Here is a 70,059-nt window from a genome sequence, read left to right on the forward strand (position 1 = left end):
GGAGACCCAAAAGTAAATTTGGAGACCAAATATCTAAAAGGTACCATGGGTTCCTTCAATATTATCTCATAAAGTGAAAAGAGAGAGAATAAATTATAAAATCTCTCTTCAATATGTCACATCCATTCTCTATTTTTGTGTTTTAAAGGATGGGTTGGAGATTCTCTTAAGAGTAATAAGTGAAGAGAAATTGATAGAGAAAATTTATTGGAGATCGTGCCCAAGAGTTTTGAGGCCCGAAAATGTGTCCTCTTGGCCCATTTCAGTTTTACAACCTGTTAATAAGAGACTGATAAAAAAATATTTCAGAACTTCTTGTTTAGAGAGAGGGAGAGAGATAAAAAAAGATGTACAAACTGGGAAGGTTACAAGGAGGTAGGATCGTAAACCTCTTTGGTACTATCAGATCTTTTGGAATCAGTCCATACAAATGTATGTTCTGATTTTAATTGATACCCCAGCAAAGGGCTGTGGATTGGTCCCCTAAGATTAATGAAATTATGCGTAAGTTGTCCCAGACACCTGATTAAGGGGAGAATGAGTGGGAAGAATCATTTCGGGAGAGGCACAGAGCACTCAAAACTCAAAAAAGTTTAGCTCATCAGCGCCCAAAGACAATAAATTTGGACAAGACCAATACAGTGGGCTGTGGGCCATTTCAATTCAAATCTCAAGCCGACTTCTTTTGGCCCAATGTACAATGGGAGTTTGTCAAGCAGGCTTACGGAGCAACTTAGGGTGGCGAGTTCACTCTATTTTTTGATACTTTCTGTTTTAGTATTTTTATTTGTTTTTTTTTTTTTTGAATCTTTGGAAAATTCAGATTTTATTTTTTGAATTAATCACTTGAATCGGCGAGAGTAGTTAAAAAAAAGTAAAATGTTATGACGAAAAGCCAAAAAAGTAAGGTGTGAGACAGCTACACAGTAGAAAGGCCCAAATCACAGACTGACTTGTCATGTGTGGGGCCCACATGGCCACACAGTAGAAGGGCTAATCATAACCTACACCCACATTTGGGTTTGATCACAATAATATTTCTGAATATATTTTGATTTGGAAGTTGTTTCTATACCCTATAAATAGTTACAAGTAAGTAGTTTATGTTTTAATCCGAGGCTCCGAACTCTTTTGTAACTGTGTATCGAATAGTCTAATACAGTAATTTATTCTAAATGTAGAAACTCCCGAGCATCTCCACCGGCCTTGCCAAAACACAATATTTGACAAAATGACAATAAAAGGGGGAAAAACACAGACTCAGCAGCTTCTCTTGAGAGGCCGCCAGTTTAACCTCGGCTCCAGTCCCTCACTAGGTGAGGCGAGCTTTTTGAGCTTGCTTGCTTTGATTCCTGCTGCAACGTCATCGTCAGTCAGCAGTACCACTTTCTTCGTTGCAGCGTCATCGCCGGATAACGGCTTCGACCGTGAATAGCCCTACCTCGTCATCGTCGAAGGTTTGATTTTTGTGGGGTTTTCAGGGGGTTTGATTTGTAAGTTTTGATTTGTGGGTTTTTCAGTTCTATGGTTTTCGATCTATGGTTTCATCAGAGGTTTGATTTGTGGGTTTTTCAATTTGAGAGAGAGAGAGAGAGAGAGAGAGAGAGAGAGAGATGTGGTTCCTCTCAGTGGGTTTCAAGAGTTGCCGTTCAACTCTCTTTCTTCTTATTCTAAAAGGTGGTTTCCGGTCGGTGAATTTTTGTGTTTCTGATGGGTGAGTTTCAAGATTTCTGTGATAACGACAAGGGAGAGGTGGTTTACTTTGATGCCCTTACTTTATTCTAAATGCCTAGGGGTGTAGAGAGGCTGTTGGGTAGACTACATATTTAGTGGCTACCTAACACACTTTTAATTTCTAGCCAAAATGGCTTAAAAATGGTTAGGTTGTTGGAGATGCTCTTATTAGTGGTTAGAGTTCCCAGTGGAGCCTATAGTTGTGAGATAGCTCCAATAGGCATCGGAGGGGATCTGTTGCCTACATTTAAAATGTCGTGCTTCCATTCAAATTATGACATACCCATTACCCATTGATATGATAAATTTTATTTTGTAAGGCAACGATGTGATAAATGACTTAGAATTGATAGGACTATAGAATTTGCTAGATAGAACTATCTAACCTAGTCAACTGTCAGGTTCCACTTCCTAATGCAGTTGGTAACCTCCCCTCCCCTCCCCTCCTTACAGAATGCGGAGGTTCGAGCCCCCTTAGGGCGGTTAGGGATTTGGAGCTATGAAAAGTTGCTGAACTCTCCTTGTGCTAACCTAACTCATCCCCGCTAACTATACTGTGTGACAAAAAAAAAAAAAACTAGTATTGTAATTATGTAAACGCAGTTGCTTCTAAGCAAAAAATTAGGCTTCTGACCCTTTTGCTAAACGGTCTGAAAACATATTTTCAAGCCATTTCAATGACCATATTGCACTTACGATATTTGTAATCAGATATATACACTATTTTCCCTTTTTATGAAAACAAACGTCATGCCTACATGTGCGCCAATCGTGTCCAAAAGATAATACAACCCATCATGCTGCATAAAAATACACAAGATGTTAAAGGATATGTTATCGAACAGTATAAAACGAAGTGAGGCCATTCCAAAACCTTTTGTCGGTATTATCTTACTTAAAATCTGAGTATCAAAGCTCGAAGGTTAACCTAAAGGAAAATCGTGCAACATTGCATAAAGTTTAGGATGTGTTCCATTAACTAAAATACTTATTTTTTGAATTAAATGTGATGTATCGTGAGAGAATGACTTGTCTCGTAAAGTAAAAAATAAATACTTAAAAAATAAGAACCATTGTGAAACGAGACCTAACAAGAAAACACATTTGATGTTATTGCCCCATGATATTGAATGTCATTATCAGAGTGTTATTCTTGTTAACCATAGAACTCTTCCTTTTGAGACACTCAAAGGGTCACCGATTGCTTCTCCGGTGAGCGGTGCCAGTGCAACATGGCTGTGTCGGTGTCGAGGTAAAAAAGGAGCCCCACCATAGCTACCGAGGTAGCAAACATGGGAATTGGGCCAAAAAACCACAGTAGCAAATTGATTGGCCGATGGCAAAATATTAGCCATGGCTTACTACAAGATGACAATAGCAGTGAAAAATGTATGCAAGAAGCATGCTTATATCGAATGCCACTGTCACTGAGACAATTATTCTACACTATTCTTGTTTATTGTGCTCCATTGGAATTATTCTTCAAATTTGAAGATGATATGACAGAAGACTATGTCTCCATACAAAAGTTGAACAATGATGGTGCACGACAAGTTCTACTCTGAGCATGAAATGCAAAGTTGGAATCTATGGGCAAGAATCTACACAATTTCCAGTTATTGGATCTTCTTACTTCTGATTCAATAAGAAAACCAATGCCAAAAGAAGTACAAGATGAAATGAATTTTCCTATATCAGAAGATGATCTAAGAAGCCCAAGTTTATTAAATGCAGAACAAACCACTGCCTACAATGAAATTCTAAATGTTGTTCTAAATCAAAGACCCAAGAGCTTCTTCATTGACGGACCTGAAGGTAGTGGCAAAACATTCTTTTACCGAGCTTTACTTGCAAAAGTTCATTCGCAGTAGCTAATTACATTGGCAACAGTAAGCTCTGGAGTTGCAGCATAGATTTTACCCGATGGAAGAACATCTCATTCTCGCTTGAAAATCCCAATAGATGGTGACGGCAAACTCTGCTGTGGAATTTCAAAGCAATCAGGCCTAGCTACTCTTATGAAAAAAGCCGCTCTTATCATTTATGATAAAGCATCAATGGCAAAAAAGGAATCAATCGAAGCCTTGGATTCCCTCCTACACGATCTTACAGAAAATGATACATTATTTGGAGGAAAAGTCGTGGTTCTAGGAGGTGATTTCAGACAAGTATTACCTATCATACCTAAAAGAACAAAGATTCAATGCATCAATGCAAGTTTAGTCAGATCATACATATGGCAATCACTCATCAAATTCAAATTGAAGGAAAATATGCGTGCAAAGACTGATCTAGCATTCGGTGCATACATTCTTCGAGTTGGGAATGATCAGGAAAAGGAAAATGAGGTTGGAGAAATCAAATTACCATCATCCTTGATCCTACAACTAACCACAAGAACACCACCTTTAGATCAGCTAATCCAATTTGTTTTCCCCTTGTGGTTTTGGAGAACATCCTTTTATGCCATTCTCACACCCAAAAACCTAGTCATTGATGAAATCAATGAAGCAATGATTGCAAGATTCCCAGGCGAAGAGTAAACATACTTAAGTTTTGATGAAACAAGTGATCCTACTGAACAAGGACTCTACATCGACTTCTTGAATTCCATAACACCTCCAGGAATGCCATGCGATCATTTGGGTTTGAAAAAGAATTGCCCAATTATGCTACAAAGAAACATCAATGCAATGGCACAAGATTAATATGTAAAGAATTCAAGAGCCATTTGATCACTGCTTAGATAATAGTAGGCGAAAGAAAAGGTTCTACAATTTTTATACCAAGAATCCCTTTACAGCTAAATGACCCCCAACATTATCTGGTGCAGTTCACACGTCTCCAATTCCCTGTGAGAACATGTTTCGCCATGACCATAAATAAGGCTCAAGGTCAAACGTTAAATACCGTTGGTGTATATTTACCTGAGCTTGTTTTTGCTCATGGTCAGCTCTATGTCGATTTATCTCGAGCAACAACAACAGCTAAAATACGAGTACATCTCTAGCACTCAAAAAATGATCTATTACCATACTACCACACTAAGAATATTGTATACAAAGAGTTGCTAGAAGAAGCTAATTGTTTATAACTAAAAGAGTACAAATTGCAATAAAAAGCATAGGTACATAAATAATGCAAGAAACAAAAAGGTATATGCCATAGCATTCATTTATCTATGCATGCATTCATCTTTGTTAATTAGTTAGCCATGTATATTGTTCGCTCATGCTTAATTCTAATGCTATTCATTTATAATCTCCTTATTTCCTCTATCTACTTGTATGGATCTTAGTTTCACAGGTCTGGATGGCTCCGAACGTCATACCATTGAAAGATATCATCATCAAAAGCAAACACTACATAGTGCAGGCCATGGTTGTTGAAAAAAACATCCCAAGAATGTCAAGTACTAGCACTTCATTGTATCAAAGGATCATGTTGCAAGACAAAGAGGTACTATTTGTAATAGTTCAATAATCATTCCTCATATATATGCCAACATGAATACTCCATGGATTTACAACACAAAAAACTCCACCATTCAACAAGGAAACAAGATACAAGCAACAATCTTTGGACACAACATCATAATTTTGCAACAAATGCTAAAGCTCTATCATACATATTTCATAACAAATGCTGCAGTTAGCGAAACTCCACAAATGTTTTGCTTTCTGAAAAATAAGAACCAATTGGCCATCAACGCACGCACACCAGTTGAAGAAATCTAGATTGATGGACTGACACAAAGGACAAGAAATACAGCTTTACTCCAATCGCTGCTCTCCACCAAGTCAAAGGCCGTGATCCAAAACTAGGTAACAACTCTCTATACTGACTAATTTTCATACAGGTGAAAAAAATAATTAACATCTTTGTCATATTGTAGATGTCCTGTTTACAATTCTGGAAGTTGGACCACGAAAATATATAAATGACTCATATGTTGTCGATGTTCGAGTAATCGATCAAAGGTATACCATACATAAAAGCACTAATAATGACTGCTACTTATATGACAAATAACAATACTCACCACATTATTATCAAATGTCACCAGCTTCCAACCCTCAATTATATCACTGTGGGACCAATTTACTTAATATGAAGCACCAGTAATGGCAACTTTACCAGGAAATTTCCCAGTGGCAATTGGACTTCGATTGAAAACATCAACATACTACGGTAACGTAATACTTACTCATAACATTTATATCACAGTTCTTCCATGAAAACTCACATAACTATCTCAATACATGTCTAATGCTTGCCACGCGAAACACATCAAGTTTCATCTTCGACCCACACCCACTACCAGAAGTAACTGCACTGCAGTTATGGTAATTAATTACTAGATTACCTACAAAATAAAAATACTAACCCATGATTATTATCTCAGTTCAAACACTTGCAAATGTATATTCTCTAATTTACTTATAACTGTTGCAGGTGCGCAGCCAACGCAACAAAGATCAGAGAACTACCAATAGCACCAGTACCACAGCTTCCCATGCCAAAAGTAGATGAACATTCAGAAGATGATATCACCAAACTTGCCAACCTACCCATGTCAGTAGAGAAGGTACCACATGCACTAAAATTTCCCATCACGTTCTTCTTTAAAAGGAAAAGCATATACATAGATATAATCAAAAAGAAAATATGTCTGCATTTTTTCATAATACAAAATCCTACCTTTTATCACCTTTTGCTCTGCCACTTAGATTTGAAATATCCACTTTCTAGCTGTAGTTCTAGAGTATTACCCCCTTCTAACTCCATGACTTAAGCCTCTACTTTCTACCTACAGACCCTAAACTTTACCATTACTCAAGCTTCACATACAAGTGAAGAAAGGATTCTCTCTCAAATCTTAAGATCCTCATCTAATTCATGCAAATCTGCTTTGGTTTCTCCATAGGAAAAAACTCCACTTTCCCACTTCCTAACTCTGCTACATAACCATTTATTTACAAATTGTTTTCAAACTGTATGTCTTAAACCAAAAAACTACATAGTAGTAACATGCTTTGCACCAAGAATTGCTTTTCCTGTGCTGTGCATTCAGTGACATTGCTATAAAAGACTTCTCAATTTCCTCCCTTGCTAATCCATCACTTTGCTCTCTTATTTTGCCTTTACTGGTTCTAACAACCTTGATTCTCTAGTATAATCCGAAAATTTAACTTCTTTTACTTTCTAAAGGTATATAGTATTCATTTTTAGATGACATAACGTTAGCAACAGTTATAGGGTACTGGGACAGATGCATAAAAGATGAGTATTTTGCATGCCAAAAAACATTACGAGCAAGAGGCTGTGAGAAAGAATGGATCAGAGAAACTTAAGTATCATTCTTTTTGTTAAAATCTTCTAATGAGGTATCACAGCTTATAAGCAACAATCCTCCAAGTTTTTAACTTATTTACCTTTCTAATCTCATACTTCGCATTTTTAGATGTAATAAAGTTGGTTAAAACATGTGTGTTCTGGGATGGAAGCTTATTGATATCCCTAGCCATATGAAAGATAGATCCGGTATAGTCCCTAATTGCCCTGTCACATCAATCTTCTTCATAACTTATTGATTTTTAGTCAATCTCGCTCCTTCATTGCTGACATGCTGAATTCTAGTTTATTTTGTGATTTGCTATTTCCTTAAATATGTCAGACTTCTACAGTCACTTCTGATGGCGTACGAGGTATTAGTAATCCCCTTTTATTAGTCGGAGATAACCTTTAGAACAAAACCATGGGTCCAATGAGACTCCAATTACCCATTTAAGGAATAAAAAGAGAAACATAACAACAACAAAACAAGTATTTCCCATAGAACACATGACAACAAAAGCAGAAACATTACCCACCAGACACAAAGGCCATGTGGTGTAATCGTTTGCTATAGTTGTTGAAGTAGTTTTTTCCAGTTGGCAAGTATTCCCCGCAAGAAAACATAACTATAAGAACAGAAGTATTCCTTGCCGTACACAATAGCCATGTGGTATCATCTTTTGCTACAATTGTGATAGTAATTTTTTCCCCAGTTGATGATCTTGAATGAAATCTTCCTATCATATATGTTTGCAAGAAACTTTGTGAGCACGTATAATTCATGTCATGGTAATTTAGGCACTATTTTAGGTATTGGTCATATTTTCTGCTCTGGTTGGTGTCATTGGCCTCGGAAAGTAGCTCATATCTTCCACATGCCCTCCTCAATTCTGCAGATATTTTCAAATTTTCCCAATCAAGTTACATCATCCATTATAACAAACTCATCGTCACCATGGATTACATTTTAGTTACGGCTCTATACAAGAATCAACAGCAGGCACTCACTGATATAATAGTACCCTGACTGCCACTTAGAGCCAAGATGCATTCACCAGTTAAAGATCCATGGAACTCAATATCACTCCATGCATGTAGCATCTCTTTATACTATGCATGTTTAACTGGACTACACTTATCTGCTACATTTTCGGTGTTGATCTCTTTTACACCGAGAGCCACCTTAGGCACATGTTTTAGTGCATTAGCAAACTATCAAAATGCATAACTTAGCTATTCCATTGATCCATACTGAAAGGTTTTGCATATGCTACTTGTTTTGTTTAGACAGTTCATAATTTCTAGGCCTTCTATAGACCAAAATATTTTATCAAATTACTGAGATAATATGTATATAAGATGATGTCTATTTTAACAAACTTGATCCATTTCAATCTGAAATTCTGTTTAGAAAATGAGAAATAGAAATGCCTACTTACAATTTTAGACAATTTCCAAATGACCTCACCATTTATTTAGTTCCAAACTTTCATCTTGCATTACTAAACTTCATTTTGCATGAAATACTTACTAACTGTGCTATTATAGTATGCATATACTATTACTCTACTAATCAGCTACTGCTTCGTCGCAACCTAACCTCTTAGAAAGGTTCACACCCCAAGCGTAGGGCTAGGTCGTTGAAAGCATAATAAACGGTAAGGCCAGAATCGTTCCCACAGAGAAATCTTCTTGAGCGGATTCGGCTTAGATGTAGCGTGAAGAGTTGTGGCGTTCAAGCGGCCAACTTTGGTATTTGATTTGAATGACGAAATTTAAACTTGGAATTAAACTAGATTAGAGATGATTGAGTCAAAAGGATTGATTTACCCACAACTTAGCCATCAAACGGTTTCTTCATCTAACTCAAGAGTGGAAAGAAACCGTCCGGATTCCCCTAAAAGAATTAAAAGCTGAAGACTACTTATAACTAAACTTAAAGCTTTGATTCAAATTGAACTCATTCAACGCAGGTGAGAGACGAAAAAGGATCATTCACACGCATAGGATTATCAAGCACGTAGCATAAGGCAATAAACTTCATGGTCAAAGAAGCTACCAATCCCCATGATCAATACTAGAAATCATGGGTTTAATTCATTCAAAAACATTGAAATTAAGCTAAAGATTAAGAGAAATCATTTGAACTACTAAATCATAGACTAAACCTCACCCCATGATTTAACCTATATACTACTCACTCATAGCAAAAAGACTAGAAAAAGAGTTAAGCATAGAAAACATGATTCACCGATGAAAATGAAAATAAACTAGATTTTATAGAAGATCCAAAACCACACGAACAACTTTAGTACACAAGAAATTAACGTAACTTAATTGCTTGCTAGTGTTCTTGAAGGAAACAAGTGAAATAAAGCTTGAAACTTACCAAAGGAGCTCTAGGAATTTAAAAGACTTAAAGTTGGAAAGATTACATAATGGCCATAATTGGCAATAAAGGCTATTTATAAGCCTTACAAATCAGTCCTACAATAGACCAAAAGGCCCTCAAAATATTCCAAAAACATACTAGAAGTAGAAATTGTCCATATATGGAAGGTTGAAACATTCAACACAAAAAGCTGGTCGAAGGGCATTGGTACCGGTACCATATTTTTGAAGTATCGATACCTATCAACCTGTCTTCTGTATCAGCAACATGGTACCGGTACCATATTTTTGAGGTACCGATACCTCTGTGTGAAAACTGCAAAAACATGTATAGCTTGGCCCATCATGGCTTGTGGTGACCCGTCGGCCTTTTGATGCTTCATTACTTGATCAACGGAACTTGGCGGAGGTGTGCCATGTGGCCTTGGTCTCTTGGATACCCTCAATGGCCATCCTCCATGCACATGCCTCGCTTGAAACACTTTGGCATGCTCCTCGCCATCTTTACCACCGAACGTCCTACGAGGCTCCTTATGATGCCGTTAGGATCCGGTGATAATGAAATGTATACTACCGGGCACTTGAACACTTGGTTACATCTCGGAACGTCTCTTGGCGTTCAAATCCGTCTTATTAGCACGTTTTTCCTGAAACACACACAAAAATATCTTATGTGCATTATGGGATAAAAAAAACTACTTAAATGCATAAAAGTTACAAACTAGAGGATTTAAGCCCCAAGATTATACAATCTTGGATGCTAATCAGCTACCCTTAACCTTGCTTTCATACTCTTTCTATGCAGACACAGTACCTAAATGTCCAAGGCATAACAAAGGTCACCGATTTCGCACAAATCTTTTACTACCTGGCTTGCTCAATCTGCAAGAGAGCAACAAATGCATACGGAAATGGAGGCTTTTGGTGCAACTACTGTGCCAAAAAAGTACCAGCTCTGACAAAGTAAAAAACCTTCTCCCCTACCTTCATGCAATTTGTAATTCAAAACAGAAACCACACCATCCCTACACAATTAACACACACTACTAAATAAAATCTTCCTAATTCATAAACGCAACTGGAAGCATCGAGGTAGCAGTCTTTTCAGAAATTGCAACAGAAGCTACGACATTACACCAGCAAATGCAATAGATGTAAGAAAAAACCACTTCAACCAAATGAAGCATTTAGTCGAATTTGATTCTTACCAAATGAAGCATTTAGTCGAATTTGAGTAAGAATCGAAGATACTTTAATAAACATGTATGATAGTCATCAAAAAGATCAATATGACCTATAAAATATACTTAAATTAAAAATATAAATAAATAAATTCATTAGAGCTGTGAATATATAAATTAATTAGAATTTAGAGATGTGAATAGTAAAAATGTACTAGTACCATAACTTTGTACTCCTTCCATCCCAAAAAGCATGTTCTTCTTTCCTTTTTTGAATGTCTCAAAATCTTAGTCCGATCTTAGTCCCTTTAAAAAATTCAAACTAAAAAGTTTTTAGTTTTCCAAAATTATTCCTAAAAAGTACTAGTTATCATTGTTTTAAAAATCTAGAGTACAAAGCCAATGTAGAAAAGTTGTTCCCTTAATATTTATAGCTTCTTCCCCTAATACGGTATTTAACTTCTCATAAATGTGCAAGGGGCAAGCAATTTGGTACAGAGGAGAATAACAACTAACCTGTGGAAGTCCAGAACCGCAATGAGGGATGATAGAAAATCGAGTGGCCGGTGGGGCTTTGGCTACCATGCAAGTGAGCGGTGTGAGTTGGTCCCCAAAATAATTGAGGTGCGTGAAAATTGGCTCTAACACAAACTTATACCAAAAAAAAAAAGAAAAAAAGAAATTAAAATCGAGTTAGTTGTAATTGTGGGGCTCTGCTTGTTGCAGACCAGCCTAGACCTTCGGAAGACCAATTGAAATCATCTTCTCCTCCTCCTCCTCATCATAAATAAATGGCGACAGTATCGATGAGTTGGTCACTCCCTACCATCAACAACTCCTCCCCTTCACACCTTCGGCGACCCAATCGGTGAGTAGTTGCTTCTCTCACTCCTCTCACTCCTCTCTTTTTCTATCTGCTCTTTGATTCTTTTACTATTAGCACCTGTTGTATCGCGTTTTGTTTTTGTTTTTAAGCAGACTTCACTCGGTTATGACTTCTGCAAGCTTGAAGAAGGAGATTTCTGGTGTCGGAGTGCGAGTCACAGAAGGGCAAGGGAATTTGCCCAAGGTCGTGCTCTCGTCTCCTCACGGAAGGTAGACACATTAGGTGTTTCTGTGTCTGTATGTGAAACCATACATTGTTAGAACGAAGAAGGGATCCTGTTATTCTTTTTTGGGAATGCTACTTTAAATAGTTACTCCCTCCATCCCAAAATGTTTGTTCGGTCCGCAAACAAAAATGTAAAACTAATACAATTTTTGCAAGAAAATTTTAAATTTTTTTCAATAATTCACTAGATATCGATTAGTTCTTTTAATTTATGGAAAAAGTTTGAATTTTTTCTTGAAAGAAATGCATTATTTTTAAGTCCTCGTCTTGCGGAGCGGACAAATATTTTGGGATGGAGGGAGTATCTATTAGGTGTAGTCAGTTTAGGAAATCATTCTTCTTGTTCTAATTGCTAAGAAATCGGCCAAACCAACAAACACATGTGCGCAAAGAGTAATCAAGAATAGAAAACAAGAACGCAAGACGCAGAGATTTTTACTTTGTATCCCAACTGTGTAGTTGAGTACATCCCCGGCTCACACCAATTCCATAATGTAATTGGAATGAAGAGAGTTACAAGATATATCTGCTGCTGACCTGCTGTGTGTAACAATTATTTATAAGCTGGTATTTACATCACCAATTACTGTAATACTCCTGTCTTTGTATTACTTGGCATTGTCTCTTTCGTTTTTTCAAAGGCATTCCGTTGAAATAGGATGATGTTTGTTTGGTTAAGAATGCACACAAGTCTATATTCCTCTTGTATTTTTCATTTCTATGGACCATAGTCGTCCACCCAAACCTGGTTCTCAAGATGCTTTACGGATGGCAGTTTAAACAGCCTTTTTATTCAATTGAAACAGGGCCAGTTATTTGTCAACTTTACCTTTTCAGCTGTTGTTGAGCGACAAGTCCATAAAAATTGAACTAGAGAAGATATTTTGTTCAGAGCTAATAAGGATTGAGATTGTAATTCTCATTATTTTACTACTAAAATCTCTAGAATAGGATTGCTACCTAGGTGTACTAGCATACACGCTTGTTATTGGGAGGCTGACTAGTCTTGTACTATGTGGGTATTTTATTTGATCGACAAAATAACAAACAACAAAAAGAAAAACAACGGGCTAAAAGAGGAAAACAAATAAACAAGACTATACAGGCGTTAAAAGCATTCTGATATCTTCTGAAACCATTCTGGAAGTATGATTAGGAAGATGATCTGGATCAAAATTCCCGAGAACTCCTTCCTAAAAGCCCGCGGTGCTAACTCATGTGTTGCTGCATTTGATTTACGATGAGAGTAGCAAGCAAGCCACAAATATCAGAAATACGGGAATTGATAACCTACGTCTATGACCTCAAGGAATTAGCGCATGCCCTTACCACCAATGAGGGAAGTTTTATTTTTCTTACTTCCTTAGTACCAAAACAGGGGAATCGCTTTTCAAATCACCGTATCCTCACCTTTCTTGTGAGCCCAATGAAGAATATCAGCTCTAGCAGCCAACCAATCATATGAATGCTTGTTTGATAGAATGTGTACTAAACACAACAAGCTCATAAAAGTGTGCATGAGGTTTTATTTACCCATGGAAAAGTTATTTAAACAACTTGAGCATAAATAGATGGATTGGTGGTTTCAGTGGAAAACAATTGGAAGTAATTTGGTAATAACTAGGATGGCGCCATGGCGGTTATAGATCCACATGTTTTTTTGCTTTTAGATTTCCCCTTGCTTCAGCATGGCTTGGTTTCAGTTACTTATGCATCTCCAGCACTTTCAATTTTCTTTTCGTTAATTGTGCATACCGATGCTCTGGACTATCAATGAAGGAAGCATGGTAATGTGCACAGAAATTGAATTGGGTCTCTAGGCATGCCCTCTCTTATGCGATTTGGCTTTGATTTGGGGGCATGGTTCCGCAGCAAAACAGGTATGGGGGGTCACTGTTTTAGTGGTATTTTGAGAGCAGCAACTGTGTATATTGCCAAAGGTTAGATCTGTCTCCAATCTTCCCCGCCCATACCCCTAATGATTGGGGACTACATGGGTTCTGTTGTTGTTGTTGTTGTAATTCTTTGACCGTGGTCATATTAGATTTGCATTTGAATGATGTGTCTTTACAATTGCAAGTCCTTTAGCATACTTCCTCTAACATTCACGAACTTAGGAAATTAGTGGAGCCTTAACGAGAAATTAGTGCCCCTAGCTACATATTTCATGTTTCTAGATGTTAATTTTGGCAGGTGTGCCTACTGTCTCACTCTGATTGCACTCAACTGTGCCACGGCTATGCAGGATCATGCATGCCTCGTTGTTTTTCATGGTCCTGAGAAATAAAACTCGAGCTTGAAGTTGGCATATATCATGTTTATGGTATTCATCAGGCCTTTTTGTGCGTATGTGTTATGTTTGTTTTTTGTGTACTCAAGTTTGTGGGAATGGTTTTGTAATTTTGATTTCTCTGGTGTTGGTACGCTTTGCCCAAGATTGACTGGACATACGCATGTAATTGTAAATGAACCTAGGAATCACTTGATTGAGCGGTTATGCTTTGGTTAGACGAGATTGATGGTTTTCCATTTAAGAAGGGTGAGGAAAAGTCTTTTTTGTGTATGTAAGAGAACATTCCCTAGGAAATTTTTATAGAAATCACTTAACTTCATAATCTTCAGACAGCCCGATTACCTGATTAGGATGTGTTATTGTAGAAAGGGGCTGAGAAAGTTCAAATCCTCCTAACTGACGCGCAAATTCTAGACTGTAGCTGCGAAATGTCTTTTCTTCATTGAATAGGTTTCTCTATTTCTTCTTGTTCTTTTTGGGCAGGGTTGGGGTGGGAGCAAGCCTGCATCATTGTTAAGTCAACAAACCTTTTGGCCATATGCTGACAGTTGTACTGTAACCTCCCAAATTTTCCCTCTAGCCCTCTCTTTGTGTATGTGTGTACACGCACAACCACATAAGCGTCTGGCTAGTGATGACCTTGGTCCTATTATTACGAAGTCTTGATTCAAAGTCTTCAGTCGTGTAAGGAAAAAGAGACATCAATGGAGCCTCCTATGAGGCATCGACACTCCTCGGAGATTGCCGTACCTGTGTCAGACACATTGGGGATGCACCGAAAAACATGGCGTGTCCAGTAAATTTAATTGATCTTTTTGAAGCGGGACGGGATTGCATGTGTAATTCTTTTAATTTTTTTGGGGACAATATATTATTACTTCAAACATTTGATTTAAAGGTTTAATTAAATCTATAAAAACATACCCCAATTGATTGAATCACTCTGTCGATCCCCAAAAAGAAAAAAAAACACATCGAAGCCCTTGGTTGATTGTGCACTTCAGGTCTATCTGTCTCTCGATTCAGAAGATAAAAGTCAATTTGCTGAAGCTCTCTATATCTCGCGACTCTGTTCTCTCTTGGGATAAAGGCCCTCCAGCTCTCATTCCATCTCTCTCTCTCTCTCTCTCTCTCTCTCTCTCTCTCTCTCTCTCTCTCTCTCTCTCTCTCTCTCTCTGTGCACGTGTAGTCTGTATTTAAATTTGTAGCGAATTACGTACAAGCATGAAGCATCACTGCTGCATCGGTACGTGTGTATTAATAGTGCGACATCAGTGGTTTATGGTAAGTGTTGGACTTAAAGACTTTTGTTGGTTTATGGTTAGTGTTTACGTTTCACAGTGCAAGTATGAAACTTTTTTAATACAGATTTGTTTATATCTATAAATTTTGTGGTGTCCCTCGTGTCTGTGCCACTGTCCCCATTTTTTTAAAATTCACTTGTTCGTGTCCATGCTACATAAGGAGTGTCTATTGGTACTTCAACACCATGCATGTTAAGAGCAATCTATTTTCCAACTCAAATTGGTGCATTGGGGGACGGGAAAGCTTTTTTTTTCCCTAAGCTAAATCCAATTGCCATAATTGCAACGTACTTTTTTTTTTTTTTGATCCGCAATTGCAACGTACTTATTAAGCTGGAAAACCCTTGAGACCAACTTGCATCCTCAAGACTGCCGAGGCTAACTTTTTCTTGGAATCCCATCTGTAATCCATCTTTACATGATTACTATATATCAAGCAAGGGATAGGGCTTCCATCCAGTGAGGTTCAACTCTACTCTTATGTGTCAATGCACCAGGGATTGCTAACACACGTGCTAGTTCTTGCAGTCAATTATAATAGAAACAATTGACAACGGTATTGAAAGATTTGAAAACCCATGTAATGCTGTCTTTCTAAATGCAAGACATAATCCTATCCCCACTTTTTTTGGCAGTGAGGCCGAACTCTATTTATTTGGAGGTTGTGTCACCTCTTGGAAAGTTGCCGACAAGGATCTGCTTTTTGTTCGGCCAGATGCTGTATTCAATGGGCAGAAACCTATCAGGTTGTTTCTGCTGCTTTAGATGTTATTACCTCTCCTAATTTGGTCCACTTCTGAATTTGAATATGCATTACGTTGTGAGCCTGTATTGCTCTATTACCCTTTTTTAGGGCCTGGAGTTCTTGTTTTCTATAATATTGAGCATTTCTATAATATTGAGGATTTATTTAGATTAGAGTCTTGTTAGTAGATAAAGGGTTTTCATTTGCTTTCTATACTGACTCTTTTCTCTACTGGGACAGTGGAGGTGCTCCACATTGTTTCCCACAGTTTGGTCCTGGCCCAATACAGCAGGTATGGCTTACTATCATTGACAGGATAATGCACTAGAGTATTTCTATTTCTTTCCGTTTTCATTTTTGTGAGTCAGTGGTCTTTTATCTAGAGTATACGGAACCATTCGACCATTGAGTAAAAGGTCTAGAGACAAAAGCCTTTCTGGGTAACACTGACACAGACAGATATATATAATGTATTTTTATATAGTGCTTTCTTAAGCAATGTTCATGAAATGAAATGATTCCAGGTATCCTCACGATCATACACTCCAGTACAAGAACGCAATCAATTGAAAACGAAAAGAAACTAGAAGCCTGGGGGAAGCTAAACTCATTAGCAGGAATACACCAACTATTAAACTAGTAGAATAGAAGGGATTAGACTGATCAGAATGAATCAGAGAAGCTTTGATTAATTGATTCTGATATCATGTCTGATGGGCTCTATAATCTGGCTCAGTGGCTGATTTAGGACTGATGAGATCTCGAGACAAGCTACTGTGAATATTTCAAAACCTGATATCTGAATTTTGGTGGGTGATACTAGGTGCATGAATCATTTCACCAGAAACATACTGTTTAGACTTATGTTGGGTCTATTGCTACCCCTTAGGGCTTCAATTTAGACACCAAAATTCACAATCTTCTTAAGAGCAATGGACTCTTCCGTTTAGTCCTCAGATAGTGATGCATACAAGAATATATCGTCTTCTTTGCAAGTGATTTTGATCTGTCAAAATGTTTGTTTTTTCCAGCATGGATTTGCAAGGAACATGAATTGGTCAGTTGTTGATTCTGATGACGTGGAAGGAAATCCTGTGGTTACTCTAGAGCTAAAGGATGGCCCTTATAGTCGTTCTATGTGGGATTTCAGCTTCCAAGCTATTTACAAGGTCAGTCTGTGTTTAGCTACCTTTAACTTACATACAGAAACAATTCCACGAAGACCTGCTTATGATTTGTCATCCAATCTGTAACAACGGCAAGTGCATACAGTTTATGAGCGAAGATGTTAAGAACAATATGAAAAATGTATAGTTACATGTACCCAGGAGTGCCCTATGTTGTGCTGCAGACATCCTTGCATAGTATTCCTTTTAGTGTGGAATGTTCATTTAATTTCTCCAGTTGTTTGCAGGTCATTCTTGATGCGAAGAGCCTTTCAACAGAACTCGTGATTACAAACACCGATAAAATTCCATTTTCATTTAGTACGGCCCTGCATACGTACTTCCGTGTAAGAATATTTCTTTCCACGATAAGACATTTAGTTACCTTGTAACAAAATTTAGGTTTTCAATTCCTAATGAAACAGTTCATCAACGAGGAATGGGTAGGGATTCGGAGAATAGATGTCAAAATTAGAGCTGAACAATATATATAATAGTGGCTGATAGTTTGAAGCAACTATACAATGCAGCAACTAATCTGATTCTTCTCCATTGATTTTGTACGTGTGAATTTTGAAACGTAAGCACAGTTTAATTCAGTTTCATCTGCTTACAAACTACAGAGGATTAAATTGGCATGACTTTCTGCTATCATGCAGGCCGCTGTAACAGGGGCATCAGTGAGAGGTTTGAGAGGTTGCAAAACACTGAACAAAGATCCAGATCCTAAAAACCCATTGGTGGGTAAGGAGGAAAGGTCTGTGTCAAAATCATAGCACTTTAATGCGAATAATAGGCTTTATCTGTCAAGAATTTGGTTGATAGAGGTATTAAAAGACTAGGCATTTACAGCGGAAGTTAACTTCTGTTGTAGATTGGATTTGGATTAATGGAGTTTTAGTTGTTGAAACCATATTAGGCCTAAATTACATTTTTCATTTTTTATTATAAAGCTGTATTGGAGATCCTCAAATAAAATTTTAGTATGAGAAAGTAATTGCATCCCCTCTGTTAATTCCGTTTCTCTCACTGTAACTTGTTCAGAGGTGATGTAATTTTCATCAAACTAACGGGACCAGATGTATTTGTCCAAATTGTCAAGCAATTCATTGTAATTTACCCTAGTTTTTGCTTGGTGTCCGACTCTTCTAACTTGTAGGTAGTTTTTTTGTTTGTAATTTTCTACTCTTTAGTAGTGAGAGGAAATAAATTCTAGCTTATTTGCATTGTCCAATAAACTTGCCAAGTTAAACAAGTTATCTTCAGTATCGAGTTTTTGAACTTTTAACTTTGCAGCAAACAACCTTGTGGGAGATATTTCTCTTTCTAACTCTTGATTTTCTCAACTCAGGGATGTGGTTACTTTTCCTGGATTCGTAGACTGTGTTTACCTTGAAGCGCCTGATGAATTACTCCTTGATAACGGTTTGGGAGATAAGATATCCATCAAGAATAGCAAGTAAATTAGGAAAACTTACACAATGTTCTCTTTTGTTTAAGCAACATTTCTGCATTTACTATTTCTGCTTTGTGTCCTGCTTGTTCATGCAGCTGGACAGATGCTGTACTGTGGAACCCATATCTGCAGATGGAAGCATGCTACAAAGATTTCGTTTGTGTCGAAAATGCTAAGGTATTGGAGTAATCATTTTCAAAGAGATCAGAGTTTTATTTCATTATGAGTTGTTTCGATCAGCATGGTATTATTATTGTTTTGAAACATTTGCACAAATGCTTCGGGAAAATGTTAAAGGTGAGGAAAGAATTTGAACTTTTTAGATTTATTTGGAAGTATGAATTGAATTCTGACTACAACCAACAAAAAGAAGGCTAAGTACTTGGGACGGTAGTTAATCTAGTGATAGTAGTGCAGTATATTAGTAATGACCTTAGTCTGGGATCACTAATCCTTCAATCGGACCCTTCGCTCGTGCTCTCACTGCTCGCTTTGCGCTCAAGCTCTCAATCTTTGTTCTTGCGAATTTTAGTAGTTTGGGATGTTTTTAAATACACATTCACACTCGTGCACCCGCAAGTTCATTATGTGACTTAGGTAATGACGCTCATGATTTCATTTATTAGCTCAATGAAATTGGTGAACATTTGGAACAATTTATTGTTGCCCTACATCACGTTGTGCATTTTGTGTGTTGCCCTATGTTCTGTGTATCTGTGGAGATAATACTTTTGATGTATTTGACCACATTATTCCACTAGTGTTTCGGGAAAAGTTGATGCTTTTGATGTATTTGACCGCAGATCGAAAAAGTGCAGCTAGACCCCGAGCAATCTTGGACTGCTACCCAGCTGCTAAGCTTGGTGTGAAGCGTAGCTGAGCATGGCTTTCCTAGCTTGCACAAATTTCGTGTTTTTCTCTTCTGTTCAATATTCGCATTCCTTTTTTGAAGAGTTAGTTATCCAAGTGACTCGTCCATGCTAATATTTGCAGTTGGCTAATAATGCAAATAGGCAAATTATGGTATCTTGGCTCTCCAGTAGATTAGTATTCAGATCGTACTTTTTTTCTCAGCATTCATGTTTTTCTTAAAAGTACGCAAATTTGCATCTCTATTTGAATGAAGATGGTGTTTGAACTTTGAAGGAAGTTCGAAGCTTATGGATGGAGTAGTTGAGCTTAGAGATGTTAAGAGCTTGTCTCATGTTCATCAACTTTTATACCCAAAATTACATGAAAACTATTACTATACCTGTTTATATATACTAGTGTTAAAAACCACATGCTACACAGTGGTCTTGTACTCAATGCTCAATATCATGCTCACTTCTACTCTAGTACACTAATTTTCTGTAGCTGTAATATTGTGTTATACTGTTATAAGGTGACATCAAAGATACCATAGTGGAATTGAAAAGTACTTCCACGATAAGATAGCCATTTGCAATGGAAAAATACATGGAAATTTGAGGCACATGGCCCCTGTTATTCATGACTAAGTAGTAAAATTGAAATTTTAAATTCAGGTCCGTGTTGAAAACCTTGTGTGGTGGGCCAAATGTTACCAGCCTCAACCGAGCAATACAGCACTAGTGTATGTTTTCTGGAGAGAATAAGTTTTTTATCCCCACGGTGATGGTAAGCTAACATAAAATGCTTCATTCAAAACGTGAACTCCACCAAAGGGAGGGGAAAAATAATACTCCTACTTGTTTGTAGCACAAATAAATCTCTCCCTTCAAATAATAGACTTAGCAGAACTTGAGGGACTCATGGAATTTGCACATATATTCCATTTTATGAATCCAGATCATTCAGTTTATAGAGCAATAGATTCAAATGTCCCATTTGTTTGCATAAAACTACAATCAGTTTTTCTAACCCTCAATTGTTCATTCTATGTTTGGAAATAAATGGAAAAGGGGAATTTTCAAAAAAATTCCTTTCCCTTGTTTGGTTCTTACGATAAGAATAGGGGAAATTGAGAGACGCAAGTTCAATTTTTCTTTGACTCTCCTTCTCATTTTTCTCTGCTATGCTTGGAAGTTTAAAAAATTAAAAGAAAAAAGGAAGAAAAAGGAAAATGAGAGAAAATGAAAGTTAAAAATCATACTATGCACACTACAAGATTTTTTCTAACTTCTCTCATCTTTCTCTCCAAACCTAGGAGAGAGAATTTTTTAATTTTCCCTTCACTTCTCTCTTTTCCACAAGTTCCAAACAAAACAAAATCCAACAAAATAACAAAAATATGAACTAAGGAATTAATACAAGGGAAAAAAAAATCACACCCAATCTATGCGATCTTACCAACAAAATCATTCAATCACTCTGACCCATGTCAATTAACATCACAGCAAAAAATATACGCACCATTTCGAGAGAGAGAGAGTCAATAGTAAAAGAAACAGCACAATTTCATTCAGGATAATTTGATAACTAACTCAACGACAGAGGTCATCGAAGTCGAAGCACAGGTACAAACGAAACCCTAGAAACCAGAAGCCCTAACACGTCATCTATACACACCATTAACGAACCCATAATTTTCCAAGCCCTCAAAAATCAAGCACGCTCGCCCCTAATCCTCCTCGCCAGCTGAATATCCTTGGGCATAATAGTCACCCTCTTCGCATGAATAGCGCACAAATTGGTATCTTCGAACAATCCCACCAAGTACGCCTCGGCCGCCTCCTGCAAAGCAGCCACGGCAGAGCTCTGGAACCTCAGATCGGTCTTGAAGTCCTGGGCGATCTCTCTCACCAGCCTCTGGAACGGGAGCTTCCTAATCAGGAGCTCTGTGGACTTCTGGTACTTCCGGATCTCCCGGAGCGCGACGGTGCCAGGGCGGAAGCGGTGGGGCTTCTTCACCCCACCGGTGGCCGGGGCCGACTTCCGGGCTGCCTTGGTGGCGAGTTGCTTCCTCGGTGCCTTGCCGCCAGTTGATTTGCGTGCTGTTTGCTTTGTGCGGGCCATTGGTAGGTCTAGGGTTTGATATGAGAGAGGGTGGGTTTGGTGGGTGATGGGTGAGGTGGAGGGGGTTAATTTATAAGGTGGTTTGAAAATTTTTGTGGCGGGATGGGGAAGGGATCGGGGCCGTTGGTTTGGTTTGATATGGACGGTGGGGATTGATTGAAGGGGTTTTGACGCGGATTGGTGACGTGGTGGAGGAGACACGATCGTAGCTGTTGGTTGATTGCGTTGTTTAGAAGTTGATCGACGGTTGTCGTTTATTTACTGGGCCTTGTACGCGGATCGGTGACGTGGTTGGGTTTTGTACGGGGAGTTCGCGCCTCGGACCCGGGGACCCTGCCGAGCGGCACCCCTGCCGAGCGGGTGCCGAGCGGCCAATCCGGCCATTCATCTCGGAATCAACGGTCCGAATCGAAACATCTTTTTCCTTTTCTTTTTCTTTTTTTTTAAATCCGTTCGGTACCTTTACATCCGGGCCATCCAAAACACTTTTGGACGGCCGAGATGCGCTCGGCACCGCTGCCAAGCACCTCTGCTTGGCAGCATCTCCCAATCCTTCGCGCCTCCTAGCACGCATCATTCTTTTCTTGTTTTCTCCCCTATTTTTGCCACCCCGATTCGCTTGACTTCTAGCAAAGTTTTGTTCTTGTTCAAAAAAAATTACAGTATTTTTGTTAGTTTTGCGACAAATTTTTATGAATTTTATCGACTTTTTTGACTTAAAATTGAATATTTAAAAAAAATTTGGGTAAAAGTAATTTATTTTTTACTTTTCCAATTCTTCTTTTCAAGATGAATCAATAATTCAAAAAAATTTGTCGCAAAACTAACGAACAAGTTTTTTTAATAAGGACAAAACTTTCAAAAAGTCCTTTTAGCTTAGTAGAACAACACCTATATAAGTGTATAATTTTAAAGGAAAATAATTTTTGCATTTCACTTTTTCATAAATTCACTTCAAAATTTGTCATTTTGTGTCTCGTTTGGATGAAGTATTAGGTTTTGAGGTATTATGTAAGAAGGGGGGATTGGATAGTAGGGGGTATTAGTTAATAAAAAATGACCCACATTGATGTGATGTTTATGGAGGGGAGATTAAATAATGATTGGTTTGGATGAGGTATTAGAAAGGAGGGATAAAATAGTACGTAATTTGGATGGAGGATAAATAAGGGGTATTAGGAAGGGTGGATAATGTAAAAAGCTGTCAAATAACTATTTTGCCCTTGTGAAGACCCAAACTTAAACATGTATTACTTTATATATGTATAATTACTAATATAATTAATTTTTCAAACTTAAGCCATAATATATTTTTTTACTAACAAATGTACTAATTTAATAAATGAAAAAATCAGTTTGATTTGAAAAAGTTTGTGTTTTTTTTTAATAAAAATTCTATTTATTTTTAATTTGTTGGAAAAATACATTGCTTGGTAGTTAAAAATGTGTCCAACAATTTTGTTAGGTGAATTCACATGTGCCGAACATATTTTTTTGGTGAAAATATGCCTAACTAATATAATAATTATATAAAATATATAAAATATTGTCATTTCATTTTTTAAATGTTTAATAAAAATACTTAATAATGGTTAAAGTAGGAAATGTTATCATTTTTAAAAAATGTTTAATAAAACCGAAATTTTAAGAATTTTGTAAAAAATCAAAATTTAAAAAATGAATAGGTAGTAGATGGTGGATGGTGGTTGGAAACATATGGGTGTTAGTTGAACTCATGTGAGGAGTAGGTTCAACAAATAGCCTCCAAATTTTCTATAAATAGCACTCATTTTTCATATCTCATCCCACATCTCATCTTCATTTCCTAAAGTCGCAATTTTATTTTTTTCATCATTTCAATGGCACGCCGGGCTTGGAGCGAGGAGGAGGAGGATACATTGTTGACAAACCTTACGAGCCTTGTCGATCAGGGGGTTTGGCGAACCGACAACGGAGTGTTTCGCCCTTCCTACTTGGGAGTTCTTAAAAATGAGATGCAAGTTTCTTTCCCTCAAGCAGGTATAAACGAAATTCATATTGAAGAAAAGATTAAGAAATGGAAGCATGATTATCGCATACTAGACGCTATGCTTAGGCGTCTTGGGTTCGGGTGGAATCCAAATGAAAACAAACTAGTGGTGGGAAATGAAATTTGGAATGAATTTGTCCAAGTAAGTACTCATCAATTTTTTTTCAAATTTGTATAAAGTATTGGTTCGTAAATTTTGATAATGTTTTCCTAACATTTATATGTAGAATCACCGACATTAGAGACATTTTCGGGACAAGCAATTTTCCCATTTTAATCGATGGGCCTATTGCTTTGTTTCTGATGAGAACTAGAAGTTAGAAGTTGAAAGTGAGCATTAGAAGAATAAATTGAAAGTTGTGATAATAAATGGATTGACGAATAAATTTTTAGCCTTCCTAATGTATGTAAAGTATTTAATTTTATGTATGTCTTGTGAAATGAATGAATTTTCCTTTTCGTGGCTTCCTAATTTGTTTTATGTATGTGTGTGAGGGTGCATTTCCGTTGGTCCTCGTATTGTAGCATTGTTTTCAAGTGAAAAGGTGAACCACATAAACATGACTAGTCTTCCATAAATTAATTTTGGTACCATATCCAAACTAATATTTAATCAAGTGATTTATGAAATAAAACGTACAACTTACGGAATTCTTACATTTGATAAAGTCTTCCCAACCTAATTCGTCCAAATTCTTCAAATAAAAAACCTACAATTTCATTCCGAATCGAACAAATGTGCCAATAAAATACAACATACGAAACCTAACAAAAAAGTTACAACAAAGTATGTTGTTAGACTAGTTTGTTGTTCCACTTCCAAAGCAATTGTGGATGTGGAAGCACCGTCACTTGATTGATGCTTGATTTGAGCTAACTATATGTCTTGCATGAGCCGGTATCTTTCCTCATGAAATGCTAACAATGCTTCTTCCGCTTCATCAAGTGTGTTGTACTTTTTCTTCAAATTCCCTGCATATCCATTAACCTAGAGTTCCGCGGCCGCCCAGTTTGTATATATTCCCGGTTTACGGCCATCGAAAACCACCCAATACTTATCTTTATCTTCACTTCCCATTGAAAATCTATTCAGATACAACAATTATGATATTTCAATGTGAAACAATAGTAAGAGTATGTTTACAAATGAATATGGCTCAGATATATTTTACCAGCACAGTGCACTACTTGGCTACAAGTTATGTTGCCGAACGGTCATTGAACCGTTGGCCTTCATAACTTGTCCCGCCAAGGTAAGTGACTCGCCTAAAATTGTCTCATTTTATATCATCATGGCCTAAATATAATTGACAAATGGACAACTAAACAGCCTTAAAACAGCAGCAGGAGTTCAAAAACCATCAAAACTGTCCACATACTGCAGTTTTTCATGACTGTCCATAAACTGCAATTTGGACACAGCTCGTATGGGGTCATTTGGGAAGTCAATAATAGGTGGCTCAGAAAAATTTCGTCATTGCCATGCCAAAACATGGCAAACCACCTAAGCAAAAGCTAAGCAAATAGACTGAACCTCACACACACACACACGCGCGCGCGTGGACACAATAACTGAACCTGCTCCACACACACACCAAAACTGCACCTACACAACTGAACCTGCACTTGACACACAATTCAACTCTAAACAAAAACTGATCCTACTCCCTAAACAAGTTATGGTCCACAAAAACTAAGCCTGCTCCACAAACCATCATAGTACACCTCAGAGGCTCAGAAAAGTATCATCATAGCCCAAAAAATACCTCATAGATATGTATTTATAACCAGCACTACAGATACTAACATGAATTTAACAGATACCAACAGGAACTTAATAGCACTTAGCACTGCAGATACCAACAACAAGCAGTCAGGACACAACAATAACCCCAAAACAGTGTAGTTTGGACACACCATTGGACACAGCGGAAAACTGCAGAGAAGGCTCAGATCATGTAATTTTATTCACAAGGGTGCGCATGGCTGCAACCAATAGTTGCCCCGCCAAGGCACTACATTCTACTTTTTTCATCATTGCCCTATTAGGGGTACCAAAAACTACACAAAATAGCTTGAAAATCCAAAAACCAGTTTAGAATGGTAAGAGCAGGGTGAAAGTCTGGATTCGGATCAGACACAAAAACAACATGGGCAACACTGGACATATCAGAGCATACAACATTATTGCCACACTTGGATTGCACTAACAATGTCCAACTTAAACTGAATTTCCAGCAGTTAATAACACAGCCAAATTGGCAGTTGGCTCAATAACAAGACAGTCCGTCATAGCCATTTACATAACCAGAACTTCACAAAACTGCAGAACCAGAATAGAACAAAACTTGCAGGACCACAACAGAACATATAGTCAACTGTAGAAACCATTCAACTCCTCAAGTGGATAGATAAAAAATCGTAGTGGGCCAATACACCACCTGCTACACAACAGAACCTCACACACACTCGTACACCAAACTGAACCATTACCACAGACAAAGACCAAAAATTGCACCTGACACACACACACTCATCAACCCAAAAACTAAACCTGCTAAAGAATTGATCCTAACACACACACCAAAACTCCACCTCACGCATACACACTAACCACAACTGACAACTGATCCTGCTCCAAAAACTTAACTTGGTCCACAAAAAACTGTGCCTGCTCCACAAACCATAATAGTACACCTAAGAGGCTCAGAAAAGTATCATCATACATTACAAGAAATAATACTCTTCGCGACGAGAAAATACTGTTGCGAATAGTGGATTCCCGTTGCTAAAGCCCTTTTGCAACGGGATCGCGACGGGAATGACCGGTGGCAGATGGTGGGGTGGCAAATACTTTTTGCAACGGGTTTTTCCTGTGGCAAAGTATTTGCAACGGGAAAAGGTAGTATTCGCGACAGGTGTATACCGTCGCAAAAAAAATTAAAAAAACAATAGATTTTATTAGCCACGGTATAACCCCGTTGCAAATAATAGTATTTTTTTCAAAAAAAAAATATTCCTGCCTCGAAAACCTTTTGAACCTTAATATCCAGACAAAACAGAACTTTTGAATTCATAAACTAGCAAAATTGTCCTTACAAGAATGGAAATAATAATTCATACTTTTGCAATCCAAATTCATGTTCATAGATAACCATACTCAAAATAAAATATGAGTCAAGGGAAAAAAAAAGGATGAACAAGTCAAAAAAAATAAACACAAGTGAGTCCCCAAAATAATCTTTGCACGCGCGCCTTAATCAAACATATTCTTCCGACCATCTTTTTCTCAACATCTGCCAAATAAAGAAGCAATATTAGTTGAAACCTACAGAATAATATGAAGGCAACAAAGAACGAAACTATGAAACAGGGTATTACAATAGGTACTCACCCCTCCAACCACTAAAGCAATTCTTCACCTAGCATTGTATAAGAGTTCCATGTAGCCTTCTCTGGAAACAAGAAAATAAACAAATAAATGTTACATAATATACTCCTAACAAAAAGTTAAACTCCCCAAACAAACATGGAAACTTTAACTCATGTGCAGTGCAATGGACAAACAAACATGATTAATAAATTTCCTATGCCTACTGAAGTAATAAGCAAAGCAAAGCAAAGAATGCATTTCCTTGTGTTACCATCAAAGGTTTTACCTTCCTCTGACGAGATCATAACTGGACGTGTCATGCAAGGAAATACTTTTTTCTTTGAACTACCTTGTTTGATATGAAGTTTGTGAATCACTACAAATTTTCAAATGGGTCACATAATTAAACACAAGCATCAGCAGGGGAACACGAAAACATAAAAGGAAACAAATTAAGAAGAAAGCTGGAGGTGGTCCCTCGGTTAAGAGGGAGATCTGTGAGTAGGTGGCGGTCCCTTTGCAGAAAGTAACAAGTGTTACTTCATCTCACTGTAAACAAATAATAACTAAAGTTGCAAGTACTTGAAAAAATGAGACTATGAAAGGGTAAATAACTTAATACTTAAGTTAACAAAGTAACAGGGTAAATAGATTAAACCTTGGTACATAATCGCCATATGTAATTCTTATGACCTTAGGCACTCGCACAGGTAAGCTTCGGCTGAATCAAGAAAACAAAGCCAAAACTTTAGATGCAATGCAAAGGAACGTAGGACTCACTGTGATAAACCCAATTCTTGTAATTCCTTAAGAAACCATTGGATATTAGATGCTCTCGCACCACCACTCTTGCCAGATTATAACGATTCCCACAATTCCTACACAGATACCAAACTTTCATATCTTTTACTGTCTGCAAACGTAAGGAATTGATCAATCCCAGCTATATATTCTGCGGACATTCGATTTAGTAAGTCTATCCAACTCCTGTCTATCTCTATATACTCTTCCTTCAGGTGTTTCTGTACATATTCACATGATTTATTAAACATCACAAAGTTCAAAAATAATTCACAGCTAATTGTTGGTGGATCATGATGAAACCCAATGCGTGAAGAGTAGCCCCAACAACATTAATGAAATTTAACTGACTACAAGATATCTCAATTGATTAATGTTTTTAGGGATTCCCTGAAGTACTTCCAAAGAACTATAAGAAAAAGAACATGAAACTAGACTGCAAGTTTAACTTAACAAACCCATAAACGTTAGAAAGACCAGCCCACAATCTATTAAAAGTAAAGATTGGTATAGTCCTAGTTTTTCAAACATGCAAACTGTGCATCAAATAATCCTCTAATAGCACCAACTCTCATTTAGGAAAAACAAAAACTATGTTAAGTTAAACTAAGTAAACATGCAAATTATACCACAACTTCAATTTCTGGCGTTTTCAGTAAGTTCTACTTCCACTAAAAGTAAGACAATATAAAAGACATGAATCCTACTTTTACTCTATAGTCAACAAAATGGAGGGGCAAATTACCTCTTTAATTCCGAAACGAGCCCAGCTAGACTCCAACATGTGTAGCTTTTTTTTTTTCCCCTTTTAAAATCAGGAAGTTTCTATACGCATACCAATTGGTAATGCTAGGCGATTTCACTAATTTGATCATGCCTTCAAATCAATGGTTTAAGTCAGTTGTTAGATGCGGCATTCTGTGGGATATTAACGAGCAAGCTTCATAAGGGGCAAAATACAAAAATGTAAATGAACAATTGAAACCCTAACTCAAATATACAAAGAATACAACTAGGAAGTATACCTTTAAGGACATCAGGGGGAAAAAAAGGTGATAAACTTTCAATCCCAATTAGCTTGGCCATGATATTGGGGAAATAATTTATTTCCCTCTGAGTTGTACGACTATGAATGAGAATGATGGAAAACTTTAAATTGCTCCTACCCAGAAACTTCTCCAGTCGTGGGTTAGAAATTGAAGATGATTGCAGCACTAACTTCGACTAGATTGTAGGCTAACTTCAATCGTAGAGGAAGAGCGAAAATCAAACACAATCGGTGACAGCTATTGAGGAATTGCGTACAGAGGCAACAAGAGCTCGTCTGGGGATGATTGTCTATGGCCACTGAGAGAGTGAGAGAGAGAGAGAGAGAGCGAGCGAGGCGGTTCATGGCGAGAGAGGGAGAGGGGCATGCAGTTCACGGAGAGAGAGAGAGAGAGAGAGAGAGAAGAGGAGAGGCGTCGATCGTGGTATAGGGTTTTTTTTTATTCGCTAAGTGCTGGAGGGGAAAAAGTGTGGAAGGCGAAAACCCCGTGAAAATAACTCTCTATATTTGCCACAGGGCCCAACCTGTGGCTATTACTTTTTTATTTTGCCACCGCTACTTTTTACCATGGCAGATGGAAGTTTTTCCATTGCCAATTGCAACAGGGATTTAAGCCGTAGCAAGGTTAGTATCCGGTCCATAAAATTGAGCTTTTTGCAACTGCAAAACCACCGTAGCAAATATTCTGGTGGCGTATAGCCTAGTTTCTTGTAGTGATAGCCATTCAGCATTGCTCATTAACAGCAAACAAAAACCAACAGCTAAAATCTGAACAAAACCATCAGTTTTTGGTACAGCCCAGTTCAATGCTATTAGAATAAGCACTACAGAAACCAACAGCTCAAAGCTGAACATAACATAAACAACAGACAGCAAGGACACAACAATAACCCCAATAGTTGCCCCGCCAATGTTTCTACGTTAATCACAACTAATGTATTGATTCATCATTGCCCAATTAATGGATTGATTCATCATTGGCATGGATCATCAGTTTAGGTAGGATTTTTTTGACAGTTCAACTGCACCAAATCACACTCACACACACTTTGCACATGCTCCACAATGCTGCCAGTGAGGGGACAGAGGCTAAGAAAAATTTCATCATAGCCTTCAAAGGGCTCCGACAATATAAATTCATCATAAGGGTACTCATGGCTGCAACTACCGTTACCCCGCCACGGTATCTACCTTAAATTAGAATTTAATCGCTTCATCATTGCCCTAGTAAGACTCACTTAAGTTGTGAACAACCTGTCATGCAAACAAACTTCATATTACATTCCCGAAAAGATTAACAAAATGTATGCATCAAATGTACGAATTTGCAGAGTTTAAGATGTGCGTTAGTTCATATATACTTCATACACCCATCATAGGTAGTTCATAGACATCCTCCATTGTTCATTAGACATTTGACAAACGTCATCATACATTCCCAAATATTAACAACAACTATGCATCCACTATGCATCGAATGTACCATATTACATTACAAAAGGGTGGAAATGTTCATTAGGAATTAACAAAAGGGTTCCTAATTATGCCACTACAAAAAAAGTGGGTAAAGTACCATTCTTGCTTATAATGGTACTTTAGCCACTTCAAAAAGGCATCCATTCCTTTCAATGGCACTGATGGGACCATACACTTCACCGGCAAGGATGGCCTCCACAAAAGCTTGCCTCTCCTCCGGCTTAGTCCCATAGAAGTCATTCACCCTCTCTTCCGCTTGCACGATTATTGCACTCAGCTTGAACTTCTCCGTCAAAGTGATATCAAGCTTCGACAATTCATCTTTCACCATCGTGCATTGGGCGGATAGCTCTTTGTCATAGCCAAACGAATTGGCCATCTTCTCCATATAGGTATTGCTTGATTTGAAGAAATTGTCCATGCTTGAATGGATGGACAACTCTGCATCACCCATTCTTGTCCTCTTCCTCTTGTTTGGGACTCCGGCATTGGCCACCGGCATTGACCCACGAGGGGTGGAAGTGGGGAGTGAGGCATGAGGTGTTGGAGTTATGGGAGTTGTAGGAGTTACGGGAGTTGAGGGAATGTTGGGGAGCTGTTGATCATAGTTCTCGAATAGGGCATCATAGAAGTCATTGGAGTTGTGTGGCTCCTCCGGCCGCGCCATTTCGTCATAATCTTCGGCGGCTGCCCCCGTTGCCCTATCCTTGCCAAATATGGTTTGCCAATCCTCAAAGTACGGGAAAGACTTCCCGTACAAGCCTTGGGCCTTTTTAGGTTGGGCCTACACAAACAAGAGGAATTTTACTACGAATTCTCATACCTTAATATTCAATTAAAGTATTGGAATTGAAGATGGGGAATTACCTTTTCATACACATCCCATATGGATTGCTCCACGTCGATGCGTTTATTAAGAGCATCCCACCCCAAACCATTTATGCCAGTTATGTCTACAATTCTAGCCCATACGGATTTCCAATACCTCACCTTAGAGTCAATGTGGGGGTTTGCCTTAAGGTTACACCCCGAGAGCACTTTCTGTAACTCCTTCTCCAAGTGGGTGAAGTAACCCATGTTGAAACCATTTTCGGCCTTCCACCTCTCCGCCGCTTCACTTAGCATGCACTACATTAGTGAATCCTCCTCCCTTTTCCTCCAACTCCTACGTTTTCCCTTTGTAGGCCCTTCCACCTCCACTACTTCCACATTGTTACTAGCCATAGCTGCAAATGCATTTAAAAGTGTGCAACAGTTGTAAAAGTATGACATTAAACATTACGTTATGAAAAAACACCGGCACATAAAATTGTACGTTACAAGTTGTTCACAAATTAAAGTTACAATCAAGTTCCAAATAGATTTTTATTACAATGTTTCATACAACAACACCAAAATACAATCACAGAAGGATGCCCTCCACTTGTCCCCCACCATTGGCTAACCAATGGTTGTACATGGCCGCCGCTAGAGCATCCCTCCCCGCAGTCCACTCATTGGAAGTCTCAACGTTAGCAATGTTATCATCAATAGGGACATCGTTCACATGTGCTCGTTCCCATGCTGTGTACTCGTGTTCAACGGGATCGTTCGACATCTCTCTCTTAATTAGGTTATGAAGCAGACAACATGCTGGCACGATACGACATTGAGTCCTTATGGGGTAATAGAAGGGAGATCTCAAAATGGCAAACCACATCTTGAGAACCCCAAAACTTCTCTCAATGACATTCCTAGCGGCGGAGTGTTTCATGTTGAAGAACTCCTCTTTGCTTGTTGGCATATGACCTTGCCTACAAATGTTAATGTGATAACGCTGGCCATGGTATGGTACTAAAAAACCGTCCCCATTGGTGTAGCCGGCATCAACAAGGTAATAATGTCCTGTAACCAATGGAAGACAACACATCGATGGGTGGATAACTTTAATGGAGTGAAAGTAAACATGAACTTAGGCTATGGAACATATCACGAGGAACTCTAAGACCGTGGGGTCTTTCCATGGCATTTCCAAGGATTCTAGAGTCTGTGGCCGATCCTTCCCAACCAGACAATACATAGACAAATTTAAGGTCCCGAGTACAAACACCTAAGACATTTGTAGCAATCTCACCCTTCCTTGACCTATATCATGCCCTGTCAGCGGCCGGGAGATTTACTGGCACGTATGTCCCATCCAATGCCCCAAGACAATTCTACCAAATGTGGACAAGAGTATTAACATAAGTGAATATGGCGAACTAGAGGAAAGCTTTAGAATGGATGAAATAGGAACAATTCAAGAGGACTATACGTGAAACCAATTCCACCTAGTGTCTTGGTAGTTAGCAGGTGCAGGGTCTGGCATCTCTAGGAGCATTCGGTGAAGGCGCAAGACCGCTTGGAGTACAGCATTGAAATGTCTATTTATTGTCTCAGTAGACCTATAGAAATAATATTTGGTACGCCTCTGCTTTGTATGGTGACCGAGGACCCACAAGAATATTGCTACCCTCTCCTCGAGACATACGTTGCGTGAGTCACTTAACCCAACGCCTCGAACTAACCAACACAATCTCAAAAAAGTATGCCTATTAACCCTCAGCTATTCATGGCAGTCCACGTCATTACCCCTTACAAGTCTATTGATGTTGTTTATGTGGGTCTGGTAAAAGTCTGGATTCGGAGACAACTCGGGACGACGAGGGCAAAACGTGGACATGATGAACAAGTACAGACGAAAAACACCAATGACAGCGTTCATAAAGGCCTATAATGCCATCAATCCCTCTTGCTCTTCTCTTCTCCTTTTCTGTTTCCTATTTAATCTTGTCATCCTAAAAAACACTGATAAGGTTTAGGGTTTTTAATGAAAACCTATTGTTTGGATCCTAAAAATAATAATGAATAGACATGACAGCAAACAACCTGTTCATTACAAAAAAAGGAATAGGTAGACATTAAAAAAAACTGCTGCACCGATAGACCAAAAGTAGTGTAGGGTTTTTAATAAACTGTCACCTCCTTATCAATTTAAACATTTCCAATGATATAAACAGTCCTAGGGTATTGCACACGAAAGTTCTAAATTAGAAACACAATATAGATTAAACACAAAAGCCAGCAATCCTACTTGAAATTCATGATTCAAAAGGCAGATAATGTTTCCTTAACACTCAAGCAATTTGGGTAGTTTAATTGTACTCTGACACTCTCTGGCTTCAATAACTTAAAAATTTGTCACTGACCCACTATTTGGTTATTTTCCACATATCAAAACTCAAAAATTCCACATATCAAAACTAGTCATCGTCATCCCGTTCATGACATTGGTAGCTTATCGTGTTCAAAAGCTAAGTCCTACACGAGCAGTTCCATCACTAATTACACTTTGAATTCATCTACTGACCTTCAAAATCAGGGTCATTACTAGGGGCTCCATAGTTGACAGCACCACCGATTCAAAACACACAAGCATATCACTGAACAAATTGTAATTAATTGTACGTGGTTTGGAAAGTGGAAACACACGTCCATACAATACAAATACCAATTGTAGTATTTTTAAGTCAGCTTCTCAACAATCAAAGGCAGCCTTCTCAACCTAACATTCCTATATATAATAACTCTGACAAGCAAGTCAGTGGAGATTTATACATAAACCATGTACCTCTGTTTATGTATGTGTTGTGTATTAGATTGGCAAACCATAAACCCAGAGAGTTTTTTTCTTTTTTTTTTGTCCAATGCAAATGAGAACCTTGAGACTTGTTAAGAACCCTGCCATTGCAAATAAGTTTTCCAGCAATCATGAAAATACTCATCATTTTTGTACTATTTCGGAGTTTCCTGAGATTTCTAAACATCTTGTTCGGTGGTTTCACATCAAACAAATTTCCGAAAATTGCTCCACAAAACCAATTCACAAAAAATATAAACCAACCAAGCCTTAGTAATCGTCGTTAAACAGAACACTCCCTAGATTCTTCCCATGTCATTCTACCGTAGTCATGTACGTGCGTGGGGCTGCAAACAAGACAAGTTCATTGAGATTTCCATAGAGAGATTGGCAGAATTTCTAAAGCTAAGTAGAATCCAGCTCACACTCATCCATTCAGGGAAAAAAAACCTCACGCATTGATGCAAATCATTTGAACCACCTGAAAATACCTAGCCAGCAAAGATATACCAACAAACTCTACAACATGACCCCAATTTATTGTTATTTATAATTTTTTGAAATTAATGTGAGCCGAATCAAAATGCTAAAACCCATGAGCACAAATACAAACCCCAGCACCCTTGACCCTACCCAACACAACATGCAATTCAGTCCAAAAAAAAATTCAAGTAAATTGATAATACAACACCGCAAAACGGCAGCCAAAATAAAACCCACCAAACATGGCACATTCCCAATTTCAACTAACGCTTGCAGAAACCAAATAGATCCACGAAAAACCCTAGGTTTTGTAGACAGATTTTCAAACAAACGATTGAAAGACGAACCCGAGGTGGCGGAGACTCCAAAGCTGAGATCTGCCAAGACTATTGGCGCTTTTAGATCGAGAGAATACCTTGGGTATTTTGTTTTTTTGTTTTTTTTCGAGCTGCCGGCCTATTCACCAAGAAATGGTTCTACAGGAGAAGGAGAGGGGTCGGTGTTCGAGATTTTTTAGATTGGGAAACGGTAAGAACCGAGATTGGTAATACTTTTGAGCACAACCACAAAACCCACATACGAAATGGAACAAAAACACTGCCGGAAAAAAATTCCAACACAAAATAGAACAGAAAATTCAACCAAATTTACCAAAGCACCGAAATGACCAGTACAAAATCGAGCAGCACACAGATCGAACATAACCAGTACAAAATCGAGCCCTAAACACTCCAAAATCGAACAAGGAAGAAATATACATCTGTAAATCGAACTCAAATCGACCAATACCCAAGTCGCCACAAACCTCTTCTTCTCTTTCGAACAAAAACACTACCGAGAAGAGTAGCGATAGAAATGGTACCTGGGAGTCAAAACCACACACCAAATCGAACCAAAACACTGCCGAAATCAGTAATCAACACAACTCGAACACAAAAATCAACACAAACAGGAATAAGTCGAACAACAATAACATACCTGATGAATCGAACTCCAAATTGACCAAAGCACCCAAATCGCCACACTTCTTGTCTTTCGAACAAGACCGAGAAGACTGCGACAGAAAATGGAGCCTGGGTAGTGGAAAAGGGGAATTACAAGGGGTAGGATCATCCGAGATTAGGGGGATTCCACATAGCCACCTCAAACCCTAGCAATCTGTAATCCCCCCTCAGCCTGTATTAAGAGGGGTTATGGAGCTGGGGGTTTTGAGGAATCCCCCCGGTTTTGAGCTTGCCAAACAATGTATTAGACGAGGGCCCACGTATTGGAAAGGGGTATAAAACAATACACCTCTCTTTTGTGGCATCCAAACAGGCCGTTATGTTGTTGTAATTTTAAGCACAAAATGACAATTTTTAAAGAGCATTTATAAGAAAGTTGTAGGCAAAAAACATTAAAAACATTTTTATTAACGGGTGTTTCCAAGCCAATAGTTTTTAAATTTTTTATCATAGATTCTAGATTAGTATTAATATTTTGAATCGCAATGATCGATAATCTGTAAAATTGTTTGAATCAAATGTGCTAACAATAAATTAGGGTTAGGGTACAAGTTTACAACATTGATTCGTCAATTAATTTCATAATTTTGTTGTTCCAAGAGACTGGAATAATTCAGAAACTCACATATACTAGTGATTTTCATGTGATTCGACAATTGTATGTCTGCAAACAAGTGATCATTAATGAATTTTAATACGTGCGTAAAAAAGAAATTCAAATCCCCAATACAATAAAACTCATCAAATTAAGTTCTCTCCCGCCTAAAACACATAATGCATGTATGTTAGCGTGAATGAGAGCAAAAACAAGAGTGCGAGCTTAAAAGCACCTTGCAAAATCAAACAAACTACTAAGTTTAGTTCAAAATTAATAAACGCAAGGAGAAAGAAGAGAAATCTAACTATAAAGTGATGTCGGAGATCAAACAAGACAAGTGGAATGGGAAAGGATAGAAGGTGATATGGAATTTTTTGATGCTTATATGCCAAGTGAAATACACGTGTTTTGTGTATAATACTAATTTAGATAGATATATAAGTAATCAGCATTTCCTTGAATACTTCTTCTTCTTTTTGAGGTTAAAGGGAATCCAATACTCTCTCGGGATGGCATGCTCGATCTCCAGTTATTGTCGCGGACAATCCACTTTTTTTCTTCACAATATATACGCTGGAGAAATCAAAGATTTGAGACAAACATTTAGGGATTAAATTAGTTTGGTGGACTTTTCAAAAAAAAAAAAAAAAAAAGTTTGGTGGAGGAAAGAGAACATTTAGAGACCGTCATTCACTTGTTTGTGGGATCGAACAACTGTCCCGGATATATATATATATATATATATATATATATATATATATATAATATCCGGATCAGGTAAGGGATCCCAGACAGAGCGTTTTGTGCGAATTTCTCGTCTCAGCCGTTAGATTTTGTTTTCAATAGTTTGGATCTGCTGATGGTTTATGACTGAATCATCAGCAGATCTAGACCATTGAAAACGCAATTCAACAGTTGTAATCAAACGAAATGCAAAATCCAGGATCCCTTACCTGATCCGGAGTGTGTGTGTGTGTGTGTATATGTATATTAGTTTTAATGCCCGTGCTTCGCACGATTTGGCGTGCTCATTGAATGAATTGGTATCGGAAAGTGTTTTTGATTTTCGTAGTGATGATAGTAAAAAAATAGCAAGAGGTTATTAAGCACAAATTCAATTTTTTTTTTTGCATACCTTATGTGTTCTAAAACTATGGTACCCTGATGTAGCTGCAGTGACTGTTACAAGTGTATTCTATTTCAGTGGCAATGCTGGTGGACGAAGGACAAATTATGTGGCCAATGGAGGACGATCGCAATATTAGAGCGCAACACGGAAAATGTCCTAGAAAATACGAACACTCCGTTTGGTTGATATTGGAGTGTCCAATGCATCATTCAACACACACTTGACAAGCACCTTTGGCATGTACTATAAAAACTATCCCAAAGGAAAAAACAAGTTACAACGAACTTTTCTTGTTTGTCTCGTCGAATGAGAGAGACATTCGTCTTTTCAGCAGAAATCTAGCCCACAATTCTACGTGTTCCCTCAACAATCTAATTGAAGCTCCTACATTTCGGGAGCTGAACATCTAGCATATGCTACTTAGGCAATAGGAATGTAAGTACAACTTAAAAACCAAACTCAACCACAATCATATCCAATAGGAGTACCGTATCCATTTCTACCCAAAACCTCCTACCACCTAAGTGTAAGGAGCAAGTAAAACAAGAAAACACTTTGGAATTCCAAGAACAACCATCAGAGAGAGGACCCTTTTCGCTCCTCCTTCAATATCCTTTGCATTTTTTGCAAAGTTTGATGAAGGCTTGAAACTCATTTCTTTGCCCGTCTGAGAACCAGAAGCCACATCGATTCCCCCTCCTTTGCGTTTCTATCGGGCTTGCTCAGCCATTAGCTCTGCCATTTTGACAACATATCATCCCCTCCAACAGTAGTTCGAGCAGCAACATTTGCAGCTGTGGCCCGCATCTTGTCATCCTCGTCTTTGTTTGCCTGCATATGTGGTTAAAGTTGAAAAAAGGAAAAAACTATTTCCCCCACTTTTAGTGGTGAATATTTTTCTATCAATCATGCTCTATGTTACATGGAGTGTGGATCGGGTATTTAATGCGAATCTATGTCTTTAAGTGCTCGTTTTTTCAATTTTCATTCAAAGGACACGGGGACCCACTGTTAAAAAATTCATATTCTTAAAATATTCCTTTAATTTCTAAGATAAATAGTGTATACAAGGCACATTTAGGTGTATAAGTTTTTTGCAAAGTCCATGGCAAATTAGAATTACAAAATATGCTTGCTTGGTGTCCAAGACGGGTGCTTTAAATCTATCTACTTTTAGAAGAGTTAAGAGTCCGTGTACCACACAAATCATGCTCGATACCTTGAGTATTTTTACACAACCATCATCTCTCTTTTTTATCACCATCAACTTCGGCATCACCATCTAGCTGCAATCATTTACAAAAATATAAATAACACATAAAACACATATATCTAAGCAGGCAAATGCATATAATAAATTGAATTTGTAAGAGCAACTCACTTCATTGAGCTTTTGGAGTTTTTCTGCTTCCAACTGCTTTTTCTCTCCTTCCCTGGCTTTCTGGTTAATCACCAAGATTTGCTTCCGAACATCTAAAGTTATAAGCTTCTCAATATTACCCTCTACAAGAGTTCATGTCAATATCAACTTTCATTTCTTTCTTTTTTTATCGTAAAGAAGAATTTTACTAATCTTAGAAACAGAGTTACAAAGATTACAATGAATCTTAGAAACAAGCTACAAAGATTAAAATGAAACGGGAATTCGGCATCACAACCAGTAACCTACATCCCAATTATGTTGGCACCTAGGCTAAAGACAATCATTTGCCACCCGCTACCAGGGAAGGGGAAGAGTTGGCGAGAAGCCAACCGAAAAAGGCAGAATCCTATCAAGTTAAAGGTACATCAGCAATCACAAAGAATAGATGGGATACATTTTGCCAATCATCCAATATGATTGCCGTAAGGAAATCTCTACTTTAAAGGGGCATACATTTTTCCAGATCAACTTGCATAATTGGCCAATATGATTCCGAGGATTAAAGTCCTGCTCCCATTTTTCATAGAAGAACTATACAGAGAACAGATTGGACTTGCTCTCCCATTTCCACATTAGTGAATCCCCAACTATAGGTAATAGGCTGTATAATTAATTGAATTCAGTTTTACCAACATACCATTTAACTGTCTGCTTCCCAATCAAATAACCACCTTCTATGACTACGCATTTTCACAAAGAGGAAAGAAAAAAATGAGTAGGCAAAAAAAGATCGACCTGCTTTGGCAGTCTGTTCAGATTACTTATCAGCCCACGCATTCTTTCCTCTACACACTGGACTTTCAGTTACATAAGGAAGGTACAACATTAACAATGAAAAAAGCAGACTGGTCAAGAATCTCACCAGGGACAAGCATCACTCCACTTCATTGCTTCAACTTTTCACACCGCATTTTGACACTGCCACAATACACATTCCAAATTGTTAAGCAACGTGCTTCAAAAAATTGGTTCTCTCTAGAATATAATTAATTTGGATTTTTCCAAATTAATGTTCCTTGACAGAAAATCTAGCACAATTAGGAACCACAACAAACATATTTTTCCTTCACTTGCTCCCATTTTGAGTTGGGTGTAATGCAATGTTTAGAGGGATTTACTTCATGATGAAACGATCACCAACTACAATAGAAAATTTGAAGGAAAGGTATCATTTCTAAGTTGGCAATAGCATGACTACAAAATCTTTCAGTAACAGGAAGGTACTTACAATCAGAACTATAAATAAGAAAATTGCACTCTATGTACGAATTAAAATCTGCACGCCCTGGAAAGTTGGTATGCAAAACGAATAATTCAACTAATTATTACTCAAAGTCAATGAAGTTACTAATTTTAGTTATAGAGATTGAAAAGCTATTAACTATTTTGTAATCCTAGCGGCTTTTCTTTTCCTTTCTTATGGGTGTAATATTTCTCTTCCATCTCCTTGGTACTTTTCTTTTGTTTTCTCATAGTTTAAAATAGCACTACAGCTTGTGCAAACAGGGATTTGCATCATAAACTTTTGGAATTTTCCGAATTCTCCATACAAAATCCAAAATGTTCAAACTCTTCAATGGATGAAGATAGCCTATTTGTTTATGTTCATTGTTCTTAGTTCATTCATAAATCTTGTACCAATTTGAGATTCATTGCTGCACTATTGCTTTACTTTCAGCTTCTACTTCGATGTTTCTTGAATTATTGCTCTTAATTTCACAATCAACCTATGAGGTTCCAATTTGTTTTAATGCCAAAGAATTCATACTCCCAAAGATGTCTAAGGAACAAAAGTAACCATGAGAAGTAATACATAGCAAGATATAACATATGGAAGTCAAAAAAAGATGTGCAATTCGAATCATCTCTAAAAAAAATAGTAAGACATATGGCACCAAGGCTGAAGGAAAGAATTTCAAATCAAATTACAGAAAATGAAAAAAGCAAAAGATTCCATGCAACGAAAGAGAGAAGCATATATGACTTGTGGTGAAGCACCAAATGGGATATGCTGCCCGCCAATAGTAAACCAAAACTCTTCCCCAAGCTGGACGACGAGAAAATTGAACAGGATCAGTCAACCAAATCCACTTTGGGGGTCGTGCGAAAGTCTTCAAAAGAGGCAAAATTTTACAGTTGTGTCAAAGAGCTATAGAAAAGGCATAGTAACATCATAGACGGCTAATGGGAAGCATGTCCAAATTTGAGTAAATATTGGTAAAAAAGAAAGTTTGCCTCTAAAACTGTATCATAAAGAATCAGTTCACAAAAACCCACTACCTTCAATCTACTAAACATGTATTTTAACAAGCAATTTATATGCATATATACATATACTGATATACAAAATCAAAGACCCACATGACTCACCATATTCGCGCATGGAGGGTTTTTTGTTTTGGTGTTAACTTGGTTCTCATATCAGTTCACACTCCATCCGCAGATTCTACACTCGAAGAAACCAAGGAGATCGGAGAAAGAAAATAAAGATGCATGTCCAAAGAAATTAATCCTCAGAAAGAGAGAGCAACCTTTAGAATCTCAACATCTAGGCGAAATCAAAAGTCGATCTTGTAACTATTGGACTGAGAATTTAAGAAAGGGATTTAATGCATAAATCACAAAACTTACCAGTGTTATGCGTATTCTCTTTCGAAGTGGAAAGGTTTTCGAGTGTGTTCATTTTTTTTGGCTACATCTTCAATAATACTTGCCATGGAAGAGAGGAGAGAGTTCTGATATTTATTGAGAAGAGAATGAAGAGGAAACTCATGATATTGGGTAAATTAACTAATCAAGGCGATCGAACTGAGCATACCTCTCTCTGTTAATCGCGATCGATCGGCGGAGGCAGTACACTATCTCAGTGAAATCCGAGACACAGAGTACAATTTCATGGCGTAAAATCCGGAGAACCAAGCGCCGATCTCCGTAAAATCCAAAATCAGTACAATTTCGTGGCGTAAAATGGGGAGAACCAAGCAATCGTTTCTTTTGTTCTCGATTGAGCGCCGAACAAAGGACAGTTCTTGCGTAAATGAAGGAAAAGCTAAAATACCTAAATTACCCATGCCTCAACACATGCAAGAACAAATTCATAGACAAATCTAACGAGGGCAAATTCGTATTTTCACACAATGCCATGGCTTACCCACCTGGGTTCTTTTATTACAAGTGTATTGATATATATATATATATATATATATATATATATATATATATATATATATATATATATATATCAGTCATTCTCTCCTAAGGACCACATCATTTTAGTTAAAATGCGGACCTCCCAATTTCTCCCTTTTTCGATCGAATTTCAATGATCCGAGCCGCTCAATGTGATCAGAATGTGATTTTAAGAGTTTTCGCCAGAAATCGGAAAAAAAAAAAGACAAGTAAGGGTTGATTTGAGCAGTTTTTTACTAAACCGTTCAATAAAAACCTATTCGGATGAAGCCCTTCTTAGTCATTTTTTTTGCTGATTTTTATATATATCCTTAAAATCATGTTCTGATCACATTGAGTGGCTCGGATCATTGAAATTCAATCGGGAAAAAGGAGAAATTGGGAGGTCCGCATTTTAACTAAAATGATGTGGTCCTTAGGAGAGAATGACTTATATATACACACACACTCACTCTTACTAGTAAGCCGTTAAGAGTATATATGTTTGTGGGATCCAAGTCCAACAACTGTCCCGGATAATTATTGGAGAGGATCCATTCCCGTATCTCCCATGTCCATGTCTGGAATTGATCATCTGAGTTGCAGGAAGAGTTTTGGTCAAAGCATGGGTCTCCATGTTCGAACTATCATCATAACTACTTTCAGTAGCAGCACAATATTTTTTGAGCCTTCAACGAGGTTGGTTTTATTAATTAAGTCGCATTGGGCCTCTGGCAAGAAAAAAGAAGACAAAAAAGATCAGCCTAATTCGAAAAGTTTTTGGCCGCGCCCGTTTACATTTTCTACTCTGTAACACGTAAATATAGTATCCCATTATTGCAACGCTTTGAATGTAATTGATCTCCTATCACTCCACATTATACTAATGTATTGAAGCATTGTATGGTCTGATTTTATTTCATTTTTATCTTGGTCAAATTTTTGTTCAATAAGTTAATTTTTGACAAAACATCCCTCTCTTTTCCAAAGCCCATCAATTATGAAAAGCTAGCCCATGCCATGCTACCCATGCTTTTAGGTCTCGATTTCATTCTCTTTTTCAACCTTTTTCTTCCACAAATTCAAGATCCATATATATGTATGACTACATAACCCAATGAGTTTGGATGCATCTTTAAATGAATTTTCTAGTCATAAGATGCTCATTATCCTTAATAGTCACCACACCATTGTGTAAATTGGCACTTTTAAGGCTCTTTTCACTACGAGGGGCATCAAGGAATATGAATATCATGGCATTCATGGGGGATAGTGGAAAACTGCCCTTTATTCCTTTCTTCCTAGCTCTACTCATCTCACACTTTTCATACCCACAAAAAGTGGCTTTCTTGTTCATTGTTGACCAATCGCATCTTGCCACCTCAACATTGTTATCCTTGTTAGCAATATTTGTTGTAAATCTAGCCTCTTGAAAATTGAATATAGTTCAATCTCAAAACAAGTATTTACCGTCATCATAGATGATATAATATATGCACGTCTCCAATGAATATAAATTAAATCAAGTCAAATTAATTTTTTTTTTACAGTGTTGCAGATAAGTGAAAATCATACATATATATTTTATTCATTCGTGAAATATAGAAAACGGGTCAGCTAACTTTCCGAACTCACTATTCAATACTCTTGGAACACCTACACATGCATGGCATTCCATCCCCTTCTTGTTCCACCCCAACATAATGACACATGACTCATATACTTAGTCTTGATCCTCACATTAAGTGTGATGGCGAAAAATCTCAATTATCATGTGATGGCGTCCGAGTAATTCCGTGATATTTTATTTTCCAATCATAGGAAATGCAATAAAACTCCGTGATTTGTGTAAATTAATTATTGCATATATATTTGTACTATTCCTATTCTTTCTTAACTCCATGTCCCAGCATATGCCCAAATGAACTAAAGTAATTTTCTTTCTTTTCAAGTCTCAGCATATGCTTTGATACTTTTCATAGCGATCACTAAAAGTGCATTGCCCTCTCAGTTTTGGTGTCTCCCCCCACCACCCCCCTTTTTTTATGGGCGACTTAAAGAACCATCCTTGAAAAAGGCAAAATGTAGGTATTCATCCGGTCATCCCTTGCACTTTGAAAGGTTATGTTTCCATCCCCACCAACTATTTTATCCCCTTTTTGCCCTTTTTTATATCGTTCCCACCAATTTAGGAGATCCTTGATTATCCTATTAATAGGATAATCAAGGATAATTAATAGGATAATCAAGGATCTCCTAAATTATCCTTCCTTAATTAATAGGATAATCAAGGATCTCCTAAATTGATGGGTGAATTCAAAAAAAAAAAAATAGAAAACACATGGAATCATGAAAAGTTAAAAACATGGAAATCAAAATAAGGAAATATTCATGAAATATTACAGAACATGAAATATTCATGAAATATTACGAAAAATTCATGGACTATTACGGAATATCATGGTTAATATTCATGAAAAATTTCCCACATCTACCTTCTATTATCATGAAATATTACGGAACATATATGGTGAATACTCATGGAATATTACAAAATATCACGGCTAATATTCATAAAATATTACGGAATATCATGGTTAATATTCATGAAAAATTTACCACATCTACCTTCTATTATCATGAAATATTACGGAACATATATGGTGGAACCGGTCATGTTTTTCTTGATTATTTTTTCCTACATTATCATGAAAGCCATTGCCTCCCATCCACAAACTAAAAAAGAAAAACAACAAAGAAGAAGAAGAAATAAGAAAAACACACATAATCGTGGAAGATTAACCATGAAACAAAAGAGTCTCGTGATTTTTCAACCTATTTCCTTCGTCAACAACCATGTAGTTCCAGATCTTCACGATTTCATGGATGTGGCGGTAACATGGTCGACGGCGACCTGCTAAGGGCGGCAACGGCAACCGGCTAGGTGCAGCGACGGCTAAGGGCTGACGACAACAAGACCAACGGAGGTGGTCCGATCAATGGGTGGCGGTGGTGATCGATGTACGGCGGTGGGATTTTTCTGGCATAAGGTGGTGGCTATGGTGGACTACGGTTAGGTGTGATTTGTTCTCATCCTAAATAATCCTGAGATCCTGAGAGATATAGAGAGGAGAGAGAGTTTGTTAATATGATCTCAGTAATTAGGTATGTTCATTTCCTAAATAATAGTAACGAATCCCCCTTAATCAGGCTCCCAATGAAAAGATACTAAAGGGTAGTAATGGTATTTCATACAGTGGAAGGATGAGAACATAACAGTTCAAATTGTCCGGGATGATTACTTACATGAGGTTAGGAAAGAGGATGGATATTTAAAAACTCCTTTTTTTATTGACCGCAAGAATCAAAGAATCAACTCTTTGGGAAAGTAATAAAAAAAACTGTCCGGTAAAAAAAATTTAATAAAATAATGCACGCTTAAATTGTCAGGATAGCTTGCGCGCACCTCAGACTTACCTCTACAGCCCCTCCCACATGTTTCATTTGCTTACGCAAGAGATCCTATCTTAAAAGAGAGCATACCTATAAGTCCCAAGCGAAGACTACTTGACCAACGTCTTTGGAGTTAATGTATTAGATTTGCTTTAGATGGCACAACAAAACACAACTCGTGCCCGCTCTATGTTGCTTTACAAGCCTTGTTACATTTGTTGAAGAAATTATTATTCTTTTATGCATTTTGCTAAATCCAAGTACTTCGTTTTAATTTGTTTTTGGTTTATTAGAGTTTGGAAAAGGCTTTTTCACTACACGTTGCACTCACAATTTTATTGCACTAATTAGACTATTCGACCAACGCTTGGCTCCTTCGATTGGGTTTGAGAGGGAGAGGTTTCATAGGCAACCATCTCAACAATAGCCTAAATTTTCAACTAAGCATACATTTTATCATCTAAACAAAAAATCGGCCATTAATGACTATTACTCTTATTGAAATTAAGTTATTCCTTTTTTAGCTTAACTAAATTCAACAAAGTTGCTATAATTCTTGGGGAAATGTTGTATTTGCATGGGTGGACTTGGCCACTTGGGTTCTTGTAGCGCAGGGTGCACTACAGGGTTGTAGTGAACAATTCGAGCTGTTCATCTCAACAATTAAAAATGGCCCATCTTTTATCTTGGCTCTTGCAGATCTGAGTTATCCATTGCCGATATGAAATTTGGACCATTAATAGCTTAAATGGACGACTCAGATTGTGACTACACCTATGTAGTGCACCCCTATATATGTAATAATTCTTGTAGGGGTAAGACCTTCGTATGTAATAATTCTTCTTGTGATTGTTCATGTGACGCAAAATATGATGATACATTATTTCATTTGATGATGCAAGCTGTTCTGTTGTAAGTCTTCATGTACTATCATCCATATGAAAAATTTAGTTGATTTGACATCGCTATATTTACTGAATGGAACATATTTGTCACAAGTAAAATAAACAACATATTTTTCAAAAGTAAAATAAATAGTCAAACTCAACTAAGATTTTATTGATGTTCGGTTAATCAGATTTCTTGCATAGTCGATAAAAACATGGACATCAACAGAAGGATCAGATCCTCAAATGGTATTATGATGAGTCACATTTCATATCACATAAGGAATTACACAAGAGATCTTAAAGACGTTATTCATATTTGCCGCTCATTGAGATCCTACTCATTTGCATTGTTAAAATTTATTGGACACAGTTTCTATGTAGTCCCGCGCAATGTGCCACGCCCGGATCTCACTAATTTAAGTTATTCCCATTCAAGCGAGGTCGGTATAATTAGTTGAATAAGTTTGGTATAATTAGTTGAATAAGTTTGGGGCTCTCATCAGTCTTTGTAAGAAACCTCAGGGGAGAATACCATAAAAAATAAAAAAATAAAAGTATAATTCCACTCAATCTTTTGCCGCGTACGCACATCGCTTTGCCGGGTGGAATACCGGACTGACTTTGCCCATATACCTTTACCACTCCAAATTGCTCTCTCTCTCTCTCTCTCTCTCTCCCCGCATACATATACTGATATATTCATCCGCTCCCTCAACAGATCAGGCTTGCGTCTTTGAAAGGTATCAATAGCTTTCTACCCGATCAATCTTTCTTCCTCTTGAATTTTAGCAGCAATTTGATTGGACTTTTTTTCTCTCGGTGACTGCCACTTTCCTTTTATTTTCGTCTCCGTTTTCCTCGCATTTTTTTTTTTGATTGTCGTCTCAAAAGGTCGTGATCAAGTCAATTCCGAGTCCAATTTGGGGTTTCTGTGCTCAAATTGAGACTGTTCAACTGTGTTTTTGTAGGTGTATTGTGGAAGTTTAGGGTTTCTTTTTTTGATATCTCAGGTGTCTGGGCTAGCTTTCAAACCTGAGAGAAGTTCAGGGTTTCTGAGTCATAGTAGTTGTTTTTTTTTATATTGTGGGAGTTGAGGCTGTTGAACTGGTTTTTGTAGTTGGATTTTGAATTTTTTAGGTTCTGAGTCGATATGTGTTTGGAATTGTGGAACTGAGACTGTTGGACTGCTGCTTTTTATAGGTGGATTGTGAGATTCTAGGGTTTTCTGCGTCCGACTTCTTGTTTTAATTTGGAAACTGACACTGTTGAACTTTCGTGAACTGTGGTTTACGTAGGTGGATAGAAGGAAATTGTTAGAGTTTTGCTTTCGATGGGGAAAGGATCGAAGAGTGGCGTGTGCAAGACAGCGTCGCACCAGCACTTCAAGGACAGGGCAAAGAACCGTGTGGATGATCTCCAAGGCATGTTTGCAGATCTTCAATCGGCAAGGAAGGAGAGCCGTTCGATCGAGGTGGCCGTGCTCGAAGAGCAAGTGCATCAGATGCTTCGTGAGTGGAAAGCTGAACTCAATGAGCCCTCCCCGGCCTCTTCTTTGCAGGTATTGCTTCAGATCTCCTGTTTGTGTTCCACATGCTTATATAACAGTGCTTTCTGCACACGGATTGTGTAAATTATTGTGAATTGTGATGGTCTCTATGGACATGGACATGGATGGGCACCTATGGGGTACGTGTACAGGTATGGTGACATATGGCATGTTACAGGTACGGGGATACAACAAAACCTAGAGAAATAGTTTATGGGAGCGACTGGGCTAGGTTTGTAATTCATATACAAGTCTTAATATGAACTTTATGCATATATGTATAAAGATAACAAAACATAAGGCAAAAGAAAAATTAGCAGTAAATTCAAACAATTCAATAATACTTCATCTTGATCTAGTTAATGCGAAACTTTTAGCGTTCATGTACCCTCTTCGGTATGGGCTGATCTTCATAAATTCGATAGTTCCGTTGCTTCATTTTTCGGTAGTTCCTCCTCTTTCATTCTTCAATTTGATAAAGTAGCTCCAAAGGCAGGCATGATCTTCTTCTTTCGTGTATGTCCAATTGGAGTTCAACTTCACGAACTTTTTTTTTGGTACTCTAAATTAGTTCTCTTCCTATAATATGTATAAGAAGAGTAAATAGAAAAGCTTAGACCTTAGAATTGGAAGGAAGGAAAAGCACTTCTTAATATAAACGTTGCAGTGCACCACACAAAAATATGAAGAATTATAGGCATACAACAGAGACGTGCCCGTGGCTATACCCAAGGCGTACTGGAATATCAAATGTACTCGCAATATCTTTGGCGTAAGCAGTTTGTATTTTGTCGTATCGCTGGTACCGGAGCAGTACCAGCACTTATACTCGTATGACAACATTTTTGAATGGTTTATAGATGGGTACAGAAGGCTCCGAACGTTGGGGAGGAAAATATGTGAGGTCGCATTTGTGGAAGTGGTGGTGGCAGATGTCATACTTCTAGAAACAGATCTGGGCTGGCAAACGTGTAGAATTGAAACAATTAGTATTAAGATTACTGCTACAAGAATATGGTTTTGAAAACTTTTGGGCATGTCAGTATGTGTATTTATAATTGGGGTTGTGAATGATTGATTTTGCATGGTGGGTGCTTGGGGTCTTTTTCATCGGTCACCAATATAGTAATATATATGGTTGTGTTTATCTAATGTGAATTATGTGGTTGTAATTTGGGTTGTGAATGAGTGATTTTGCAGGGTGGGAGTTTAGGGACTTTTTCATCAGATATTTATAGGCTGCTGCACCTGTGTGAGGAAGAAGATGATGCTACCAGTGCATTAGCTGCCCCGAAGCCTGAGCCCGATGCTCAAAAAGTTAGCGACCGTACTGGCTTCCAGCAGGTATACAATTGTGGCTTTGTTATTCTATTTTTGGGAACATGCATTTAATGATACCAGTTACTCCTATATTCAATTAATCATAGTATCATATATAGGTGGAGGGACATTGTGTCAAGTGGGTTCACTAGACCCCATTGTCTTTCAATTTCTCCATTGCCAAATTGAGGTTTAATTTTGTCAATTGTACCTCGCAACTGTGATGATGATCAAAGCATTAAGCACTCACAGTAAACTTATAGACTTTGCCTCCTTACACTGTAATTTTGCTGAACACCTCCCAGTACTGAATAGGCATCGATAATGTACACAGTACATACAAAAGAAGTTAGAATTTCAAAGCACACGTTCTGTGGACATCCATGCGCGTTCACACAGGTATATGCACTTTTTACAGATAACTAGGCACTTTTGGCTCATTAAACACTGTCCTATGGGTAGTCGTTAGCATTTCCTTGTTAGGGCAGTTGTGATTTTTCTATTTGTGAATATTGATAAATGTTTATTTTTTGACTTGTAAATGGCAAACTGTCTGAAAGTTTTAGCTCTGCCCCTGCCCATAGAGTGCTACTTCCTTCAAAATTATTGGAGACATATCTGTCTTTTTACTTGTAGTGCCAGTTTTATTGACTAAATCTAAATTGGAGTACTCATGTACAGTGTGATACGGTCTGGATACTAACTTTGTTTCTGTTGCTGTCTCTATTCTGTATACTGACTTTGTTTCTGAACTTTCTAGCTGTTCTCACAGCTCTTCCGCGTGTTATCAATCCATTTTCTGCTTCATCAAACCTAGTAGCATGTTTAGCATGTGTTATGTTTCTTCAAAAACAAATAACTGGTATAGGTGGTTTTCTAAGTTCCTATGTTCCGCCACTGTCAGTTATCCAATGTTGGGCACCTGCTGTCCTCTATCTATGTGAATTCTCCAGTAATTTTTCATCTGCTGTCCTCTACTATGTAGTTTTGGTGGTGGTTCTATCTCTGATTTGTGTTGTTAATTACTCTCTAATATGGTTTGATAGGATGGAGTTATTTCTACTTTGAAACTCACCTTTGTTGTTATTAATGTAAGGTTTGGCATTTCTGTTGACCGGCTAAGCAAAAAAGGCCGGAAGCACCAGAAAAGATATAAGCAGTAGAATTGTGAGCATTTTCCATGCTGGAGCTGCTGTGCTTGAGTTGATTTAGCCATATGAAACTTGATGTTTTTCTGCTTTATCTTGTTGTACTTGTTTACTGCAACTTATTTTGTTGCCATTCTTCCCTTTCTCTTCCACCACGGAATCCTTTGCCAGCCACAAGCATCTTACGATTCTTGCCCTCCAAGAAAAAAACGGCTGCTAATTAGCTCATTCATCAAGCATTGTCCTCTTTAACTACCTTCTACTGTCCATGTTTTGTTATACACCTTTTAATTGGTGTTATGAAGTGCATACCGGTTTTGACCTTAAATCTTGTATCATCTCATTGGTTTCTGTTTCATTAGTTGGAAGTTTTCGAACCTATCAATTCTATGTTAGCCTCATTACTCTAAGATTCCTTTCTGTTTGTTGCTCTAATCACGCACGCCTTGTTTAATTAAGGCCCCATGTTCTTTAACTCCCCACCTTAATAAATTTGTATGCCTCATTCTCCCTTTCATCTGCTTTTGGCTATACTCACTGCAAGTTTACTGTTGCTTTTGCGAATTTCTCTGCCCTTTTTTTTTTCCCTTTTTTTTTTTCATTTTTCCAATTAAATCTTATTACTCTACCCACTAAGTTTCCTTGTATGAAGTTCCATCCAAGTGGATCTCTTTCACAAGTCTTCTGAAACTCTAGTCTCTTATTCCATAGCCACGTCTTGCTCTGTGCATTTTAGACATCTATTATCCTATTTGTCCTCCTATTCATTGAATGTAGACTGACCTTTAATTCCTTCTTCTTTTTTCTTGTATTCATCTTTGGTTTAATGAGAATTTTCCCTGCTTGGCAATTCTCCAAGAGCTATTTGTGGTTTACTTTTACTGAAAATATGTGCATGATGCAGGGCTTTGGTGTGAATCAGCGGCCACATCAGCACGACTTCCAATTGGTTGATCAATGCAAAGGCTCCCCTTCGGTAGTTCAAAACATGGGAGTCAATAGCTCAGGTTTTCCCTCTCAGTTGGACTATCATGCATATGATCTACATCAAGATGATCGAAACTTCTACCCTGGTTTAGATGGTACTGGGGCTCTGTATGGAGAGGATGCTATGCATCAGATTTCTGGCATTTTGCCAAATATTTGCCCTCCACCTTCTGCGTTCTTGGGGCCAAAATGTGCACTTTGGGATTGTCCCAGGCCTGCTCAAGCATTGGATTGGTGTCAAGACTATTGCAGTAGCTTTCATGCAGCACTTGCACTGAATGAAGGGCCTCCTGGTATGTCTCCAGTTCTGCGACCTGGGGGCATTGGCCTAAAGGATGCTCTGCTTTTTGCTGCTCTTAGTGCAAGAGCACTGGGAAAGGATGTTGGTATCCCCGAATGCGAGGGTGCTGCAACTACGAAGTCTCCGTGGAATGCTCCTGGTAAGTGTTTGTCCCCTAAGGCTCCATTTGTTTTGATGCAAGATATTTTACAATGTTTAATATTCTCGATGGAAAACTAGTTTGTGAAAGATATTCCTTCTGTTTTGCAGTGTTAGATTAAGTAGTGTTTTCCATTACAAACAAAATTCTGAAACCGATAATCGGAGAAATAATTGCAAACACAATATTTCAAATGACATACATGCAATTTATGATTACCTTTATGTACTTTTCAAGTGGAGAAACTTAAAGAGGAATGCAATAGTTGAATAATTGTAACATGAACTTCTGTACCTACCCATTGAAACTTTACTTTGGAGTCAAGAATCTTACGGGTAACTGGGTAACTGGAAACAAATTCGATTTTGGCCATACAGTGGAAAATGTGTTACTTCCGATATATTTTATGTCCTTTTGTCCAACGAAAACAATGGAAACTGGGTAAAATGTTTTAGAGGAAATTATCTTACGTCAAAACAAATGGAGCCTAAAGTACATCTAAAATTTGTGGACAATGTATAATTCTTATGTTCTTTTTTCTCCAATTTGCTATTGCAGAGCTTTTTGATCTTACAGTTCTTGAAGGCGAAACAATCAGGGAGTGGCTCTTTTTTGATAAGCCTCGAAGGGCATTTGAGAGTGGGAATCGAAAGCAACGATCACTGCCAGACTATAATGGACGCGGTTGGCATGAGTCGAGGAAGCAAGTGATGAATGAATTTGGAGGGCTGAAAAGATCATATTATATGGATCCACAACCAAGGAAAGATTTTGAGTGGCACTTGTATGAATACGAGATCAACAAGTGTGATGCTTGTGCATTGTATAGGTTGGAATTTAAGATGGTTGATGGGAAGAAGAGCACAAAAGTGAAATTAACAAATGACTCAGTTGCTGATTTGCAGAAGCAACTGGGAAGGCTCACTGCCGAGTTTCCTTCGGATAACAAGCGATCTGTGAAGGGTAGGACCAAGGCTACTACTCTGAAGGATAGTGCCGGTAATATTTATTCTGCTCCAAAATTAATGACTCCTACAAATGAAGGGTTTGACTATGGAACCGGTGGGCCCTATGATTACCTTGTTGACAACTTGAATGGTGGCTACTATTTGACGTAGTTTGAAGAAACTTGTTTGCTCAAGGAATAAGTGGCTTTTTGGTCGGTCTAGTAGTATACATCGACCTAATTGTTTCACCGGGTAGTAGTTTTGTTTAACTCTATAACATCCAGCCTTCAGTCTTTCAGCAATTGAACCTCGTTTTTATCTCGAGGATCTTGTGCATAGTTGAATGCCATATGGAGCTGGAGGTCTGCAACATTTTGGCTTTTGGAGCATATTCTAACTGGTGGAAGATGGTTCCCAGAATGATAAATTTGGCTGCTCTTATGTCATTTTATTAACTAGTTGCGGTGTACTTATACTGGAAAATATACCATGGGTCGGCACTTGGCAGAAATGGATTGGCAGGTGGACAATTGTGATGTCTGCCAAACCTTTATTTAGGTTCTAAGAGTTTCATCTAATTATACCTACCGAAGGTCGAATTTCTTGACAAGTATTTGCAGAAAGTTGTAACTGGTTGTCGCTGGATATATAGAATGCTTTTCTTATTATCCTTGGGATATGCGTAGTCGGGTTTGTGGGAGTATTTGTGAGTTTCCAGTGACTGTATATTATACCGCTGCACTTAATATTTGATCTTGAGTGTCTCCCTGGGCAGGATGGATCTGTATTCTGCTTTAGATTCAAATGTATCCGGATGGATTATCCTTTTAGTTGCTACTACACTCTATCAATGGCCACTTATGTAACAAATATTCTGAATCACAATGCAAGTGTAACTTCTCGTGATCAGAAAGCTCTTCCAAATTTTTGAAAGGTTGGTTTGGATTATCCTTTTAGTATTGTTAGAATAGTTGGATTATCACTTTAGAGGAGTTGGACTCTTGAGCTCTTTACTCGTAACACGAAGTGCACTCCTAATGTCGTTGGGCAACAGTCTCTTAGCATTTGGGGCGTTAGTTTTGGGGCCAAAAAGGATTTGAGAATTCTTGGTCTAAAGCTTCATTATGATTAACTAGATTAATTCTTGAATCCTCATAATATGGAGGGCAATGGGACGGTTTGGCCCGAGTTTTGAACAAAACCGAGCCAAAATGCGAAAATTTTGAACCATAACCAAACCCGATATAATTCTCTCCGCCTAGATTGTAGCCGTGTGTCCGACAGGGATTGGTTTGGATATGGGCAAAATTTGGGCAAAACTTTACAAACCAATCCCTTTACTCAAGTCCCTCCCCATTTTGGATTTTAGCCATTTGTTTTCCCAAATCTGGGACAACTCAAACCACTCCCCATTCTTCCAACGGCTCTACTAACTTCATTCAGTATTTACTGTTCTGCCATTTCTAGCATTGCAGCCATAGAACCATTGCTCTGACGACCACCTTTACCCACCTTCCTGACCATTGCTTCGTTGGAGTCATCGCCAGAGAGCTATTGGAGTCATTGGAGTAGAGGCAAGAGAGAGAGATGAACTTGGGAACATAAAAAATAGGAGTAATAGATTTGGGTTAACACATCATTTTGCCATTGGAGTGGGGCAAGTTTGGGTAGAATTTTGGGCGAAGATTGGAGATGCTCTATGTGCAAATATTGTATAAAATCAACCTCGAATCAAAATTTGCCGTTGTTTTCCAGTTAAAAATCAAAGCCAAATCTGCAGTTTTAAATCGTGTTTTAAATCTGTCCCAATTGGAACGGGTTAGTTCAGATATCTATAAGCTTCGGGTGGGGTGGAGATTGCCATCCATGCCTCATAAGGATTCCTAAGTAAATTTTAACTTCGCTTCTAGCCACAGAGAAGCAATTTCTTTGGAATTTTAAGGAAGTGAGAATTTATGGTTGGAATTGAATCCCAACTGAGTGATGGAAAACGAGAAAGAGAAATGGATTAACCACACACCCTTATCTTATGATGAGTAATAGGAACTACGAAGAAAGAATTTACAAAGCAAACACCCATTTGACAGATAATGGTCATCCCTCTTCCCATTCCATTTGAGTACATGAACAATCTGAGGCTTTTAAGTAACTCAAAACTAGAAATGAACAAAGAAAAACCATACGAAAAATGGACCAGAACAACTAACGAAACCTAAGCCCAGACCCATCAGTAAAATCTATGGCTGGAACTCAACCTCATAAACAAATTCAACCTTCTGCTCTCCTTTGAGCACACGACTGCTTCAATTAAATACCAATCTACCAAAAGGCAGAAGACCATGCAAAAAGTTAAACAGAAAAGTACTTCCTAAAATGGCAACGGACTCCCGAAGGCATCACAAGGTCACTGGAAGAAGGTAATTTATAAACCCGCAAAGGTGTGTATCATGTACAACATAAAGATACTACTATTAAGTATTAACTTCAATACAAAAAATTTCCAAAAGCAATAAGCAGTGAAATTGGAAAGTCTCTTTCGCGAGGGGTTTTGAAGTGCAAATATTTTACTAAGTTTGATTGCTAGCCTCAAAATCGTAGTAGCTTCAATCGACCGGCCGACATAACTACTATATCAGCTAATAATTCATAATTACTCCCATTACTCTCACCAATAAGCAGGTTAAAAGTAAAATTCAGGATTTGAAGGAAAACTTGAACCACTCTCAGCATCATCAAGTCTGCTATTCAGCACCATCATCATCCACGTTGTTGACTAGTTCACATTCATCAATCCATTCACTATATCTGCACATTTCCAACTTCTAGATATGAGAGAGAGAGAGAGAGAGAGAGAGAGAGAGAGAGAGAGAGAGAGAGAGTCATTATTAGAGTGAACAAGTAATTGCACTGCACTTACATGTCTATTGGCTCAGTTAAAGCTGCAAACAACACAAACACAGAAAAAAAGAGAGGGAAATAGTCAGAAAGGTCATCTATTTCATTGAGAAGCAACCCTAGCTACCAAATGGCTACAATGAAGCTCCCCACGTTTCTGCTGTATCTGGGGTCATGGACATATTTTTTCGACGGATTTATAAGATAACGAATACTCACAACTGCTATAGCCTGGATTGTATGTTTGAAACATACCTGTTACAGTAGTACTGAAGCTCTCCTGGCAAATCCTGCATATGGCCTCGCCAATTGAGTTCTTCATATCACTGGATAAAGACAAGTGCCCTTGTGAGCAAAAAGATTGGCACCCACCGAAATGACTTGACTCCCTCGGATCATATTATTATTATCCATGACCTTCCCCGATCTTATGCATTTAGGGCCCTCATTTATTCATTGGGTTGTCAGACCTAAATTAGGGCTCCTCAGTTACTAGTCACCTTATGTTATGTAACCAATGATATCTAAGTGATGCTCCTAGCGTCAGTCTCTTATAACCAGATAAGTCTTGTTTATGGTTATTTGCAAATAATTCAAGCATTTATCAAAAGGAGAGGAAATGTAGAAAGTAAAAAAAATGGTTTTATTGTTTTTTTTGGTCCCCTTTGAAAAAACCACACAAAAATGCCCAGTGACTAGAAATCAAAGTTTCAAGAAATCCTCACATGCGGCATTCAACACTACTGCCATGGTTGCAGAATGGACAACTGAAAACAGTGTCAAGCTTGTCCATCCGCTTTTTTGGTGGTGGCTTTGCTTTTGACTTCCTCTTCCCCATAGTTCAAGTCCTGTTCTTCGCACGAGTCTATCAATGTATCATCTGAGTATGTGACAACTGGCAAGTATAAATAGCTAAATAAAAATGGCAGCATAAGAAAAAGTCAACCATCTACTCCACCTATAAATAAATGAGCAAATCAAATACAATCTACCAAAGGTTTAGCCGCATGGTGGTTAACTGCGCATTATAACTATGAATTACTTTAGAGGTTTATGCATCTGCATTTCAAAATCCCAATAGGTAATGTACCAGCAAGGAAACATATCCATTTTAAATTGTAATCTTAATCTCGTAAGAAAAATGTTGAACAGGATACCATTCATTCACTAAAACTACAATGTATCCATACTGTTGATCCATCTCCTGGGGTTTCTTATTCCATAGTCCATACCTCTTAAATTCATCTCTACAAAGACTACATCAATAACTAAAGGACCGTTTACAAATCCAGATGCCTGAGTACTTCAAAAATGTATCCCTCAGGTCTCATCACAACAATTCATACAAGGATCCTAGTCATCAAATACATGCAAACAACCATACTATACTCAGGGAACAGCAAAAGATAGTACATGGCTCTGTAACACACATTAAAAAAATAATATGGTTTGATGATTCACCTCATAAGCGCAAATGGTAATTAGCAGGTAGATACCTATGTCTTGGTACAAATTTTCTATCACCAAACTGGTACAAATTTTCTATCACCAAACCACCTAATATTAACAACAGCTAATGAGGGTCCTACATGGGCGGACACTGGAATTGTACCTAGTGGGGTCCTAAACCATATGTATTTCTATGCTGATAACAAAAACTATAATCAGTAAGTATATATTGCTATTTGGTAGGTCTGGATTTTTGGTACATATGTAACCGTCATTTGATTTTCCACACACGACCAAAAAATGGTTCTTATACTTGAGAATTTTAGGGAGTTTTTCCACACATCTTATGACCATTTTTTTTTTCATCCAAGGGACTTGGAGGGTCCAATCTCATGGAATTTTTCCACATTAACCTGAAAAACTAGTACAATAAAGAGAATAATTGGAGTTGTGTAGGGGCCCAAGCACCCCCTTGTGTCCACCCCTGGTCCTACATCAATGATTTCACAAAAAGATGCAAACTGCAGGCCGCAATCAATGTGGAGTAAGCTTCTCCCTTGGCACGAAAAAACAAGATTTGAACCCATTTCCACTTCATATGAACACTAAGCAGTAACATAGATTTACCTCATCAGCCTTGTTCATTTTAACTCCATCCGACATTCGTCAATTAAATAATTGAGGCTTAAGAAAACAAGACTTAAAAGTTTTACTTCTTAATCTTAATCGCCACCGGATCCCATGGAAAGAACCAAAAAACAATGAGAGAGGACCGCATCATTCAATGACACGAGACTTGAACCCACGTGCTAGGCCCTGTACTGGTGAATCTTTCGCCGCCAAAACACTAGCTAAATCAGTGAATAGAATTAGGTTTTTAATATATATACACAACTTCGAACTCAAATGGGCCCCTTCTTCGGCCAAAATCCCGCTTCCCCTCAAGGCCGGGGCTGAGTTATTTTACAAATTGGACCATGCCAAAGTCGTTGTCCTACCCCAAGTACTCAAATTCCCCAATGCAGTCCATTCAGTTGCTCTAAAAATTGTGAAGGACGAGCTTTGCAATCCTAACGAGGATCAATTACCGATACATGCAGTTCGGTTAGCTCAGCCTTCAAGATAACTTCGCACCGAGCCAATCATATGGGTTTGTAGTTATGGATCGAAACTGACCCGGTGCCAATCAACCAAACCAAAACCACAGTTCGGTTCAGTTTTTGGTGTGATGAATTGAGCCTCAAGGTTGGGTACCAATACAGTAGCAAAAATTCTCATTTATACCCCCGGGAAAGAAACTCTAGGTCCAATTGCAATGCTGAAAGGGGTAACAACAAATATTAACACTACAGAAGGATCAAAGAGTGTTAGGTAGTGTTCAGGAGGATGAAGACAAGATAGAGAGAATGTTTCACATCCAGAAGAGGGTATGAGAAAGAGAGTAAGAAATAACAAAGTTGTGGATGCAAAGAAACTAACGTAAAAGAACTGGACCCTTAAGTGAAGAAATCTTATAAACCGGAGCTGAACCGAAAAACGATTTATCTAGTACTTCACAACCAAACAAACAGAAACTAACTAAAAAATCGATCAAAATTGACAGATTCGGTCTAGTTTGGATGGTCATTCAGTTGAGCGATTATTTTTACAACCCTACGATCAATAGATGGATGATAAGTTGTTTTTACATATCAGAAAGATACATTTAGTAGCATTCCAAATGTGATTATCATGCATTTTTCAAAACTGGAAAAGACCTCGAACAAAATATCAACTTTATCAATGAAGGTTAGAGATCCTATTCCCGTTCGCTATCTTAGAACAACCATTTTCTCGGATTACACCATAGAAAAATATATAAAGCATATGACTGTGCCTAAGATTTTTGATCCAGCTTAGTAACAAAATTCTGACTCCCTTGCACACAGGGTCATTCGTATTCACTTTTTCTATCCCTAAAACATTATGCAATCTAGATGATCAAAACCTCGGATAATACCCAGTTTACAACAAAATAGGTTCAGCAACCTCCCTCCGATCAATTGACAAAACAAACTGTGCTATTCACACAGATGATATGTACACAGATCGCGCACAGATTTGTGTGGGGCCCACTATCGGTCCCACGCAAATAATCTGAGCCGTTCATTAAATGTCACGCCAAGAATCAGCTCAATCCGATACCTAGGTGCTTGATCCAATTATTTAACTTTTCATTCGAATGTCAGGATAATGAAAAGTAGGATGATTAAATTGAACACCTATAGGTATTGGATTGAGTTGATTTTTCGCAGGAGCCCTTGAAAACCTGTTTTACATTTTATGAGCAACGGCTCGAATTTTTTGTATGGGATACATAATGGGCCCCACACAAAAATCTGTGCACAATCAATGTGCATATTATCTGTGTCAACAGACTTATTGTCGACAAAATGGCCCATTAAATCAGGACTCAAATTCAAATTGCTAGCCTTTCTTTCTTTTACCTTCTTCCGATCCCCCTTCCATTGGCATGAAACTAAGGGCACAAAAAATGCCGACTTTGTTCGCTTTGGTTTTCCAAAACCACCCCCTTTCCCAAGACGATCCCAATAAGTTTTCTCTTCAATTATTACTTTCATATCTCTATCTAGCTTCCTTCACTTATTACCCAAAAAACCTCCCTCGAAACCTAAACCAAACAAAGTCTAATTTTTTCCCTCTGTAGCAATGCTGAAGCGAATTTCACTTGTTAACCTCGGTATGTGTATGCAACAATAACCAAAAAAAAAAAAATCAAGAAAACAGAAAGCTGAACTCTAGAAAGAGCTCTTCAAAAAAAAAAACTCTAGAAAGAGCAGTGCTATGTGCACAGCAGCTTATACACAGCAGCTGTGCACAGATGTCATTTTCTCCCGGCTCGGGTCGCACAAAGATGATCGAAGCCGCTCATTTTGTTCTAAATATGCCGTTTAAGGTCTCTGTAAAAAATGAGCTTCGTTCGATATCGTTAGAGGCGTTAACAAAACACCCAAAATCACTAGCTCCGATCATCTTTGTGCGATCCGAGCCGGGAGAAAATGGCATCTGTGCACAGCTGCTGTGTATAAGCTGCTGTGCACATAGCTTTTCTGCTCTAGAAACTAAATTGTATGAATTTAATTATTATAATAAAAAAAAAGAAAAAGGAGAAGCAAGAAAGAAAAGGCCTAGGTCAGGTCGGGCTGATTTAAAGAGTAATTATCTTCACACCCTGATTTAAAGAGTAATTATCTTCACACCCAAACATACACTCATATACACACCTACACGAGTGTCTAGAGTTTGTGGGCCCACACACTTGTGTGTGGATGTGCATAAGGATGTGTGTTTGGATGTATTCTTAGAATAATCGTAATTTAAAAGGCCAGTTTACGAATTCCAACAAATTACGGTTTATAACTAAAAACAAACGCGGAACAGTGACCGTCGAAATCTCACCTTTGATCAAAGTACAACAACGAAGTGAGAATTCTTTGGCAATCTGCAATTGAATAGTATAACCAGTAGAAACCCTAACTTTCTGACACGGTTACGGTACGAGAAATAAAAATTGGAAGTGACAGGGCGGCTTCGTTGGGGATGAATTTTACATTAATTCGCCCTTTAACTACTAGCGTTTTCCACTTAACCCCCCTATTAGTCTAGTTACTTGTAATGGTTAAATTTCAAAGGGATATTCATGCTCATTTTTTGATATTCACATTCTCCTTTTTATTTTTAAGGCTCAGTTTGTTTCGATGTAAAATGTTTTACAATATAAAATATTTTTCATGTAAAATATTTTTTCAGAAAATAAAATTTCAAACTTTTATTTTTCAGTGTTTGGTTGAAATTTGAAAATATTTTCAGAATTCAACATATAGTGTAGAGAGAGAGGAGGCTAAAACGGTGGAGAGATATAGAAATATTGAAATTGAACGTGAGTCAGGGTTGACGATTGAGAAAACTGAGCAGTGAGAATTGCAGTAGAAGGCAGCGGGTTCGTTTCGAAAAATAACTTACGGAAGATTTAAGGGCAAGTCATTTTCATCCAATTAATGGAAAATGTTTACATGTAAAATATTTTTCTCATTTTTTACACAACCAAACACCAAAAAATAAGTAAAATATTTTACGCCCAAACAAACGGAGCCTAAGTGTTAAAAGTATATGTATTTTTTTTGCTAAAAAACAAAAATGAAATATGGATAAAAAAAAAGTACGAAAATCAATTCATCCATGATATTTGATAAAAAATATTTTTTTTTATCAAATATCATTGACGGTGGAATCTTTTTGATAAAAAATGTTTTCCCAAATTTTTGGGCCTTCCTAAATGTGGGTTTTAAAGTCCATGCCTCACTTGCCTAGAGGGCAACTCGGCCCTAACTCCACCCTTGTGTTGTCGCATCTCTTTTTATAGCAAACTTCCATGAGATCTCATTGCGGAACTTGATGGGAGAGACGAAGATCCTGCTACGGCAAATATATTTGACGCCAGTGATGTTGGTAGCGGCAAAGCTCAGAGGAATTGACGGAGGACGATGGAATTGTTATCGATTAGGAGAAATCGAATTGGGGCAAGTTTCAATGAACATGGGAAAATTTGACACAACTGTTGCATAATCCAAATCCCGATCTCTGAGAGCATCTCCAATCCATACAAAATAGAGGATGGATGTAACACATTGAGGGGAGATTTTGTAATTTATTCCACTTTTTCTTTACTTTTTCTACTTTTTGGAAGAATCCTTGAGGGACCCACCGTCCTTTTTAGAGTTTGGTCCTCCAAAAGTAAATTTGGTCCTCTAAAAATGGAGGACCAAAAGTAAATTTGGAGTACAAATTTCCTCCAAACTCTAAAAAGGACGGTGGGTCCCTCAAAAATTCTCCCAAAAAAGTACAAAAAGTGAAGAAAAAGTGGAATAAATTACAAAATCTCCCCTCAATGTGTTACATCCATCCTCTATTTTGTATGGATTGGAGATGCTCTGATTATGTCTAGGGTAAATTCCAGATACACCCCCTGTACTTAAGTCATTTTTCAACTACATCCCCTCTACTTCATTTTTAATCACTCGCCCCTTGTACTTAAGACTAGTTTGGAACTGTTAGTATTTCCGTCCAAAATAACGGAAAAGCAGGTAATGGTTTGTTGGCGGGAATTTTCCCATCTAAAACATCTTCTTTAAGACCAAATTGATCTCAAAACCCATTTACAATGATAATTCATCACTACCATTAATTATTGGCCGCGGACGGAATCACGAACATATTTTACAAGTCAATTGGCCAGACATTTCATATCTATGTGTTTTGGATTTTTTCTTGAAATTAAGAGAGTGGGGTTATTCTAAGAATAATTTATTTAGTGTACTCTGTAAATTTCATATTTTTCTGAGACCGAAATCTGGACAGCTTCTCGGCTACGCGTGTGCTCGGGCGTCTGGGACCACTTGCGCATGCAAGTACACATGTCACACTTATAGACACATGGCATGGCCAATTTGACACCTAGAATTATACTCATGCATGTGTAAATATATTTGGTTATAACATTTTTTTTTATCATCTTGGTAAAAACTAGTCAAACATGTATTTTAATTTTTGAGGGAGGAAGCTACGAAATTTGAAGAAAGAGGAGGAGGATGGTGTTCTTCCACCCCCCCCCCCCCCCCCCCCCCCCCCCCCCCCACACACACACCTCAGTTCCACCATGAGTCACCACCTCCCATCACCATTCTCTCGTCGGAAAACTTATTTTCTTGTCGGTAACTTCTTAAACTTTCTTGACAGCTTTCTGGACCATCACAAATTCGTATTTTGAGAAATCTTCTGCTATGGTTCAATTTTTGATGTCTTCATAACTTTTAAAGTAAGTTTAAAGAAAATTTTTTTGATACCGAGAACATGCAAAACCAATCAACACAGAATTAGTTATGATTTTCGGAATATGAACTGATACACATGTTTCGAAATCTGGGCAGAGCCATCTTCTTTTTATTTCTGGAAACTATCCTATTAAGTTATGAATCTGATATTTTTACTGAAAATAATACTTTACGTTATGAAACTTTGAGAGTTGGTTTCAATATTTTTGGAGTTGGAATGAATTAGTTATGGATTTTCTACGAAGACATGATTGGCTGCCCTATTTTTCTGTAGAACAACTTGTTCTTTTGAAATTTGGACAATATTTGGTTGATAACCAATCTTTCAATTTTTACAATAGATACACATGGATGTTACGCAAGTTTGGGCGTTAGTTTGAGTATTTTTGGACCTTATATAAATAAGTTATGATTTTTCAAAGAAAGGAAATACAAATGGGTATATTTCAGTCTTTTCGTTACTTTGGACGGAAATACTAACAGTTCCAAACTAGTCTTAAGTACAAAGGGTGCGAGTGATTAAAAATGAAATAGATGGGGTGTAGTTGAAAAATGATCTAAGTATAGGGGGTGTATCTAGAATTTACCCTTATGTCTATTTGCAAGTGAAGATATTTTTTATATGATTGTTTTCATTTTGAAAGGAGTCAATCTAGGACCAATTGGGGTTGACTTAGTTGGTCAGGATTCTTGCATCTCATTAGGAGGTCAAGAATTTTAGTCTCTACCTTATAATGAGCTTATTTCTTTAATTAGTTGAGTTGTCGGGCTTAGTTGTCTCATGACTCTCACAATTGAAGTTTGAATTTGTACTCTGTACTTCATATTTGATATAAAATAATTTTTTCTATTGATTGAAAAAAAAAAATCTTATGTTGGGAATCTCAGAGTTGGAGGGACAATCGGAGCAAAATTAATTAGTGTATATTAGCTGTGTGGTGTGAATTTGCTCTTCATTGTCGAACTTAGGTTCTAATTGCGTAGGACTTATAGTTTTCTATGATGAGCAAAACATTTTGAGTTTTACTTTGAAATGCCATTTCTAGAAAAGTTGAAAGAAATACTGGGAAAAAAAGAGAAGATTTTTTGGTCGAAATTGTTTTATATGAACACATTTCAAATCAAAATACGTGTATCTGAAAAATTGTACTACCTCCGTCTCAAAATAAATGCTTGGTCCGCAAAACAAGAACTTAAAATTTTCTACAAGAATTGTTTTTTTAATTTTTTTCATAAATTAAAAGAACTCATGGATATCTAGTAAATTGTTGAAAAAAGTTTGAATTTTTCTTGGAAAATTCGTAGTATTTTTAAGTTCTCGTTTTGTGGACCGAACATTTATTTTGGGACAGAGGGAGTACTAAATTTTTTGTGAATGGTGTACTGAAAGTTACTATATTTACAAAATAATGAACAGGTGAATTTTTCGATTAAAATTGATCTAACAACTTAATTCAATTGGATCTAAGAAAAATTGAACTAAAAATTAGGAAACATTAGTAATTCATATTTCATGTGTGCACGTGTGTTTGATATATAGCTTTTTGAGGGGTTAAAGCATCCACAATGATATAATCAAAACCAAAAAGTTGTTAATGTTATATTGGAATAATCAAACTTAATCTCTTAGCAACTCATCAAATTTTGGTCATTGGATAGTCAAAACTAGCAACTTTTTGCCAATAACCAAATTTAGTTGTCCCCATATTTCCTCAATCAAGTACATCATCATTACACAAAAACCTTCTCTCTCTCATTTTCAACATGTTTCTAATAAAAATATTTTAAAAAACAATTTTTATTTTTTTGCAAAAACTATTTTTTTTTGTATGTGGCAAAAACAGTTTATTTCAAAACAATTTTTTTATTTTTTTCCCCAAAACTGTTTCTTTAATTTTTTTTTCCCGAAAACTGTTTTTTTTTAAATCAAAGTTTTCAAAAAACTATTTTCTCTTTTTCTAAATAACCTGTTTATATTCGTTTGAAAACTATTTTAAAAAAGTTGTTTTCTATGACACAATTTTTAGATTTTTATAAGCTGACAAAGTGATGTGACAAGTTTTGGTTATTCAATGTTGATTGTACCATTGTAGACTTTTATATTACTAACCTTAGCAACTCTTTAAATGAATAACAAAAAAATGATGTGACAACTTTTGATTATTAACTTTTGCTTATTCCACTGTAGATGTTCTTAATAGGTTACTTATTTGAGAAACCTCACAAAGCTAGTAATGTTCAAGGGCATTAAAGGAATTTGATACTTTTCGTGGAGTTAGAACTTTATGTCTTGCTTCGTTGCTCGGTTTCCTTTTTGGAAAAAAAAATTTAATTCAAAAAATATTTATTACCTCTACTTTCAATTATTACTCTTCACTTATTACCCCTATCTCCAAGGGCTTTTTATTACTACGTACAGAAAATAAAAAATATTTCCCATCAGGTCACTTCCAATTAATGAAACACCAAAATCCTAAAACTACTTAAAACCCTAAACCTTAAAAGTACCTAAATCTTAGGATATCATATGGAAGTGCCCAAATCCTATGGTACCCTATAAAAGTGCCCAAACCATAGGATATTCTATGAAAATGCTTAATCTAGGATACCATATAAAAGTGCTAAAATCACTAAAACTCTATAATAGAAAAATGCACCCTAAAATCCCTATAAAAGTACCAAAACCCAAACCCTATGGCTCTATGAAAGCACCTAAACTCAAACTTTAGGATATCCTAAACCCTAATGGTATCCTAAAATCCTAAGGTACCATAAGGTTTTAGGGTACCCTAAAATCCTATGGTGTCCTAGGGTGGCACTTCCATTAATGATAAATGTATTTTATAAAAAGTAGACCAAATGGTAATTAAGTATTCTATCTTATCTTAATGGAAAATACTTTTTATTTTCTATACCTAGTGGTAATAATTCATATCTCCAATTATTATTCTTATTTCTCTTTCTATCTCTTTCCACCCATAACTCCAAATTTTTTTCAAAATTTCTCAAAACTCATCCAAACACAGCATTAGAGTTGCAAAACAAAAACCTTTTGCCAATAACCAAATTTAGTTGTCCCCGTATTTTCTCAATCAAGTACACCATCATTACACAAAAATCTTCTCTCTCTCATTTTCAACATGTTTCTAATAAAAATATTTTTAAAAATAGTTTTTATTTTTTTTGCAAAAATTGTTTTGATTTTTTCTTTTTGCGAAAACTGTTTTTTTTTGTGTGTGGCAAAAACAGTTTATTTCAAAACAATTTTTTTATTAAAAATTTTTTTTCCGCCGAAGCTGTTTCTTTAATTTTTTTTCCCCGAAATTTGTTTTTATTTAAATAAAAGTTTTCAAAAAACTATTTTCGTTTTTTTTAATAACCTGTTTTTTTAGTTTGAAAACCATTTTAAAAAAATTGTTATCTATATCGCAATTTTTAGATTTTTATAAGTTGACAAAGTGGTATGACAAATTTTGGTTATTCAATGTTGATTGTACCATTGTAGACTTTTATATTGCTAACCTTAGTAACCCTTTAAATAAATAACAAAAAGATGATGTGATAACTTTTAATTATTGACTTTTGCTTATTCTTCTGCAGATGTTCTTAGTAGGTTACTTATTTGAGAAACCTCACAAAGCTAGTAATGTTCAACGGCATTAAAGGAATTTTATACTTTTGGTGGAGTTAGAACTTCATGCCTTGCTCCGTTGCTCGGTTTCCTTTTTGGAAAAAAAATTTCAATTCAAAAAATACTCATTATCTCTACTTTCAATTATTACTCTTCACTCATTACCCCTATCTCTAAGGACTTTTTATCACTACGTACAAAAAATAAAAAGTATTTCCCATCAGGTCACCTCCAATTAATGAAACACTAAAATCCTAAAAGTATTTAAAACCCTAAACCTTAAAAGTACCTAAACCCTGGGATATTCTATGAAAGTGCCCAAATCCTATGGTACCCTATAAAAGTGCCTAAACCACAGGGTATCCTATGAAAATGCATAAACTCTAGGGTACCATATGAAAGTGCCTAAATTGCTAAAACCCTATAATAGGAAAATGCATCCTAAAATCCCTATAAAAGTGCCTAAACCTAAACCCTAGGGCTCTATGAAAGCACCTAAACTTAAATTGTAACGCCCCCAATTTTGGGTACGTTAAAGAAAACATTTTATTATAAAAACAAGGTGAGTCTGGCTCATTATTACATCATAACTCTTATGAGAGTACTTTTATTACACAAGGGAAGGGAACTAAGGTTCCTAATTACAGCTCCGCCTGCTCCTCCATCTGAGCCAGCTCTTCAGCTCCGAAGGCCTCCAAGGTGTACTGCTCACCTTGATCATCTACAAAGTCTGACACATTATACCAGCATCGCCACCGATATAATATGTCAGGGTCACCAAAAAGGCAACACCGTGAGCTACGAAAGCTCAATAGAAAAATCCTTACCCACCTATCTTAACTTACAAACAATAAGACATCGATTTCCACATGATACGTGTATACACAGCTACAAAAGACAATATCAATAACGCATCCACAAACGCTATATAACTATCGTTGGTGTCCAAGATTTTTTGAGTTTCTCCTACGTAACTCATCGTAGACCGTGTCTCCATTTTCATATACAAATCAACATTTTCCAAAATCATTTTTCAACACACCCAACCTCGGTTCCGCCGTTCCGCGTTCCCGAGTATCCTCACAATGGTTTCGCCGCACCGGGTTCTCATTGGCACACAAAACTTGCATTGGCTCCTCTCCGCGGATAACCAAGCCATATTACCAATGAGGCTACCACGTCCGTCCGCATTGGCAATCTTCACAATGGGCTACCAAGTCCGGCCACATTGTGATTTTCACAATCCACGCAAAGGGCTACCAAGTCCGGCCACATTACGAGTTTTCATACACACAACGGGCTACCAAGTCCGGCCACGTTGCGGTTTTCACAATCCACACGATGGGCTACCACGTCCGGCCACATCGTGGGTTTCCATATACACAATGGACTACCAAGTCCGGCCACATTGCGGTTTCAAAACACATCTCATCATTATCCACACCCTAGGTGTCATGTTTCTACTTTCTCGGTTCTCGTGTCTCGTTTACATGCAAAGACTTCGCGGTAGGACAAAAGTAAGCATGAGACATTCTAACAAGATCATCCAACTCAATACCACTTATAGCATAACGTCACATGTACGGACGCCCTTGGAGTAAAATCACTTATGCTTACTCGAAGCACAACGCCACATGTACGGACGCCCTTGGAGTGAAATCACTTATGCTTTATCACACCACAAGTAATACAAGCAACTCATATATGCATACTCATAACCATCTTAAAGATCAAAATACAAATACTTCTAAACAAACGATAAGTTTCTATCTTTCAAGAATCCATTCTTTCCTCTTTTGTCGAAAGTTCAAAACGACACATGTTTATAAAGAGTAAAGACATTCTACTTTCTAACATACGGTTCTATACGTAGAGTTAGAGGGGCAAGGGGTTCTACCTTTCTTCTTGACGGTAGGGCGGCTACGGAAAGTACGTCGGTGATCGAGCGGAGTAACTTTCTACGGAAATGCTTATGGTAGCTTCAAAAGAAAAAGGTTTCTCTCGAAACTTGACCTTGACTATTACTTCTACTACTACTTTTGGATCGAGAGGGTGGTCGAGTGGCGGTTTAGTGGCGGTCTTGGATGAGTTTTTTGAAGAACACAAGAAAAACTCAAGAACAAGAAGAACAAAGAAAGAACAAAGAAATTTTAGAGAGAAGTTGGAGCAAAAAGTGAAGGTGTGAGTTCAAAGCTTGGAGTGAGCTTCTATTTATAGGCAAGCTCTCTCTCCCTCTCTCTCTTGGCCGGCCCTCTCTCTCTCTCTCTCTCTCTAAGTCTCATTTTTTTTATTCCAACAAATCAAGGTTGCTTGGAAGATCAAAGGCTAAATGGCAGGCTTACATGGCTAGGTTAGTCCTTGGATTTGATCTTTGGAAGGGAAGGAGACAATGGTACAAGATTTGGTCTTAAACAAACATAAAAGGACAATGGAGATTAGATTTGCCAAGGATTGGAAGGATGAAGAAGATCTTGGTGAGTACAATCCATTCTTTCTTCTTTCTTCTCTCTTTCCTCCTCTCTTTCTCTCTCTCCCTCTCTCTCCAAGTACTAGCACACGCACACACACACACACACACACACATATATATATATATATATATATATTCTACAATGCAAGGATACAAATAAAATATAGGTACTTTTGTACAAAAGATCAAAGTAGTCTTTAAAGATTAAGATTTTCTCCATAAACTAATAAATTGGCACATGTGTACTAAGTTAATATTTAAATCATCCAAGTACTTATATAATATATACATATGTACTAATGTACTCTAGGTAGTTCAACTTCCTAATAAATTAATCCAATTGGGTACAAAACCCCAATATAAAATAATATAAGAGTATTTAGGAAAACTTAGATCTTAAGTCAAAAGTACATACTTAATAAAGGTACAACATCACATGGGCAATTTAGGAAAAAGACTAGTTTAATAAACCCTAGTACTAGTTGAAAGAATAACTCTATTACTCAATGGATAATAAATCCCTTAACTTTTATTGTCCAATGGACAATAGTAACTATGGAACTTTTATATTAAAATAATCAAAGTTGTCCTTAAAAGCATGTGACAAAAGCCCTATATTTAAATATAGGTGTGGTACCAAGTACCCCAATTAAATAAAAAGGCTAGGATTCTCCCCATTAAAATAATAATAAAGTACAAGTACTATTTTATTCAATAAAGTACTTTAGAAATCTAGGGTTTAGATATACCTCAATATTTTAATGCATAAAAGTACATGGGAAATCAACCCTTGAATAAAAAATAGGATCCTTGTACTTAGTTAGGAAGATTTGGGCTATTACCCAATGGATAATAATTTCCCTAGCGGTTAATAACCAATGGATAAAAGAAGTACAAGTACTTTTTATCTTTAAAATAAGATTTTGAAAAGACTACATGTACTTTTAGTCAAATATTATAATGGAAAGCTTATTGTCCAATGGACAAAAATTACCCTAACATCTATTGACCAATGGGTAAAAGCAAAAGGTTCAAAAGGTTCATCTAGTAACTAGGTGAGTTTGATTGCTCGGTTCCTTCAAGTAGTCGGTTGGAAACTAACTAAATT

At 37.3% G+C, this 70,059-nt stretch overlaps 8 protein-coding genes, 1 long non-coding RNA gene and 1 other non-coding gene across 14 annotated transcripts; 6 read left to right on the forward strand and 4 right to left on the reverse strand.

Annotated features, from left to right (window-relative positions):
- Positions 1–3,323: 3,323 nt before the first annotated feature.
- LOC131317310 (uncharacterized) lies at positions 3,324–4,277 on the forward strand. The gene is made up of 2 exons (XM_058346868.1): positions 3,324–3,549; positions 3,697–4,277. The coding sequence occupies exons 1-2, from the start codon at positions 3,324–3,326 to the stop codon at positions 4,275–4,277; spliced, it is 807 nt and encodes a 268-aa protein (XP_058202851.1).
- Positions 4,278–5,952: 1,675 nt separating this feature from the next.
- Positions 5,953–10,523, forward strand: LOC131315971 (uncharacterized). The gene is made up of 3 exons (XM_058345232.1): positions 5,953–6,080; positions 6,190–6,322; positions 10,268–10,523. Exons 1-3 carry the CDS (start codon positions 6,004–6,006, stop codon positions 10,427–10,429), a joined length of 372 nt encoding a protein of 123 aa, XP_058201215.1. The 5' UTR covers positions 5,953–6,003; the 3' UTR covers positions 10,430–10,523.
- A 798-nt stretch (positions 10,524–11,321) lies between these two features.
- LOC131315972 (putative glucose-6-phosphate 1-epimerase) lies at positions 11,322–19,744 on the forward strand. The gene is made up of 10 exons (XM_058345233.1): positions 11,322–11,511; positions 11,622–11,738; positions 15,987–16,097; positions 16,337–16,388; positions 17,128–17,265; positions 17,511–17,609; positions 17,922–18,019; positions 18,614–18,721; positions 18,814–18,895; positions 19,522–19,744. Exons 1-10 carry the CDS (start codon positions 11,435–11,437, stop codon positions 19,585–19,587), a joined length of 948 nt encoding a protein of 315 aa, XP_058201216.1. The 5' UTR covers positions 11,322–11,434; the 3' UTR covers positions 19,588–19,744.
- Positions 13,526–13,633, forward strand: LOC131318225 (small nucleolar RNA snoR100). Its single transcript, XR_009197560.1, has one exon. It is a non-coding gene; the product is annotated as a small nucleolar RNA snoR100 (small nucleolar RNA).
- A 1,373-nt stretch (positions 19,745–21,117) lies between the features above and the next one.
- Positions 21,118–21,733, reverse strand: LOC131315973 (histone H3.2). The gene has a single exon (XM_058345234.1). The coding sequence runs from the start codon at positions 21,692–21,694 to the stop codon at positions 21,284–21,286; it is 411 nt and encodes a 136-aa protein (XP_058201217.1). The 5' UTR covers positions 21,695–21,733; the 3' UTR covers positions 21,118–21,283.
- A 1,072-nt stretch (positions 21,734–22,805) lies between these two features.
- Positions 22,806–24,273, forward strand: LOC131315974 (uncharacterized). Its single transcript, XM_058345236.1, has 2 exons — positions 22,806–23,865; positions 23,951–24,273. Exons 1-2 carry the CDS (start codon positions 23,554–23,556, stop codon positions 23,963–23,965), a joined length of 327 nt encoding a protein of 108 aa, XP_058201219.1. The 5' UTR covers positions 22,806–23,553; the 3' UTR covers positions 23,966–24,273.
- A 3,505-nt stretch (positions 24,274–27,778) lies between these two features.
- On the reverse strand, positions 27,779–29,263 carry LOC131315975 (uncharacterized). The gene is made up of 2 exons (XR_009196947.1): positions 29,064–29,263; positions 27,779–28,118 (listed from the first exon to the last, which is right to left on the reverse strand). It is a non-coding gene; the product is annotated as an uncharacterized LOC131315975 (long non-coding RNA).
- Positions 29,264–37,567: 8,304 nt separating this feature from the next.
- On the reverse strand, positions 37,568–41,902 carry LOC131315977 (transcription initiation factor TFIID subunit 4b-like). Of its 2 annotated transcripts, XM_058345240.1 has the most exons (7): positions 41,535–41,902; positions 41,087–41,451; positions 40,701–40,763; positions 39,579–39,856; positions 38,675–38,766; positions 38,513–38,575; positions 37,568–38,124 (listed from the first exon to the last, which is right to left on the reverse strand). In XM_058345240.1, the coding sequence occupies exons 4-7, from the start codon at positions 39,589–39,591 to the stop codon at positions 38,023–38,025; spliced, it is 270 nt and encodes an 89-aa protein (XP_058201223.1). In that variant the 5' UTR covers positions 39,592–39,856; positions 40,701–40,763; positions 41,087–41,451; positions 41,535–41,902; the 3' UTR covers positions 37,568–38,022. The 2 variants fall into 2 exon arrangements, with proteins under 2 accessions (XP_058201223.1, XP_058201222.1); XM_058345239.1 differs by lacking the exons at positions 37,568–38,124; positions 40,701–40,763; positions 41,087–41,451; positions 41,535–41,902 and having other exon boundaries at positions 38,312–38,575; positions 39,579–39,637.
- Positions 41,903–46,810: 4,908 nt separating this feature from the next.
- Positions 46,811–53,563, forward strand: LOC131315976 (transcription factor VOZ1). 2 transcript variants are annotated; one of them, XM_058345237.1, is made up of 5 exons: positions 46,811–46,967; positions 47,523–47,785; positions 48,974–49,117; positions 51,146–51,668; positions 52,227–53,563. In XM_058345237.1, the coding sequence occupies exons 2-5, from the start codon at positions 47,558–47,560 to the stop codon at positions 52,784–52,786; spliced, it is 1,455 nt and encodes a 484-aa protein (XP_058201220.1). In that variant the 5' UTR covers positions 46,811–46,967; positions 47,523–47,557; the 3' UTR covers positions 52,787–53,563. The 2 variants fall into 2 exon arrangements, with proteins under 2 accessions (XP_058201220.1, XP_058201221.1); XM_058345238.1 differs by having other exon boundaries at positions 46,960–47,046.
- Positions 53,564–55,023: 1,460 nt separating this feature from the next.
- On the reverse strand, positions 55,024–60,561 carry LOC131315978 (transcription elongation factor 1 homolog). 3 transcript variants are annotated; one of them, XM_058345242.1, is made up of 5 exons: positions 60,419–60,561; positions 56,236–56,405; positions 55,766–55,836; positions 55,533–55,554; positions 55,024–55,420 (listed from the first exon to the last, which is right to left on the reverse strand). In XM_058345242.1, the coding sequence occupies exons 2-5, from the start codon at positions 56,346–56,348 to the stop codon at positions 55,357–55,359; spliced, it is 270 nt and encodes an 89-aa protein (XP_058201225.1). In that variant the 5' UTR covers positions 56,349–56,405; positions 60,419–60,561; the 3' UTR covers positions 55,024–55,356. The 3 variants fall into 3 exon arrangements, with proteins under 3 accessions (XP_058201225.1, XP_058201224.1, XP_058201226.1); XM_058345241.1 differs by having other exon boundaries at positions 56,236–56,390; positions 60,419–60,540; XM_058345243.1 differs by having other exon boundaries at positions 56,236–56,358; positions 60,419–60,514.
- Between the last annotated feature and the right edge of the window lie 9,498 nt (positions 60,562–70,059).

This window comes from Rhododendron vialii, chromosome 2a, assembly GCF_030253575.1.
Source record: "Rhododendron vialii isolate Sample 1 chromosome 2a, ASM3025357v1".
Taxonomy (NCBI): Eukaryota; Viridiplantae; Streptophyta; class Magnoliopsida; order Ericales; family Ericaceae; genus Rhododendron; species Rhododendron vialii.

Excerpts from the sequence above, each read along its gene's own strand:
- LOC131315972 (XM_058345233.1), top strand. The coding sequence starts at position 11,435 with ATGGCGACAGTATCGATGAGTTGGTCACTCCCTACCATCAACAACTCC. Across the intron at positions 11,739-15,986 it reads CTCTCGTCTCCTCACGGAAG|TGAGGCCGAACTCTATTTAT; the intron begins GTAGACACATTA and ends TTTTTTTGGCAG. Across the intron at positions 17,610-17,921 it reads CCCTGCATACGTACTTCCGT|GCCGCTGTAACAGGGGCATC; the intron begins GTAAGAATATTT and ends GCTATCATGCAG.
- LOC131315974 (XM_058345236.1), top strand. The coding sequence starts at position 23,554 with ATGGCACGCCGGGCTTGGAGCGAGGAGGAGGAGGATACATTGTTGACA.
- LOC131315977 (XM_058345239.1), bottom strand. Across the intron at positions 38,576-38,674 it reads AACTCCAAAAGCTCAATGAA|ATGGTGATGCCGAAGTTGAT; the intron begins GTGAGTTGCTCT and ends GATTGCAGCTAG.
- LOC131315973 (XM_058345234.1), bottom strand. The coding sequence starts at position 21,694 with ATGGCCCGCACAAAGCAAACAGCACGCAAATCAACTGGCGGCAAGGCA.
- LOC131315976 (XM_058345237.1), top strand. The coding sequence starts at position 47,558 with ATGGGGAAAGGATCGAAGAGTGGCGTGTGCAAGACAGCGTCGCACCAG. Across the intron at positions 49,118-51,145 it reads ACCGTACTGGCTTCCAGCAG|GGCTTTGGTGTGAATCAGCG; the intron begins GTATACAATTGT and ends TGCATGATGCAG. Across the intron at positions 51,669-52,226 it reads GTCTCCGTGGAATGCTCCTG|AGCTTTTTGATCTTACAGTT; the intron begins GTAAGTGTTTGT and ends TTGCTATTGCAG.
- LOC131317310 (XM_058346868.1), top strand. The coding sequence starts at position 3,324 with ATGGGCAAGAATCTACACAATTTCCAGTTATTGGATCTTCTTACTTCT. Across the intron at positions 3,550-3,696 it reads CTTCATTGACGGACCTGAAG|ATGGTGACGGCAAACTCTGC; the intron begins GTAGTGGCAAAA and ends AAATCCCAATAG.
- LOC131315978 (XM_058345242.1), bottom strand. The coding sequence starts at position 56,348 with ATGGGGAAGAGGAAGTCAAAAGCAAAGCCACCACCAAAAAAGCGGATG. Across the intron at positions 55,555-55,765 it reads CTTCAGTACTACTGTAACAG|CTTTAACTGAGCCAATAGAC; the intron begins GTATGTTTCAAA and ends TGTTGTTTGCAG. Across the intron at positions 55,421-55,532 it reads TTAACTGAGCCAATAGACAT|ATATAGTGAATGGATTGATG; the intron begins GTAAGTGCAGTG and ends GGAAATGTGCAG.
- LOC131315971 (XM_058345232.1), top strand. The coding sequence starts at position 6,004 with ATGCTTGCCACGCGAAACACATCAAGTTTCATCTTCGACCCACACCCA. Across the intron at positions 6,081-6,189 it reads GTAACTGCACTGCAGTTATG|GTGCGCAGCCAACGCAACAA; the intron begins GTAATTAATTAC and ends TAACTGTTGCAG. Across the intron at positions 6,323-10,267 it reads TACCCATGTCAGTAGAGAAG|ACACAGTACCTAAATGTCCA; the intron begins GTACCACATGCA and ends CTTTCTATGCAG.